Raw genomic sequence first — 72,089 nt, 5'->3', positions numbered from 1 at the left:
CATACAAGGCTTTCTTCAACCTGCAAACATGCTCAGGGTGACTCACATATACACCTCTTCTTGTTGCAAATCCCCATGCAAGAATGCATTCTTTACATCCATCTGATGTAAAGACCATTGCTTTGACGTAGCCACTGCTATCACAACTCTCACTGTTGCCATCTTGGCAACTGGGCTGAAAGTTTCCTCATAATCAATGCCATATATCTGCGCATATCCTTTGGCTACCAATCTAGCCTTGTACCTGCTTATGCTTCCATCACTGTTATGTTTTACTTTGTACACCCACTTGCATCCAATGGCTTTCTTGCCTTCAGGCAATTGCACTAAATCCCAAGTCTCATTTCCATATAGTGCATCCATCTCCTCATCCATAGCTTTCTCCCAACACACATTTCCAATAGCCTCATCAATGCATGTGGGCTCTACAACCTGTATAACTTTTGCCATGTTCACTCTCCCAGACCTTCGCAGCTTTGCATTCATGGCTTCCATAGCCTTCTTTACACCAGGTGTTCTCGTAGCTGGTATCCCAAGATCCTCATCAAGGCTCATCTCTGAGCCACTAGACTCTCCATCAACATGAGAATGCCCTGCAGAAATGTCAGGCATACTAAGGGGCTCAACCAATTTCTCTTTGCCTTTATGTGATGTACTAATCACATTTGCAGGACTGGTATTATGATGCAGCCTGCCACTCTATGGTCTACAACTGAACCACTAGATGAGGACTCTCCTAGTCCACTCAAAGACTGTGATTGCTGACTTGCATTCTGTGCAACCACATTTCCACTCACATAAGCCCCATCAGCTTCTTTTTCAGTAGCATACCAGCTACTCATCTCATCAAAAACAACATCCCTGCTTATCCTCAACTCACGTGTAGCAGGGTTATAACACCTGTATCCCTTTTGCTCAAGGGAATACCCAATAAACACACATTTTTCAGCTTTTGGATCCAGCTTAGTTCTCAGCTCATTCTGCCAGTAAACCTCTCCTCTGGAGTTACATCATGTATGGCTACAGTTAAAGTCCTGTGCATGATGTAAAGTGCTGTAGGAACAGCCTCAGCCCAATAGCTTTTGGATCCAGCTTAGTTCTCAGCTCATTCTGCCAGTAAACCTCTCCTCTGGAGTTACATCATGTATGGCTACAGTTGAAGTCCTGTTCATGATGTAAAGTGCTGTAGGAACAGCCTCAGTCCAATAGCTATGCGGCATATTCTTCTCTTCCATCAATGCTCACGCAATCTCAGCAATGTGCCTGTTTTTCCGCTCGGCAACTCCATTTTGCTGCGGAGTGTATCTGCATGTAAACTATCTCCGAATACTATTCTTCTTCAAAAATTCAGAGAACTCATTGGAGAAGTACTCTCCCCCTTCATCTGACCTTAGGCACTTTACATATTGAACACCTCACCCTTCTCCTTCATGAAGTATACCCACACTTTTCTTGTGTGGTCATCAATAAATGTCACATAATACCTGCAACTTCCCATAGACATGGTCTTCGTAGGACCCCATACATCTGAATGCACAACATCTAGTGCATTTTTTGTCACATTTCTGTTACGTGGAAATACATGCTTTGTTTGCTTTCCAAATTGGCATGCTTCACATATTTTTTGCATACCTTCAACTTTAAACTTTGGCAGCCCTGTCATAATTCCACATAGACTTCATTCTCTGCACATTCACATGTATCCAATTCTTTTATGCCAAATGTCTGTGTCTGCAACAATTCCTAAACCATTCGCAAACATCGCAGCACTCACTTCAGACATATTTACATTCAATGTAAACATTCTGCCCACTCTGTTGCCTTTTGCAACCAACCTGCACTTGTCTTTAAAAGTCGTCAACATAACAACCATCAAGGTTAAACCGAATCTGCAAACCCTGCTCAATCATCTAGCCAACTGAAACCAGATTCTTTGTTATGTTTGGAACATGAAGTACATCTGCAAGGTACTTCACTTTGCCATCGTGCTAGACAATGGCACATCTCCAACATGGGCAATTGGATGAGCAATGTCATCCACTGTTTCCACAAAACTTGGTCTTTTAAGGTTTTTCATCTCCTTGAACCACTCCCCATGACTTGTCATGTGGTTCGAAGCACCTGAATCAACGTACCATACATCATCTTTATGTGCTGCTTCAACATTTTCAAACATGGCATTAACGACATGCTGCATAACAAACAACCTTTCATTATCCTCATTGTTTCTGCTCGAGAATGCATAGTTGTTTTGCTGCAATTTTCCATTTTGCATGTCAGCCTGCTTCTTATAACAATCTACCTGCACATGTCCAGACTTACCATAATAAAAGCATCCACGTGTATCATTATACTGCCTTTGCCAATTTCCAGGACCTCTTTGACTCCCCCTGCCTCTGAATTGGCCTCTTCCACCTGCATGTTGTTGTTGTTGTGAATTTTGGGACTGTTGTTGTTGTTGTTGCTGCTGCTGCTGGCCATAATTCTGATTACCTGTTCGGCCACCTCCTTGGCCACGTCCATGGCCTCCTCTACCTCCTCTGTACAACATTGGTCAAAGGTCTTAGGATTTGATACAAGCATCAAATTGTGCAAGCCATTTTTCTTTAGCCTCATCATAAAACATCGTTTCAATTGGATTCATTCGACTTTTCCCATGGTTCACACCATGAATCCAGATTTTTCATTTGAAGGATAAAATCTCATATGGTTTCATCTGTTTTTTGCTCAATTGAGTAAAGTTCACGTGATACACACCACCATCACAACCTTCCCTTAAGAACCCATAGATGAAAGCTACCTTCAAAGTCCTAAAATTCACTTTGATTTCAAGCCACAGTGTGGTAAACCATTGACTGGTTTTGCCCATTAAGCATAATGTAAAAGCTCAAACCTTAGAGGGGCAACCACCAAAAGCTCCAAATATATCACAAAGTTGTTCAAACACTTGCATAAACTCATATGGGTCTATGGAACCATCAAATTTATTCATATATTTGGATATTTCCTAGTCAACATATGTAAGGGCATTCCTTGAGCTATGTGCAACTCCTTCTTGGCCTAAGACCTCTTTTAACCCATGCACGACCCCCCTTCCTAAACTATTAAGGATGGAAAGAGTTTTTTCACTGAAGAATAAAGGGATTTGAGAAGTGATTAGGTTGAAATTAGTGTTACATAAGGGACTTGAGATTGGTGGCACTGGGGTTATTACAGGTTTGGTGAAACCCAGTGAAACACTTATGTGTATAAAGTTGGTCCAATGCGAGTATGAAGTTTGAAGTTCCTAAGAAGTGTGAGGCCTCAATGTGTGGCATAGATCTCAATAGCTGCCTAAGGCTGGCTTCAAAGTCTAAATTAGACCTCTGCATGTGTGGGGGGGTAAAAGCTTTGACCTTCTAGACTAGCGATGACATGGTGCCGTGATCCATGACCCATGATCGATGATGTGGCATCGTAATCGATGATGTGGCATCGTGATCCATCAGCCATGATCGATGACATGGCATCATGATCCGTGAGACGTAATCATCCACTGACATGGCACCATGATCCGTGAGCCATGATCGATGACGTGGTACCATGAGCCGTAATCCGTGATGGGATGTCATGATCCATGACATGGTGCCATGATCCATGAGCCGTGATCGATAACGTGGCGCCGTGATCTGTTAACAATCACATGCTGTGATTCTGCAGGCTATACAGAATCAAGTCAAAATCAAGATAAGATAAGGTTTACTATTTTTGGCCTCATAATCTTGATAATCACAACGGGAATCTAGGGAAGATAATAATCATGGTCGTGATTGCATAATCACAGCCATCATTATGCACATTTTACCCTAAAACATGATTTTGCATAAATTTTAAAATTCAATTTTTGGGAAGTTTCTGATGTTTTCTCTTGACCAAATTGTCCAGTATGGGTCTCCTAAGTATGAAGATCATGAATATGTATTCCAATCTACCCTCTAAACTCCAATTTTTTATGATTTTTGTCTCTAGATTTCACTAATCAAAAAACCAGTGTATTAGTGAAAATTAGCAAAAATCAAAAGTTTTTTAAAATGAAATTTTTTACTAATTAATCTATCTAGTATGAATGCTAAGATGCTAATGTTCAATGGATCCCAATCTACCCTCTAAATTCCAATTTTAATGATTTTTGTCTCTGGACTTCACTAATCAAAAAACCAATGTATTAGTGAAAATTAGCAAAAATTAAGAGTTTTGTTTTGTTTTTTATGAAATTTTTTATTGATTAAGCTACCTAGTATGAATGCTAACATGCTAAAGTAATCAAATACCATTAAAAAACCTAGATAATATGGAAAAATTAAGCATTTAAACTCTATGTTAACACATAAAAGAGAGCAAAAAGAAAACAAAAATCACACCAATTTCACACAAATCTCCATCAAGTCATGCTCTCGTTCATGGCACTCCACTATTCAAGAGTGTGAGCAATGAGTAAACCGTAGATTAGAGAAAAACAAATGATAAAGCCAAGGGATTTCTCCCTGACAGTAGCGCCAAAAATGTTAAGGCTAAGAGATAGCAAAGAGGGAACCACTCATGTCTACTCATCTCAACGTGTCATGGAGTCGATGGCCAAGCTCGTAACCCTTGAGGTTTGTAAGCTCAACACCATGATGGGTAGCTTGCGATTCGCCTTCTCCCACAAGCATTGCAATTCACATCGTCACGGTTGCACTACAAGCACTACTCCCTCCTCTCACATCAAATCACTCACACACACTCACTAGCATGCGTTAGAGAGAAGATTAGAGAGAGGTTTAGAAAGAGGGAAAGTTCAATTGCCGAATGGGAGAGTGTTCTTGCATTATGAGAGAAATTGCCTTTTATGCATGGCCATAAGCGTTCACACACACTTGAACTGGCTGAGCAAGTGTCCAAAGCTTCTATTTGGTCCATTGTTTGTACATTGCTTCATCTCATGATACATTGATGCATTGCAACACTAGGGAGCACGTCCTAGCTCACTACTACCACATCCTCTTGGACTGGGAAACACCATTGATTATCCATCGAACCTTTGTAGGCACCCGTCAAAGTTTGAGATTTGGACACCATTGCTTCATGCCTTATTTGTACATGAGTTTAGTGTGTCCATCCTTGAAATTTGATGTATATTATTCATGCTTTGGCATAAAATTTGGTGTGGCAAACCTGATTAGCCATGAAATGAGTTAACACCTTGTTGATAAGGCATGTGGCTCTATCCTTTTAACACATAAGATATAAAATTTAAAACATTCACCCAAGATCTCTTGACTTTCATATACATAGAAAAAAGTATATTTTCCAACCTTTCTTTTGTATATACTATGATATTATATTCTTGTTTTTTATGCACTTTCATATCCTTCCTTATAATCATAAGGTCCTCCATATATACAATGATGACCATATACTCTACTTTCACATTTTCCTTAGTAATCATATATATACAACAATAACCATATAGTCCACTTTCACATCCTTCTTTATAGTCACAAAGTCCCCCATATACACGATGATGATGACCAAATATGCATCCACATCCTAGCACAAAATGATGGATGTATATTCTAGTTCTTAATATCGTGGAAATTTGATTTTATCTTGGCATTCCATGCTCTAGGTCCCTAGCAAATATATAAATGTACAACTCCTAATTAATGTAACTAACCTAACTACTTTTCAATTTGTCTTTACCTCATTATTCATAAAGCCTTGGGATATATATATATAGAGAGAGAGAGAGAGAGAGAGAGAGAGAGAGAGAGAGAGAGAGGAGAGAGCATGCATGTACAATGGTATAACAAATGGTATATGCTTTTTAGCTTAAGGCTAGTGCTAAAATGACATCTTAACCCATTGATTGGCATGGATGCCCATCATTGATCAATATAAATTCTTGTGTAGCCAACTTAAACTTGTTCTTGGCTAATGCTACCTTGGATATAAGTTTATGTGTAGCCAACCTAAGATTGTCCTTAGTTAGTGCTAACTTGTTCTCTCTGAAGAAGTTAAGAGCCACAAAGTCCTTTGTTAATAAACTTGCCCATGTGATTTCACGTCTTTCATTCTATAAATAACCATTCAAGCTTAGAGATGAGAGCCTCTATAAGTAATTACAAATATAAACTTCATCCATGACAATGGGAGTTCCCATCCTCATGCGTGGGGGGTGATCTCACTTGTCCAACCCATACTCCTCTGATGGGTGATGGTTAAATATATGTTAAGGCCCTAATGTAGCATTCCTTCACATCGAATGTCAAAACTAAAAGTGAGTCCATTTGGTGTGGATTATAATATAATCCAAGTCTTGATAATCCAAAGAAAATGTACTTCAAACTTACAATGTCTATTTTTTCTTTCTAAGGTACCTAGGCAAGACTTTCCATGGAACAAACCCAAAACTGCATAAGCTTTAGTACAAATTTCTTTACTTTCGAAAAAAGTACAAGTTTCAACATAAAAAAATTTAATGCTACAAAGAGTTTCACCATGACTTTGTGTGAGTAGCTATCGTACCATTAGAGGCCAGAAGGCCGCACGCATGGTATCCATGAGGATGTGTGAGTGAATTCCATCAACTGGAGGGTGGGGAAGAGAGCCTAGGGGTAAAGCTTGGGCTCCTAAAGGTAAGGTAGCTAGTTCAAAACTCACTCCTCCCCCAACTAAGTAAAAGTCACCCCTTTCCTAACTAAGCAAGTAAAACTCACCAAGGGTGTGTGGGCAAAAATCATGGGAAAAAAGAACCATATTTTTATTTGGTGGTGGTGGGTGGATGATAATATCAAAACTACACTACATTAAAGTAATAAAAGCAAAGAAAAATTATGGGCCAATCACACACATATTACCAAGATCCATTAACAAGATCCTACTTAGATATCATCTTTGAAAAGCTTATAAAACAAAAGGATTAGCAGCTCTTTAGTCTGAATTAACAGCAAACCATTACAGAAACCTTGAGAAAACGAGAAGAAAAATTAAGACGATTGTTACAAACTTGTGCTCAATGGTCCCTTTTCTTGACTCATCAGCTTGACCCATAAACCCAAGGCAACTTTGCGGAGTGAAAGCCTAATTGTGATTAGGAGCTGGATTAACACTCACATCCAGCACCCTAAAATCAAAATAGGTTCTTAATTCCATGCAGAAGAATCTGATTCCTGATCAAAATAAGGGCCGCCTTCTTGGAAAAATCACCTCCATCAAGCACCAGCTCAACCCTTAAGATGGCTGATCCTTAATGGCTCATGCAACAGCTTCATATTATCCTTAATCTGGTATGGATTAACCAGCAGCTTCCTGCATCCAGCAGCTTATCATTGAAAATGGGTCCTTGATCTCATGTGCTAGAAAGAGCTGATTTGAGGGAAGCTTTGATTGGAATTAAGAAATCTCCTAAACCAGAAGCTTGACAATGAACATGGGGTACTTAACCTGAGGCAAATCAAGAGATGCAGGTTAATGGAGGAATTAAGGGTAATTTCAGCAAGGAATAGCTGTGAGCTGATTAGTGGGCTAGACATGGTTTCTACTTAACCTGAGGCAAATCAACAGCAGATGCAGGTTAATGGAGGATTAAGGGTAATTTCAGCAAGGCATGATGGGGATTAGCTGACTGTGAGCTGATTAGTGGGCTAGCCATGGTTTATAGGATCTGATTTGGAGAGGGGCGAGTCAGCAAAGTGTGTACCAGTGGTGGCAGCAAAGGTGCCCCCTTGGACCATAGCAGAGAGGTCGCCTGCACCATCCAGGCTCATCATGCAGCCCATGTACCCATCTCTGATCTTCAGCAAAGGCCATAATAATGCTGAAGCAAGGGACTTCTGCTTTTTTGCTTTCTTCTTCTTCGCCATAGCCGCCATCTGACCGCCCTCAGACGACCCCCTATTTAGAAACGCTTGCGTTGAAGAATTCGATGAAGCATTAGAGCAAGGCGCGCTCTTCGATTGCACGTAATTAGTGGCATGATTAGTCACGTAATTATTGGAGTTCAATCCAAACTCTCTCCTGGAGAATGATTCGCTTTCTTCCACGACCTTGGAGAGCCTCCCCATTGCGGAATTGCGATAACTCTCCCTCTTATGGGTCGGGGAAGTATCATTAACCCCTCTAATCACCACATTGGGTTTCTGATTAGCAGGACTAGCTGGGCAATCTAGTTCTAATTGCTTTGGCCACAGCTCATCTAATACATAATGATTAGCGCTATTAATCACTTGATGTCGACCCAAATCCAGCTGATGTTCACCTAATAATGCTGAGCTGGTGATTATGATCATCTGAGAGTTGTAATTAGACTGAATCATCTAATCTATTAGCATAATCTGAGAGGGATTAGCCGTAATGATCAAATCTGCAGCAGGCGTTTCTCTGATCACATCTATTAAATCAGGCGCGGAGCAAGTATAATTGCAGAGAAAGCTTCTGCAATTTTGAATCGATCTAGTAGCATATATATATATATATATATATAAGGAGGAGAGGTCGAATAATTGAAAGCTTCTTGGCGTAGGTGACCCATCATTCTGCAGAGAAAGAGCGAGTCAAGCTTGCGCGTTAGTACTGATCAAATTTTTTTGAAATTAACTATTTTCTTTACCAAAAAAAAAAGATTCAAAATAAGAAGGGTCTTCACAAAATATTTGAAATTAACTATTTCCTTTCCCAAAAAAAAAAGATTCAAAATAAGAGGGGTCTTTACAGCATATTTTGAAATTAACTATTTCCTTTACAAAAAAAAGATTCAACATAAGAGGGCTCTTTACAAAATATTTTGAAATTAACTGTTTTCTTTACCCAAAAAAAAGATTCAAAATAAGAGAGGTATTTACAAAATATTTGGAATTAACTATTTCCTTTACAAAATAAGAGGGGTATTTACAAAATATTTGGAATTAACTATTTCCTTTACAAAAAAAACAGATTCATAATAAGAGGGGTCTTCCTATATTGTTGAGGAAAAACAATTGTACAAATCAAAATAATTATCATTAATTCTACAATTTGTAGTAGGTACTACTAGAGTGTATTTCTCTTCTTTTTCAAAATTACACAATTTTTTTTAAAATTTTATTAATGGAAAGGTAAAATGCATGTATAATGCATGTGTTAAGAGATGAGTTTTATTTTCTAATAATAATGCAGACATGTATTTTCTTTTAAAAACCATTGGGTTTGTATTTTCTTCTAAAAATCATCGTCAACTTCAACACGCTTACAACTTTTTGAAAGTTGGGGATGTTGCTACCAAAGGCATTTCAATGCCTTGAATTCAATGCATAGAGCTACTTTTCTTGGTGGTGTCTTCCAATGATGTCAAACCCATCCACATTCAATCAAGGAAAAATTTCCCCCAAAAAGTTGCTTAAATTACTTTATTACATAAAATACCCTTCATTTTTAAAATTCCGCCCCAAAAAAAGATGCAAACATTACTCTATTACATAAAATTCCCTTCATTTTTAAAATCTCCCCAAAAAAAAGTTGCAAATGTTACTTTATTACATAAAATACCCTCCATTTTTAAAATTTTGAAAACTAGCTCCACCAAAATTACAAATTTATTATTGTGTGGCATGTCAACTTCAGTCGTCAATGCTCATTGACTACCCGACAATTATATGATCGTGTGGCATGTCAAATTCACTTCTCAAAGCTCAATGACTTGTAAGTCTTTTTTTAAGTGGTGCCCGTGCCACGCCAACGTTGCTAAAGGTTTTTAAGGTAAACATACACATTTCCTCATCAAGTTTAACTCAACTAAAGACTTGAGAGAAAAAATGTACATAATTAGTCAAACTTACATTATTTATAACATTTACTATGGGCTAAATTAATTTTGAGTTCACATTAGTCGATAATTTTAAAGTGTTAAACTAGTCCTAGGTTAAGCTAAGGTAGCCTTCCCAAAACAATATTGCACACCTAAGTCAAGCATTCTATACCAAATGCCATCAAGCAAGTTGAAGATGGGTGTCCATCAGAACATTGTATATCATAGTTAGGCCGTTTATAAAATTTGAGAATGTTTCCAAGGGATTCTCCATCAATTTAGCATGTTTAGGGAGTTTACTTATTGTATTTCATATTTAGGGCTTTATATATTCAAGCACATTTCCAAGGGGTTCTCCATCAATATAGCAATGGTAGGGAGGTGGACAAGTGAGACCATGAAGGAGACCATGAGCTTATGCAAGGGAGATCTCCCCGAAAATATTTTTGCACTTACATTAGGCAAAATATGGACTCAAAAAAGGCCCTCTAAGAAGAGCCATGTCATCACTTTGCTAGAAAAAAGGGGGGCATGGTGAACCTTATGTATCTCGTGTTAAAACCCCCACATGTGACATACTATTGGGAAGCCCACGAAAAGTAGATTATAAATTTTCCACCTCTGACAAATTTGGGGTTGACATGCTCAAGTTATGACTTGAGCACATCAACTCCAAATTTGTTAGAGTTGGTAGATTTAAAATCTACTTTTTATGGGCTTTCCAATGGTGTTTTGACATAAGATACAAAAGGTTCACATGGCTCCCTTTTTTCTAGCAAAATGATGACATGGCTCTTCTTAGAGGGCCCTTTTTTAGTCCAAATTTTACCTAATTTTTTCAAAAAAAATCCTAACTAAATTTTGTTTTTGACATAATCAAGGGCTACCCTTTACAAAACAATAACCCTTGAATGAAATGTTAGAAATGATATGATAGGAGATAGGGGACTATAAAACTTATGTCACTTCCTAATGTTCCATTATTCTTACAAAAGGGAGGGGAGAGAGAGAGAGAGAGAGAGAGAGAGAGAGAGAGAGAGAGAGAAGATTCAGTGACAAGCTTACAAAGTACATATGATAGTAATGACATGCCTTTTTATAGAAGTTGATCAAACTAGATGAAAAAACTACTATGCATGAGTGTATGTGTGTGTGTGTGTACTCCAAAGCAAGGATTTTTTTTGTTTCCCATTACTAATATAAATAGAACCTATGATAAATCTCAATAGCTCTATAGTAGCTTATGTCTCCTATAATTACTAATATGTAAACATCCATATTTGCAACATATTTTGAAATTAACTATTTCCTTTCCAAAAAAAAAGATTCAAAATAAGAGGGGTCTTTACAAAATATTTTGAAATTAACTATTTTCTTTACCAAAAAAAATATTCAAAATAAGAGGGGTATTTACAAAATATTTGGAATTAACTATTTCCTTTACAAAATATTTGGAATTAACTATTTCCTTTATAAAAAAACAGATTCATAAATAAAAGGGGTCTTCCTATATTGTTGAGGAAAAACAATTGTACAAATCAAAATAATTATCATTAATTCTACAATTTGTAGGTACTACTAGAGTGTATTTCTCTTCTTTTTCAGAATTACACAATATTTTTTAAAATTTTATTAATGGAAAGCTAAAATGCATGTATAATGCATGTGTTAAGAGATGAGTTTTATTTTCTAATAATAATGCAGACATGTATTTTCTTTTAAAAACCACTGGGTTTGTATTTTCTTCTAAAAATCATCGTCAACTTCAACACGCTTACAACTTTTTGAAAGTTGGGGATGTTGCTACACCAAAGGCCTTTCAATGCCTTTAATTCAATGCATAGAGCTACTTTTCTTGATGGTGTCTTCCAATGCTGTCAAACCCATCCACATTCAATCAAGGAAAAATTTCCCCCAAAAAGTTGCTTAAATTACTTTATTACATAAAATACCCTTCATTTTTAAAATCCCCCCCCCAAAAAAAGTTGCAAACATTGCTCTATTACATAAAATTCCCTTCATTTTTAAAATCTCCCCAAAAAAAAGTTGCAAACAGGGTATTTTATTACATAAAATACCCTCCATTTTTAAAATTTTGAAAACTAGCCCCACCAAAATTACAAATCTATTATTGTGTGGCATGTCAACTTCAGTCTCGTCAATGCTCATTGACTTGTAAGCCTTTTGAAAAACTACCAGACAATTATATGATGGTGTGGCATGTCAACTTCACTTCTCAAAGCTCATTGACTTGTAAGTCTTTTTTTAAGTGGTGCCGGTGCTACGCCAACGTTGCTAAAGGTTTTTAAGGTAAACATACACATTTCCTCATCAGGTTTAACTCAACTAAAGACTCTATAATTAGTCAAACTTACATTATTTATAACATGTCCTATGGGCTAAATTAATTTTGAGTTCACATTAGTCGACAATTTTAAAGTGTTAAACCAGTCCTAGGTTAAGCTAAGGTAGCCTTCCCAAAACAATATTGCACACCTAAGTCAAGCATTCTATACCAAATACCATCAAGCAAGTTGAAGATGGGTGTCCATCAGAACATTGTATATCATAGTTAGGCCGTTTATAAAATTTGAGAATGTTTCCAAGGGATTCTCCATCAATTTAGCATGTTTAGGGAGTTTACTTATTGTATTTCATATTTAGGGCTTTATATATTCAAGCACATTTCCAAGGGGTTCTCCATCAATATAGCAATGGTAGGGAGGTGGACAAGTGATACCATGAAGGAGACCATGAGCTTATGCAAGGGAGATCTCCCCGAAAATATTTTCACACTTACATTAGGCAAAATATGGACTCAAAAAAGGCCCTTTAAGAGAAGAGCCATGTCATCACTTTGCTAGAAAAAAGGGGGCATGGTGAACCTTATGTATCTTGTGTTAAAACCCCCACATGTGACATACTATTGGGAAGCCCACGAAAAGTAGATTATAAATTTTCCACCTCTGACAAATTTGGGGTTGACATGCTCAAGTTATAACTTGAGCACATCAACTCCAAATTTGTTAGAGTTGGTAGATTTAAAATCTACTTTTTATGGGCTTTCCAATGGTGTTTTGACGTAAGATACAAAAGGTTCACATGGCTCCCTTTTTTCTAGCAAAATGATGACATGGCTCTTCTTAGAGGGCCCTTTTTTAGTCCAAATTTTACCTAATTTTTTCAAAAAATCCTAGCTAAATTTTATTTTTTGCTTAATCAAGGGCTACCCAAGTTTGCAAAACAATAACCCTGAAGAGTTGATATGATAGGAGATAGGGGACTATAAAACTTATGTCACTTCCTAACGTTCCATTATTCTTACAAAAAGGGAGGAGAGAGAGAGAGAGAGAGAGAGAGAGAGAAGATTCGGTGACAAGCTTACAAAGTACATATGATAGTAATGACATGCCTTTTTATAGAAGTTGACCAAACTAGATGAAAAAACTACTATGCATGAGTGTGTGTGTGTGTGTGTGTGTGTGTGTACTCCAAAGAAAGGATTTTTTTTGTTTCCCATTACTAATATAAATAGAACCTATGATAAATCTCAATAGCTCTATAGTAGCTTATGTCTCCTATAATTACTAATATGTAAACATCCATATTTGCAAAGAATTTTTCCATCACCACAATGCATTTACTCTTTTTGGTGATTTCCTTGTTCCCAATGCTTCATCTTTCAAACGGTTTTCTCACCTTAACAACCTTTAGAAGCACGAACGTGCTAAATCATACTATATCACTATAGTGCTAAAAAAGCACGAACGTGCTATACCATGATAGTGCTATAGAAGCACAAAAGTGCATAACACAACAGTGCTATATCACTATAGTAAAACATGAACATGCTATATCACGATCGTTATATACATTTACCACAAACGTGCTATTTACCATGATCATGGCATGCAAGTGTTTTATTTAAATTTGTTCATTTTTTAAGTTTAATGTAAATTTGTATATTTCGCAACATTATTTTTTATACATATTGTTTATAGAAAATTGACGATGTTTCTACCGAGGCCTAGGGCTGGGAAAAAAATTCCAGAGTGAGATAACTTGGCTCTTGGGATTTACGTTGTCCCGCTTTGCAACACCACTTAAAATGTGATTGAAGTTAGGTGTGTTGATTTTTTGGAGATGAGGGAGAGAAGCAAAAGTAATGCAAAGAGATACAGTAACATAACATTCTTTTTCGGTAAAATAAGTATGAGTTTTTTTTGCTGTGAAAAATGAAAACTTTTCACACTGTGAAAAGAGTTTTTCATGGCACGACAAGCATGAGTTTTTCACACCATGAAAAACCAAAGCTAAGGTCAAGAAAGAGAAACAACAAGACCTTGGAGGAGTGGGAGAAGCCTTGGAGAAATGGAAGAATATTCTCTAGAAGCTTAGACGATGTGGAGAGGAAAAAATTCAGACGCAAGACAACCCCCTCAAAGTGGACTTGGGGAACTAACAGACATTTTTTCTCTCAAAAAAGTGGAGAGGGTTGTCTTCTTTATCTATTTATTTTTTCAACACCTAAAATTCTTACATCAAGAATTGATAAGAAAACCTCCACACTTTTGGGGCTGCATCATTTTTAAAAAACTCCAAGGTTAAGATACCCAAACTTTAACTATACTAAAAAATCTAGGAAGGGGGTTTACACAAGAAATGAATAGTGCTCTAACTCAAAAGGAGTTTCACATGGTGCAAGTCATTGAGAACCATGGCCATAGAGATTCCAAGCTTATCTATCGATCCTATTCAATTCTTACAAGTATTTGAGCAACAATGTGAAGCTTTTGGAAATCCAAATCACCCCACCAAGGTATATACATTGAATCTATGCTTAGTGTAAAAGGCCAATGAATGTTCATCACTTTGATACCTACCAATTAGTGTGAAATGCCATATGGTTTATCACTTTGATACAGACAAACTTTTGAGCTATCAAAACAGCCAAGTCCTCTATGGATTCTCTCAATGAACTCTCAAGACAACCAAGTCATCTATGGATTCTCTCAAGCGAAGCTTTTGGAAATCCAAATTGCCCCACCAAGGTACATACATTGAATCTATGCTTAGTGGGAAAGGCCAATTAATGGGATAATGGTTCATTATCATTTTAATATCTATAATTAGGAGACAAACTTCCAAACTCTTAAGATAGACAAGTCATATATCCAAATGTGATTAAGCTAATATCAAGATAATGACAAGTAATTAAGTATAACCCACATAATCTCATTGCATTAGAGTTGATCCAAGTATATCCTTTTATAGCTCTCATGGAGCGCCCATCTCACAAGATTCTTGCACCTTAGTGCTAACCATGTGTCCATAAATGCTCACACTACATGTGACTTTCCATATGCTACCTTCTTAACCTTTGACTTCACCTTTTACAAATGATCATACAAATCAACCTTTGCCAATGTACCCTTAGTATATCCTTTTCTAATGTCCATGCTCCTTCCCTTGCTCTCCTCATGTTGCACCCTCACACATTGCATTTCTCAACACCTCCCCTCAATGTGATAAGGGTCTAACACCTAATATGTATTGACCTGACCTACACTCTATACTCATATAATTGGAGCTATCCGTCTAGGTGGCTCTATGAGCTACAATGTTGGCTTTATCTTTAAACTTTACATACCAAGAGAGTGGGGTTACAACTAGGGGTTAGGAGCCATGCTCCTCATATCATCTAGAAGAGGTGATTGGTGTTGCCTCCATCCTGGGAGGCCTCATCATTGTCTTCCTTCTTTGACATTACATTGACTTCTTTGGCTCTCTTTTTATGCCAGCAATCCTTTGCTATGTGACCAATTTTACCACAGTGATGATGACAGGTTATCTTTCTCCTTGGTCCTCTTTTCCTCGGTCATGGTCCTCTTGAGAAGAGTGCTTTCTCCTCACTTGATGTGGCTTGAGTTGTCTTCCCTCGAATCCGCTTCTCTTCTTCTATGAGTGCTGCTTCCACTCCTGCCAATGGTTGGATGTGGGAGGTTCTTCAAGGTATCCACTAAGGGCCCCTCTTCTATTGGTGCTCCAATGCTAGCTAATTGTTGTGTTATGCTCTTCATTTTGTTAAGGTGTGCTGAAAGTGATTCACTATATTTAATGTCCAAGCTAAATAATTGTATTTTCAAGCTTATTTTTAAATTATTTTGCTTTTCCCCAAAGAAATTCTCTAGCTCATCCCAATAACCCTTAGATGTATTTTGTGATACAATGTGATGGATAAATCTATCTCCCAATTTGTAATGAAGCGGTGGACATAAGTTGTACATATGAGGCCAAGGGCCAAGCATAAGTTATATTGGGCCAAAGGGTCAATTGTAAGTGTGGACATAGACTTATGAGCCAAAGGCCAAGTAGGGTGGACATTAATAAGTATGTATGAAAAGGGGGCCATGGTATATAGGCCAATGTGAATAGCTAATCACAATTAACTCATACTAATCAAATTACAAGCTAATCAGCTCTTTCATGGCAATCTTTCCCTTCTCCTTACCCACCATGGATGGTGCTCCTACACCCATGTCACCACTCCATGCTTTGAGTGGTCATAGCTAGTTCATTGTAGTGGTATCAGAGCTTTCCATTGATCCCATTTTCCCAAATTTCACCATGTTTTGCTGCAAAAATTTCCAGCCCTAGATTCATCATCTTCTTGCTCCAATCATTCCATATCTCTTATCCATCACTTAGGCAAAATTATGGGAGAGATATTGAGCATCTTAGAGATTTGATTGAGGCCTTGGATTCACAACAGCTGGGCTGCAAAATTCTGAAGTGCTATCGGCAAAATTCGTGAGAATGTATCAAGAAAGCTCCAATATCAAGTCTAAATGCTCTATTTAGCTTAGCAATGGTGTTTCCCATCATCTTCTACCAATTTGGAGGTCTATTCCTCCTTAATCTTTGAAGCCATGGGACTCTCCAAAAGCTGAAAACAAAGATCCACATTTTTTTCTTTAATGCAAGGCATCTTACACCATACACTCATAAATTATAATCATGGCTTTGAGGTAATCTTTGAGCATTTTATAAGCTTCTCCTTACATTTATTGCTTAAATATTAGAGTTCTTGAATCTTACCTTGAGATTTAGGGCTTTCTTCCAAGAAACCCTAATTTCTTGACATTGGCCATTCTAACTTGCCATTAGCCTTGTCTAATTATCATTAATTACACTAATGATGCCATTACACAAGCTAATGCTTCAAATAGACCAATGATCAAGCCATTTGTCTCAGATTTGGGGGCTCTTGATCAAATCCATACACCATTAGATGCCATTGGAACCATTTGATGCTTTTTAAATCATTGGTGTGATATTCAAGCGGCCATCTCTATGCTTGGGAATGTCAAGACACATGCCAATCCATATGTCGTTTGCTTCACCTTGATTGTTGCATTGGTGTTGATGTTGTTTGGGGACAATGAAGCTTGGGAAGTGAAAGTATATGCCAATGTAATAATGGATTGTGCATGAGTTCATGCAAAATGAAGCTTGGGAAGTGAAAGTATAGCCTGAGTACATGCCAATGTAATAATGGATTGTGCATGAGTACATAATGCCAATGTAATAATGGATTGTGCATGAGTTCATGCAAAAGCATTGTAAGTCATCATACCTATATCTTTGAAGTTCAAATCAAACCTATCACATCACTTTGTACCCTCATTCTATTCCTAGAATCTTGATGTGTGAGAGGGTACCTTGGCATTTGGTTGAGGCCAAGGGGATCATGGTTTGAATCTTCCTTGCCGTGAGAGCCATGGTAAAGTGGTAAGGAAAAAAGGATATTTGCATTTTACGCCTCAAGATCTTTCAGTAGAGCCCTAGATCATCACATTCAGACATCATTCAAGCCTTCCACTTTCCATTTTTATCCATTATGCCAAGTGGGCATCCATCTAAGCAAGCAATGAAACTTTAAGAGGTAAGGGAAGATAGGAAAATGGTGAATAAGGATCATGTAGAGGAGATTAGTGAGTGATGAGGGTGTAAATCTACAAGATGACAACATTGCAAATGCAGCACATAGGACAAATCATGTGCAAATTGGGCCAAGTTTTGCAAATGTGGTCAATACATCAAATCATTTGGGGGGAGCAAATGCGCAAGCAATGCCCACTATGACTGATGATATGTCACAAATGATGATGATGATGATGAGAAGCATGATTGAAAGCATAATGCAACCAAAATGTATAACATCCAATGGCCTTGCATTGACATTCTCTTCATGCAGGAAAGCGTGTTTGGCATGCTTTTACCAAGCTCTCATTGACTATGATCCTGTTAAAGCTGAAAATGGTGCGTGGTGTCATTCTATATCATTCGACGCCTCGAAATTTCAAACTTTCATGTCGAATTTATAGACTCCTTAGTCGATTTATCCCTAAGGAGAAAATAATAGCCCCCTTCGCAGTTAGAGAACTTATGTAACAGGGCATGACTATGGCCCAGTACGGTCCTCTTATATGTCTTCCGAGGAGATTTTGAACTCAGAGCCGAGTTGCTCTATGTACATATTGCAACTTTTATATAAATAAAGAAACGTTTTTCGGTGACAAAATTCCTGTTGGATAAATGATTGTTTATGGCGGACGACCTGCTCTGCTGATTTTTTTTTTTAAAAAAATCTGTTATCGGATATATGTCATAGATCTCCATTAAGATCTTGTCTTGTATAAGAAATTGTTTTCCGAACTCTTAAGTCTTAGGATCTCGTGAATAATATCAAAATAAAAATTTAATAATATATAAATTTTGGCAGAATCATGAGACGAGGAAACCGTGGTCGTCAGCCAGACCCTGTCTCTCAAGATGACGAGCTTGACCTTGATGTTCGCAAGGCTTTTCATAGGACTCAACCAGGACCCTTCAAAGGAGAAGGGGAGAACTTGGGCGAGGCTGTGGAGAAATGGGTGGAAGCCTTGGAAGAGTATTTTGACGTCACAGGATACAATCATCAGAGCAATTGGCTAATAAAGATCAACTGAGAAGCCAAATATATCAAAAATTTATCAAGAAACACAAAAAGGTTGTAATTGTGTGATATAATTCATACAATTTGATATTCAAACTGAAAAATTCGTAATTTAGTAATTGGGTTTTCAGATAGAAGTACCGCAATTGTATGGAACCCTGACTTGCTTGAGGCCTAGACATGATGGTATCTATCTTATAGTTCCAAGTATCATGACTACCCGTATATACCGAGAGTATAACTGTAGCTCTTTACTGACAGTATATACGAGTAAATCTAAGACTTGAAATTATAAGCATTAATGCTATCCAGATGATGATTTCGAATGTGATTGGTATGATTTTTAATTCTGTTTGGGAACTGATGAATTGATTTGGATTCTAATTGAAAAATGATGATCCCTGAAAATGGGTTGAAATGTAATAAGCTGAGCAAAACCACAATGTGGATGATTGGGACGAGTCCCTGTAATGATAAATGATGAAAATGATTCAGCAAATCACTATGAGATTAGTGGATTGTGCTGTCAAATTGCTACTGTTAATACTTGAGACGGTAGATCAAGTTAAGGGATGACAAATTGAGAACTTACTTAACTAAAATTCCCGTGGAGGAATGTTCAGAAGGAAATTTTTCGATCTAATGGACCATTATCGTGTTAAAGATATGAATGATATGATCTGAATGAATTGTTATTTAATGATGAGTTCTATATAAGGGATATTTATCCCTATATTCTGTTGGGTTGACCGGAATATAAGGAACCCCAGAATAAATTGGATCTTAAGCAAAAGAGTTGTCCTCTACTTGCGAGATGAGGACATCTTGCACCTTTTAAGTGGGGTAGAATGTAAGATTCCTTCCCCAGTCTTAGAGGTATACAGGAGTAAGAATCTCCCTTTCTGATCTTATAATTATTCCCTCTCTAAAATAAAAGAAAGATTCTGTTTAAAAAGGGAAGACACTTTCCCCAGAATACCTTCTCAGGAGCCCACCTGTTTTAAGGATTCAGAACGATGAGTTCAGAAGTGAGAACCGATGTTTTGGATACCAAGGTTTTGGTCATCAGTTAAAAAGACTGCCCGACTCCTACCATGGAAAGGGCACAGGGAAGTCTAGAACCCAAATTCAGAGACCAATTTCTTCATACCAATCTAATCAGGGTCCGTCTCGGACAAGATTGCTTAACTCCATTAACTAGGTCCGACCCATTGATTAGGGTCGAGATGACCAGTCAAATGCTTGGCGACTTAGAGCAACAGATGCAGGCAATTCATAAAGATATAAACGCTGCCCAGGATTGACAGAGACAATATACGGATAAGAAGAGGACAGTCAGAGAAATCAAAGAAGCAGTTATAGTCTTCAATTGAATACGGACCAAAAGAATTTCTTTATCTCTAGGGGAGTATAAGTAGTTATCCCCCAGATATTGTGGACCAAAGGAAGTAAGTGACTTAACCTACGAACTTCTTTTATCTCCTCATCTCAAAGTTCTTAACTCCTTCTATAGAAATATGTGCCAAACCTAAATACGTCGCACACAAGTAGTAGCTGATGCATGGATTCCACCGATACCCGCATGTGCCCATTCCAAGATCTCCTCATATTGATCAGGGTTAGGTATAAGTCGCAACACTCCATCATTATCATGACGATATAATCTCCCTGAGATTAACTTGAATGGTCGCCATAGGTCCACATTAGGACCCGCTAGTTGTATCTGCCCACTTGTCAAAATTTCTAAGATGGATTCAAACCATTTAGGAACTGTCTCTACAAGGAAAAGTGTTGAATCTAACATATCATCATCCACACCCACAGGAGCTTCGCCAAAGGTGATTCGAGACAAATGATCTGCCCTAAGATGAGTTGTTCCTTTTCGGACTGCCACTTCAAAATCAAACTCAAGAAGGATGATAAACCACCTCACAATCCTTCCAGTTGCACAAGGCTTATTCACCAAGTATAGCAATGCTTGATGGTCCACAAAAAATATGAATTTGTTTGCCAAAAGGTAATGGCGAAACTTTTTCACTGCATATATCATGGACAAACCTTCTCTTTCTGTTGTGGTATAATTCTTCTCAGCATTGTTCAACTGTCGACTAGCATATGAGATTGGGAAATCCTTATTATGTTCTCCCGATTGAGCCAAAATACATCCAATTGCAAAGTTTGAAGCATCAATATGGACATGAAAGATTTGGTTCCAATCTGGTGCCCGTAAGATGGGTGCAGTCACTAATGCTTGCTTCAACTTTTCAAAGGATTCCTCACACTCATCAGTCCAATTAAACTTTACAAGAAGAGCATATAATGGTCTGGCTAGGATAGCGTACATGTAGATAAATCGACGATAATAGCCACAATGTCCCATGAATGTTTGTACCCCTTTAGGGTTGATAGGCCGAGGTAATGAGACAATGACATCAATTTTATCCATATCTGTTGAAATCCCATCGCGAGAAACAATATGGCCCAAAATTTTTCCTTATCTTACCATGAATTTGCACTTGTCTGGATTCAAGCATATACGATAAAGTTAACACTTTTGAAACACGTCTGAGGTGTTCTATGTGATCATCACGCTCTTGTGAGTGAACACATAAATCATCCATGAAGATCTCAAGAAATTGCCTAAGGTACTCCTTGAATACATGACTCATTAACCGCTGAAAGGTTGCTGGTGCATTTGTTAGACCAAATGGCATAACACGATAGGCAAAGATGCCATCTTCAGTAGCAAAGGCTGTCTTGTGTTGATCCTTTGGATCAATTGACACTTGATTGTAATCGGAGAATCCATCCAAGAAACTATATGCCTTTTTCCCTGTAACTCGTTCCAGAACATGATCCGTGATTGGAAGTGGATAATGATCACGTACAGTAGCTGCATTTACCTTCTTGAGGTTTACACATACTCGAAGTTTTCCATTTTTCTTGGGCACCACTACAATAGGGGAGACCCATTCAGTGTGTTCAATCTCATAGATAAATTTTGCCTCTAAGAGCTTGTCTATTTCTTCTTTTATCTTTCGTGCAAAATTCTCATTGTAAGTATAAGGACGTTGCTTGGAAGGCTTTGCATCCTCTTGCAATGGAATTGTATGCTGACATATGCTTGGATCAACTCCTTTGAGGTCTTTATAACTCTAAGCAAAAACATCGCGATACTCCTTTATTGTTTGAATTAATAACTTCTCCTCATCTAAGGACAAGTCTGTGGCAATCCACACATAGCGAGGCTCTTCTCCTGGCTTAGCGATATCAATCTTTTTTGCATCTTTTGGACCATCATATGAAACCCCTGGCACGCTTGGCTTTTGTCTCATGGGCTGTTGAAGAACAATCTTCCGATCTTGAAGAGTGTACTGTGTGAAGTTGGGGGGAACATTGAGACCTTGTTCTTGTCCACTTGAGTCTTCACTCATTGAAGACCATGCGGTTTTGAGCTCTCCTTTGCAATCTTGCATCAGATTTTTTTGTTCAACCGTTATTTTTGCACTTCCGACATTCTCTTTTGAATCGGTTTTAGACTTGAGTTTTGGTTTTTGTTTCTTCGTTTTTTTGCAATTTTTGCTAACAGTTTTTAGTTTTTCTCATGGTTGGAATCCATCTGATCGTTTTACTTGGTCTTTGATACTATCTTGTGCTTGGACATAGTATAGATATCCGTTCTTTCCTCCTGAGAAGTGAGGTGGTGGTCTAGAGTGTTCATTCTTAGACTCCTCCTTTTCTTTTTGTAGTCTCTCATGTCGTTCCCTCTCATCTTGTTTACGGATTCTCTTATGGCTCTTACAGCATTTACGTTTAGGTCGGCTTCGAGGGATCTCTACTTGAACCTCCCTTCCTCTCAAGAGTAGGCGTGCCTTTCCTAACTCTTCCTCAGGGATTATCACATCATGATCAAAATCAGAGTCCCATCCATCTTCCTTATCAGCATCATTAGCATATTCGAGAGTTAAATCCTCCACTGAGACTTCCTCTACATGCAGTGCTGTTTTGGACGCATCCCCATAGTACAAAACATCTAGAAGGTCACGTGGTTGTACCATTCGTATAGGAATAATGTCATATCCATCTGAGTCACAAAATTGAATTGGCTTAGGTAAAGCACATGTCGATAATGTTGCAAGGACATGACTCCATTCTAGTGGATCAATTAAGTGCTCAGGGAAGGGTTGTGGAATGTATGCCTCATCTGATACGATTACCCTTAAGTCTCTCAGTGTTGAAATCCCTACATGAGGCTCCACATATCCATAGATCTTCTCGCCCATCTGACAATGTAACTCTTGAGCCCTCAGATGAAGCAGAATCAAACTCATCTATTGGAGACCTTGTTACATCACGATATGAGTGATTCTTTAGGTTGACCCTTGTGATGACAGAATCATGTCGGAGGTACAAATAATTGTATCCCCAATCTTGAATCATTTGAAATTGTCGCATGAATGGTCTACCCAATATCACTTCATAATTTGGATGCTTTCCAAAATCCACTACTGCAAAGGTGTGCTCATATTCAATCCCACATGTGGTGACCAATATGTTCTCAAGCAGCCCAAGGGGATGTTCTAAGCTTCCATCTGCTAGCTGCAAGCGCATCCTTGTACTCCTAATAGCTGGTTTGCCCCACTTTTCCCAAATGGACCTTGTCACAATGCCCACTCCTGCACCACTATCAAGTATTGCAGTTGAAGCTACTTTTCGCACTTCTAATGGGAGGGTAGCATTTCCCTGATCGTCCTCACAAAATTTTCCTACTTTGTTGATAGGAACTGGCATAATATGCTTTGTCTCAGGGTGTATAGTACAATGATGGTGACCCTTTTGTAGCAATACCTGCTCTGACAAACATGTGGCAATATCATTCCACAACTCAGGTCGAAGCTTTATCAAATCAAGCAAAGGTAAGGTACAAGCCACTGGTGCCGACAAAATAGCTTGCACAATACCCATATCCATCTCCTTTGTCAACCTTTTATGCATGGAGGGTATCCTCAAGGTTTGAGAATAGTTCTCATATTCTCCCAAATATGATGGTAAGGTTTTCATTGTATGCTTACTTCTAGGAGAAACAATTGTTTGAACTTCCTCCTGGATGCTTGGGCGTCTAAAGTTGTTTTCGGTGCCCCTGGTAAAATCCACCTCAGAGAATGGAGGTGAAATAGTAGAGGACATGTTCTCATTAACTTTCTCATGAACTGCTGCCCACATCTCATTTGCCATGTCCTCGTTAGCATCAATAACTTCATCATTGCATGGGAAGACAAGGCTAGGTGGTGGCAGAATACCTTCTTTCAATGGGGTGTCAATTAGTGCAGACCTCTCGCTATGAGATTGTGAGATGAGCTCACTTTTCCTTTCCCAACTTGATGACACTTCTGGTATGGTTTCTAATGTTGGCTTAAGAGAGGTTGGGCCCCGAGGGATAGGTGGAGGTGGTCCCTCAAGTATTGATTGAGCTTTCCTAATGAGTTGCTGATGTACAGCTAGATTGATCTTCTCCTCACGAGGGTTTGGGTATTCTTGAAGCTTCTTGGGTAGCTCAGATAAAGCTGCAATGCGACTTCTATGAGCATCAATGATGGCATCTAGAGTCTCATTCACCTTATCCACAAAAACAGAACCCCCAGAACTATCCTCGGTCGTACTAGCCTCATCTTGTTTAGCACTAGGCCCAGGTTGAGGTTGATGCTCCTCATGCACTTCTTGGGATGTAAAAGCTTGATCTCTCATGTTTTGTTTAGAGACTTCTTGAGAACTAGTGGATGCACTTTTAGTTCGCTTGTTGCGGTTCTTTTTCCTCCCAGTGGTCCTTTTTCTATTGGAATGTAGGGTCTTGTCCACTAGATTTGCCTTTGCATCCCTAGTTCGAGGTGTCTCATCAGTCTGTATTTTGGCATTTCGTGTCTTTGATCTAGTCGTGACTCTAAGTGGCACGACATCCTCATTCTCTGATGAAGGTGGCGATGGAACTGCCCCTACAAGGTTGAGTGAGACCTTTGGTTGAGAGGTGCCTTCCTCATGTGGTTTCAGCAAACAATCCTTTGGGAAGTGTTCTACACAACACCCTAGACAATATCTTTCAATTGGTGGAAATTGTGGTACTGTTGTATTGGATCGAGCTGCTTGCCTTGAGCGATGTGGACAATCACGAGCCCAATGGGGTTCTCCGCACTCATAACAGGGGCCCATTAGTTTGGCTTCTACTTTCTTTTGCTGCCACTGACCTGAGGGGCCTGGAGTCCTAGGTTGGTAGTCGCCTAGCAACATCAAAGAAGTTTGTTCCCCTGGTTGAGCCTCCAGTGCTTGGCTTGGATATGCGGGACTTTCAAAGAGATTTTCCTTGGATGAATATGATGCATATTCCTCCTCCACATAGCCTGGGTTTACCAAGTCTCTACACATATTTGAATTATCGTAATAGTCAACAACCCTCACAGGAGCAGTCCCAGGAGCAGGAGGTTAAGCACCAAGAACAGGTCGTGCTTGCTCTTGTGCCATTGGTGGCTTATGTTCAAAATTAGTATACTGTTGATGCATTTGTGGAGTCACTCCACCCCTTTGCTGCTCACGCTCCTGTCTCATTCTTGTAATGCGAGTACATTCCTGTGTGGTGTGGGTAAAGTTCCAAGCACAGGCCTGGCACCACTTCTTTGTGGGTTGCTTTGTGACTAGAGGGGAAAAGGTATTACATTCTTCAGTTTTATGGTTACTGCCACATGCTCCACAAAGATGAGGACCTGTAGGTAGTACACTCCTCATTCGCTGCTGCTGTTGTTGTGGCTGCATGAGTGGGCGATAGGTTTGTCCCAATCTCCTTAGTACTAGGTTAGCTATCTGGTCTGGATTTACTAGTGCGCTAGACCCTGAGCTTTGGTCATCACCCCACTGATCTCTAGGTTTCACCTCAGGGCCAGTACCATCTTGGAATTTGAAGTTATCTGTGAAATCCATAGCATCATGGCAACACTCATTGAAATTTGTATGCTTCTTTGCATAGAGATGTGTGTGTAGTGTTGAATTTTTGAGTCCTTTTAAGAAGAGAGAAATTAATCGACTCTGGGTGGCTTTCTTGGAGAAACTGTTGCTCCTCCCCTACGAGAGTTCACTAGAGAGGGACCCTCAACATCAAAGTGGACCACTGCAAGTAGCCCAACTCTAGCACCAAGACATTATCCTACACCAAAAGTGCAACCACAGATCACACCACAACAACGTGTCTCTCACTATGACAATCGGAGGGTAGGGGAGCCAACTCGGCCTCCCATAAATGCACCTCCTGAAATGCGGGTAACAAGATCTTTGGAGGGGGTTGGTGAGGCAGGTAATAGGGGACCCACACCAATTTGGGATGCATGTGGACCATCTTACCAAAGAGAGGAACAATTCCCACTGAGAGTGAGAGGCCATAGGCCCTATGATGAGTATTCAAGACAAGTAAGGCCATCAACTCTTCAGAAACTGGTAAAGAAGTACGAAGGGTCGGGAGATCCATATGACCATGTAGCAGCATTTAGGCAAGCAGTTCGAGCTGAGCAAGTGACTGACAAGCATACTCAAATTGAAGGATTTGGGCTCACTCTTGAGGGAAAGGCCCTTGCTTGGTTTCAGGCACTAGAGGCTTCAGACAAATCTTCTTTACGAGTTCTGGAAGAGAGATTCATTGCTGCTTTTTCCTTGATGGGGATTCAACATGACACGGTAGCAAACATCTACTCTTTCAAGCAAGGGGAGACTGAGAGTGTTAGAGATTGTGTAAATAGGATGAAGCAGTACATTAATCGTTGCCCAGAAGATGAGAAGCGCTGTCTCTCCTGGTTTAGCTGTATTTGTTGAGAACACTTCCATGAATAATGGTTGTCCTTTCCACGTGAGCTCCCGAATCTCCTTCCAATCTAAGGTTCGGTATTCATTGGCCCATTTATCAATGATTCGGTTCATGTGTCCTGCAAGCTTCTCGACTACCACCACAAGTGCTAGCGAAAGATCTAGCTCTGGCAATCTAGTTGTGGCATAATATCCTTCTAAAGAGTCCTTATAGACCTCTTGAAGTGGGTCATCCTATAAGACCTTTGTCACTGGAATTTGTCGTACAAACTCCCATTGGTTCTCAGTCCCCTGATCCATTTTGCTCTTGCCTTTCCTATCCCTTTCCAAATTTAGATCTACAAGAAGTAAATCATCTATGGATGGCTTTGAGGATTGGGCATTGGATGGTCCAAGCATGTCCGGCTCAATGAGCCAATCATCTCTAGACTCCCTTGCTTTGGAAAGCTTTGATAAGTCCAAGAACTCGCTTTTAGAGAGCTCCCCTAATTTGTCTACATTCTCTGGATGATAGGTGACTTCGTAGCGAACACCATCTCCACCCATGTACATGTTACCCTGGTCATTGACTAGAGGTGCTCTATCAAGTTCTGAGAAAAAGTCTGCGATCTTAACAAGATACCGTTGTTGTGGATCCCTAAAGATCTCAGCTCCTTGAGCGTTCGTGTAGACATATTGAAGTCTCACATTGAGTGTTAACCCCATGGTGTCGACTTCAAAAGGATTAAAAGATCTTGTGGGTGTCCTACTTGGGGCTAAGGGATGACTATTTGACGGCCCTAGATTGTCCATGGATAATGAACTAGTTGTTCTGGAAAGGGTATCAGATTGGGATTCGGAAAAGGTTTCAGCAATATCTGCCAAATTTCCTACCGATTGGGTCCCACTTTCTTGCGTAGGTACTCTAGAAGGTGCCCTAGGCCCTATGGCAGTGTCTATATGACGTCCCGACCGCAAGTGTATAAGATCAATTTTTTTTATTTTTTTTTATTTTTTTTGTTTTTGTTTTTGTTTTTGTTTTTATTTTTATTTTTTTTAATATATATATATATATATATATTTATCTATATATATATATATATATATTTAACCCTACCTAACCACAAAATGCAACTAACCTGAATATGTGTGTAAATACCTATCCTATTTTTTTAATTTTTTATTTTTTTAATTATTTTTTTTTCTAATTACACAAAAATATGAATTACGCTAAAAAAATACTAATTATGCACAAAATTACAAAAAAAAATTAAAAAATGCAAGTTACTCTAATTATGCAAAAAATTACAAAAATTTTAAAATAAAAAATTACAGAATATGCAAAGAATATGGATTCCTAAAAAAAACACATAATTTTTCTATTTCTATTTCTTTTCTTTTCCTTTCTTTTATTTTCTTCTATTTTTTTATTATTTTATTATTTTTTTAATTTCTTACTAATTACACAAAAATACTAATTATGCACAAAATTACAAAAAATTTAAAAAAATGCAAGTTACACTAATTATGCAAAAAATTAAAAAAATAAAAAATTACTAAATATGCAAAAATATGGACTCCTAAAAAAATACATAATTTATTATTTTTTTTATTTTTTTATTTTTTATTATTTTTTTCTTTTTTCTTTTTTTCTTTTCCTTTCTTCTCTTCTTTTCTTTCTCTTTTTTTTTTTAATTTTTTTTCTCCCCGGCAACGACACCAATGGAGAGATGGAAAACTCTCTCACTTGTAGCAAGAGTAGCATGATCCACGTGTAGCTCAATCCAATGGGATTTGCATCCCTTTCGGAGCTAGGGATTCAACCCGTACCGATGCACAAAAGCTTATCCACAAATGGAGAGAATGCTAAGAATACTACTACCATTGACATAGACTTAACACACACACAAGCTCAATCTTGCCATAACTCACTCACTCATCATCCCACTCATTCATGCATCCAATACAAAAAGAAAGCTAAGCTATTGCATACACAAGCTCAAAGCATTCTTCATTCTCAAGCACTTACTTCCCTAGCATGCACACAAACCTTGAAACTATCAACAAAGAAACATGCACACTAGAGAATAGACATGAGAAGAGAGACAAACAAACATCATCTCATTGCATTGCATTGAATTAAAAAAAGAACATTGCTCATACCATAATGTAGATGGGGAGAGAGAAGAGCTTGCACCTCTATGGAAAAAAGAGGGAGAGCTAGTCTCAAGAGAGCTCAAACATGAGTTTAGCCCAATGTGTCCCTAAGCTCTCAAATGAGCCACTTTTTATACAAAAACTCTAAAACTCCCAAAAGTTCCCATGTGGGATTATTGTCAAGCCCACTCCCACACTCATCTACAACTTGGAACTCTTTACAAGAGCCCTAAGCATCTTTTTGTTGCATCCTTGCATTGATCTTCACTCGTCCACTCGTCATGCAACACCACTTATTCATAGATTTTTACAATGTACTTGGCATTCATAGGAGATAGTACACTCCCAACTAAACAAAGGGGAAGAGAGGTGTTGACAGATGTATATACCCCCTAGCATTTTGGCATTAGCTTGGGAGTGAACACCCCCTAGCATTAGTAGCATTAGCTTACGCTAATGAGTTATGGGATTTGGTTATTACAAGATGTCATATCAAGAAGTGGTTACAAGAGGGCTAAAGGGGAGTTAAGATCTTGTAGAGGTTATGGGAGCCCAATAGTCACATTGGTAGCCCAACAGTCACGTGGGTATCCCAAGAGTCACATGGTTGGATGGCTATATAAAGCCCCGCTTGTATGCAATTGGACATAACATGATATGATATGACATAATATGGTATATACATGATTCTTACACATGATTCTTGCACACACAATATGTGATACATGGATATGGAATACACTATGATGTTATGTTATTATGCTTGTATGTTTATCTTATGTCTTTGATCCATGCCTCCTACTCCATGCTCATGCCTCCTACTCCATGTTATGTTATTATGCTTGTATGTTTATCTTATGTCTTTGATCCATGCCTCCTACTCCATGCTCATGTGTACATGTGTACTCCATGGCTATGTATGTAAGAGCATGTGTGTTCCCCCATGTTAGCAAGGTGATGCTAATAGTACTACAAGAGGTTATTGGGGAAGAGCGGCAGCAATTATGGTCGGCAGCAAGCATAAGAGCTTGACATAGTTGTTAGTAGAGACATTCACTGCAACAGTAGATCGGAGGAGACTGAAGCAAGCAGTGATGCGTAGGACTAGTCGACAAAGCGGAAGACAAAATGAATAACAAGGCTCTGATACCATGTTGAAGTTCATGGTGGATAAAAAACAAGCATTATCATGATGGATTAAGCCTAAGTAAGCATATGATTCAGTGATTAACAATAAGCCGAGCAATTAACAGAGAACCAGCATAATAAGATAAAGCATGAGGAATATTTTATTCATGAATATAAGCCTCATTATATAAGCTTTGAGTACATCTGATTAGGTGACCCTAATTTTACGTAAGATTAATGAGATGCTCCCATATTCTCTCCATGATTCAAACCCGTAAACTGAGCTATCAATCAGCTACATTCCCTCACCCTGATTTCTCTCCTCCTTGATTCCCTGTCGAGTTGCACCAATTTTGCTTTTGAGAGTTTTACTGCTGCTAGTGATTATAGATTTAACCTTTGCACCTATTCCCCTAAGGTTATGCTTCATATATTATCCCTCATTCCCATGTATACATAAATTTTATCTAATAAGTAAAGAGGTATGAAAGGAGATTAGGTACATGGTGTGAAGACATGGCCTCAACCCTTACCATCAAACTCTAAACTTTGGTAAGGGGGTGAGAAGTCTTGATCGGGAGATCGGTAAAGCAAGATCTCTTCTTCAACTTATCACAAGTGGTAAATGGATAAGTGCAATTGATAAACAATTAGTGCATGTATTGATTGATATTGGATGCACTTTTTGATTTGAGATTCAGTTGCAAATACAAAGGAGGTTATGCCAAAAAATTATGCAAAGTACATACATGGTTCTTTTGGATTGAGTTTGGGTTGCTCAAATATACACCTAACATTGCCAGATAACACTTTTTATGTGTTGGAACAATGGCAAATGTAATTGGGAAGCACTATGTCAATTTTGGGACATTTTGACTATGTTTAGTAGGACCACAAAACCCTAATTCAATGAGAATTGGTTGGGGCTATTTTGTGAGTGTTTGCATAGCCTTTTAATACTCCCTAAGGGCTACATCTAGAGCCGTCAAGCTCCCAATTCTGGTACTGTTTGCTATCCCAACTAGCAAGGTTAAAAATCGTAAGTAGAAACCCTAATAATTTAGTCATGGCCTATTTTTTAGCTTTGCCAAAGTGTTTACATATTCCGAGAGTAATCCTTTAGAGCTTCGAGACGAGCCATTGAACTCCCCGATCCATTACTATTTGGTTTGTCAATGGGAACATAGTTGACTTTTCTTAAAAAGTCAAAACAAAATATACTTGCCCTTTGACTTTGATCAAACCGTCTTGAGAGTAGGTAGTACTCATCGTCGCCATCAAGCCAAAAACCAAAGGATTTGGTCAAGATTTGAGCATTCTACACTGAAATTACATTTTCAGCTAAAAATAGGCTAGCATGATAGGGCAACTTCAAGGAAGCTCTTGCGCATGAGGAAGCGGGTACAAATGATGTAAGGGAGGAATAACTCACAAATCAATCTTCTCCTATGGAAATACATGAAGTTATGCATGAACAAAGAAATGTCAATGAAGCGGCACATAAAGATGTCAATGCATTGAAGGTGCCTAAAGTTGGGAAGACATGCATGCCATCCTATACTTCATACGGAAGATTTGTGACTGGATGAATAGGAATGATGGTCTAACTATGGAAAGGCATGAGAACTTGATGGGCCGGATGGATCAAAATTTTCAATTCACGGTCAACAAGTTTGATGCTTTGGGCAAAGAAATCCAACATGGGGTCTCTAACTTGAAGCAAGAGCGGAGTAAAGGCAATGAGATATTGGGTAAACCAACAAGGCATGCCTATGCATTAAACAAAATACAAATTAGTGGGACACAAGCCTATATGCCATTTGAGGATGCAAGGCACATGAGTGGATCAAATGCTCTACAAGCTAGTTTGCCTTTTGACCATGGTCATCATGGCTTTACACATGGGAAAGAAAGTTTACCTCCACAATTGACGCATCATGGTGGGTCACACATGTATGGAACACCTATGCAACAAACTACGATACAAGGTTCAATGCAAGGAAAAAACCTTGACAAGGGCAAAGGTTTACCTTTGGGATGAGCCAATTGTGGGATGGAACATGGAAGGCCCCACCTATGGTCGGTCATCACTTTAACGAGTTTGGAGTCAATCATGTTAGATCACATGAGCATCATAGAGGTGATGGAACGAGTTTAAACAGATAAAGGATGAAATCACCTTTACAAAGTTCAAAGGTGAAGGCTCTTCTAATGAAGAATTTGAAGAATGGATCGACAAGATGGAGCATTATTTTGAGCTTAGTCCTCGTAGAGTGATCAAGCCAAAGTGTTGTTTGTTACATTGCATTTGGAGGGTTCACTTAAAAATATGTAAGTATAGCATGTGAGTTCAAATGAAGGGGTTTTTTAATTCAAAAATTTAAGGTAAATTTATAGAAATACATTTACAAAAGGGGTTTTTTAAATCTATTTTGGAAAAAAATCGTAAGTCCATAAAGAAAAAAGGGTCATTTTATTCATGAAAAATTCACAAGTAAGAATTTTCTAAATACCCCTTAAACGTACATGATATATAGGGTTTCTTAGTAGTGCACCCCCCCTGAGGGAGGGATATGCTCATGCATGGTGGCGGAACTTAAATGTGGCATGGGTATATAATCACTACATGGGTGGATACCAAGAATAAAATGAGACGTGCATTCATTTCAACCCTAAGCCAGTCTAGGATGGTGGAGAAATGGGATGATTTCACTCAAGTGGGCAATGTAAAGGACTATGTACATAAGTTCATGAAGTTTTCACTACATGTGAAAGCCTTGAGTGAGGAGTATAAATTGAGGAATTTCATAAAAGGGTTCAAAAACAACATTAGAGTTGACATGGATGCTCAAAGACCCGACACCATGCTACTTGCAGAAATTTATGAAGCAAAATATGCACATGTAAGGGAAGCAAGGCAAGGAACAAGGTTTGTTTCGTACACTCCGTCCATGTTCAAACATTTAAGTGGTGTTGCACCTCATAATGGCCTCCTAGATTCCCTATTGTGTATGGAATTTGGTACATCTCTTACTAGACCTTCAAATGTTAACGGGAAGCATGTTGATGTTAAAGGTGCTGATAAGAGCAAGGTCATTAGTGAAGATCACATTGACTTGAAGAACGAGGGGTTGTGCTTCAAGTGTGGTGACAAATGGTACAAGGATTATTGGAAGGTTCATAAAGCTAAGAAGATGAACTTAAGCATGATCCTGACCGAATCTTGCAACAATGAAAGCATAAAAGAGGATGTGGACGAGTATGAGGATTGCTTTGAAGATGCCAACAATGAAGTTGCAGATGTAGAGAATGATAGTGAATTTTCTTTTGATCCAGGTGGGTCAAAGAAGAGTGAAGTTGACTATAATGATGGTTTATCGTTGCCTATGTATGTTCATGACGGCGGCAAGGATAATATGGCCACCTTGTGTAGTATTTCTAGTGATGCCTATGCCTGTGTTGCAAGGTTGCAAGTACATTAGGTTAAAGGCATGCATAAATGGGAGGGTAGTGCATGCTATAGTTAAAAGTGGGAGCACACATAGCTTCATCAACACAAAATACATGTGCAATCTCAAATTACAGCCCATAGATTTACCCTCATTTGGCATGAAGTTCAAGTGGCTACTGGGGCAAAGATGGATTGCACATTGGTATGCAAAGATGTGAGTTTGATACTCACAAGTGATTATGCTTGTTTGCAAGGCTAATTTACTGGTCTTTGATATGGGTCCCATTGACATTATTTTGGGATGTGATTGATTGACAACTCTTGGGTTATTTCACATGAGTTTATAGCAAGGGTATATGAGTTTCATGCATGGAAATAATGAGGTTACATTGATCGAAACTCATGTGCCAAGTATCAAGATGATCAATGCAACACAACTCAAGAGAGAGCTAAAGAAAATGGGATACATATATGTATTACAACTTTGTATAAGGAAGAGAGAAATGAGGAAAAGGGTAAAGTTATGCATAAAGGTATAAAGGAATTGTTAAGGATGTATAAGATATGTTTCAAATGCCAAAGTTCTTGCCACCAAAATGAGAGGTGGATCATGGGATAGAGCTCGAGTTACATACCAAGCTTGTCAACAAACCACCTCATATATTGTTGAGAAGGATGAAGCCGTGAAGCAAGTGCAAGAGCTCATTACTCCTAGCCAATCACCTTTTGGAGGCCTTTTGCATCACCCACACTCTTGGTCAAGAAGAATAATGATACTTTTTGCATGTGTGTGGACTATAGAGATTTGAATAAGTTACCAATCAAGAATAGATTCCACGTTCCTAGGATTGATTACTTGCTTCATGAGTTGAAGGGTGTACATTTCTTCTCCTGATTTGACATCAGGGTATCACCAATTGAGAATCAAAGAGGGTAATGAGTACAAGATGACTTTTTGAACCAAGAGGGGTCTCTACCACTTCTTGGTTATGATGTTTAGGTTGTGCAATGCACTACCCACATTTTAAGCCTTACTGAACAAAGTGCTTGGACGTTTCCTTTGCAAATGGGTTCTTGTGTTCTTTGACGATATCTTGATATATAGCAAGAGTAACGAAGAGCACTTAATACATGTAAGGGCTGTTTTGGATGCCTTAAGAGCCAATAAATTGTATGCAAAAGAGAGCAAGTTCACCTTTATGGCATAAAAGGTTAAGTATCTTGGACATATAATGAACAAGGCATTATGGTGGATCCAAAGAAGGTGGAATGTGTTAAGAATTGGCCTACACCTACATATACCACTCAATTGAGAGGATTCTTACGCTTGTCATCATTCTATAGGAGGTTCATCAAGCTATATTATTGCTTTTGGGATTCCATAGCCAATAAGAGCTTCCAAGAGCTCAAGGAAATGCTCACATCAGTCCCTATACTTGTATACCTGGACTTCATGAAGCCATTTATAGCTCAAGCTGATGCATGTGAAAGAGGCATTGGGGTTGTTTTGTTTCAAGAACATGGAGTAATTTCATTTGAGAGCTTAATGCTTGATGAGAAAGAGATGGTTATACATGTCTATGTTCATGCAATAAAGAAGTGGCATCACTACTTTTATGAGAGTCATTTCTTTATGAAGAGTACTACAACAATAAAGAAGTGGCATCACTACTTGTATGAGAGTCATCTCTTTGTGAAGAGTACTGCAATAAAGAAGTGGCATCACTACTTATATGGGAGTCATTTCTTTGTGAAGAGTGATCATAGAATACTTCGATATTTTTTATCTCAACCTACACTATCTCTCAAGCAAAGAAGATGGGTGGTTATATTGCAAAACTATGATTTTGAGATCTCTTACATGAAAGGGAAGGAGAATGTTGTGGTGGAGGATGCATTGTCACATATGTGGGCATGTACATGCATGGCAATTTTGAAAGTACATAAAGATTAGAATTTTAGATATCCAAGAGGAGTACTTATTGGATGAGGAAGTGACACTAATATGGCAAGAACTACAGCAAGGTTCCCATGATGATCTGCTACATTTTGAGCTTCGCAATAACGTACTCATTTACTACAATGGCGAAGTCTATCTCATGCCTACATCAAGTTACAAGAAGAGGATGTTAGAAGAGATGCACTCTTCTCCATTATCAGGGAACATGGGGCTGTTTAAAACTTTTGAGTAGAAGAGTTTCTATTGGAAGGGAACGTGGAAAGATGTGTATGCTTTTGTGACAAGTTTCTTACCTTGCCAACAAAATAAGGATCCCACACATGAGCCTAGTGGTTTGCTTTAGCCTTTGCCTTTTCTAAGGGCAAATGGATGCACATTTCTATGGATTTCATCACACACAAGGAGGGGATGGGATAACATATACATGGTTATGGACCACTTGATAAACCTAACACATTTCATTCCTTCCAAGGTCAAATTTTCAGCATCTCTAGTTGCAAAGCAGTTTGTGGATCATGTGTTCAAGTTGCATGTGGTACCACCACAACAAATTGTTAGTGATGGAGATGTGAAGTTTATGAGCACATTTTGGAGGACATTATTTAAGATCATGGGGACTGTTTTGACACCTAGCACCGCCTACCACCCCGAAATCGATGGACAAACCGAGAGGGTGAGCACGTGGGTGGAGAATTACTTGATGCATTATTACCATGATATGCTAGGTGTTTGGGATGAGTATTTTTGCCACTTGCCAAGTTTGCTCATAATAGTACACATCATGAGAGCATTGGCAAGTCACCTTTGAGGCACTCTATGGGCACAAAGTAAATATGCCAATGATGGTTCAAAAGCAAGATGGGGTGAATCCTAATGCAAAAGAGGAGATGGAAAAGTTGGATGCACTCTTACAATAATGCAAGACTAATATGAAATTGGATATGCAAGACTAATATGAAATTGGATATGTAAGAACTGATATGAAGCAAGATCAAGAAAAGATGAGACACTATGCAAATGCTCACAGGAGACCATGGGAGTTGAGGGAGATTGGGTCTTCTTGAGAATTCCCAAGACTAGATATGTTGCTCTTAAGGGTAACACAAACACCAAGTTAGCTCATCGATACTATGGGCCATATAAGGTTTTGAGACGTGTTGGGTGAAGTTTCTTACTAATTGGCGCTTCCATCAACCATAAGAATTCATGATGTGCTTCATGTATCACATCTTAAAGCTTACCTTGGGCAAGAAGTTCTTATGCAAGATGAGCTACCTCCAATAAATGAGGAGGGCATGATTGAGTATGTGCTGAAATTGATTTTGGGCACAAGAGAAAGGGTCCTTCAAACCTTGGTGGAATACTTCACGTAAAACAGTTCAGGAACAAAGTTGTACAAAGAATTATTTTGGTTGTCCATGATCGTGCAGAAGAAGAGATCAAGAGGGCAGAAGAATTTGCAAGGGAAGCTGCAGAGAGAGAGTACGTCAGCGAGACGAGGAGCGGCAAAGACAATTCAAAGCACATATGGCTGCCCTAAATGATTATGACATGCTGCAAGCTGAGGTGGATGGATGGGTGGAATCCAGGAGGCAGGTCGAGATGCAGGCGGATAGGGGGAGAGAGGAAAGACTGTGGGAAGAAATGGAAAGCCTGCAAGAGGACCAAAATCGAAGGCCACCTCAGTCCCAAGCACAGCCTAATGAAACTCATCCTTCATATAATATTGAGAAAATGTACTTTAAACTCATTCTTCATATAATATTGAGAAAATGTACTTTTAAATCTTTGCTTCTCATTATAGTGTGCATATTCAAATGTCAGAGAGTTGGGTTTAGTCTCCATATTCAAATGTGTAATTTAGTGTTAGATTTTGAATAAGGTTGTTAGAGGAGTGCTTTGTACGAGCTCCCAAGGTCCACTAGCACCGTGGACATGACGCTTGGCCTACTATGGCCACCTCTGGCGATGGCTCCTCTTCTCCATTTCCCCGCACAGCAGCAGGAAACAGATTGAACGAGATCGATAGCCAAAAATGCTCATCTGCTGATAACCACGCAGAGCTCCATAGCCAAAGAGACAGAGCGTGAACATAGCCAGAGATACCTTCCAGGAGCGGCCATAGCCATAGACAGGAAAGACCTTCACCCTCGCCATAGCCAGGAGAGGTTTTCACCATCTCTATAGCCAAAGACGCTTCACCTTCATCTCCGCCATGCGCTCTCTCACCCCTTCCCGCTCGCTTTCCCTTCCTCCTCTCTCCCAGCACCATAGTTGCCTCAACTTCCTACGCGATCCGAGCACGAAACGCCACATGGAACGCATCTGTGGCCGTGGCCAGCAGTCCGAGGGGTCCCCGCCAGTGCAGAACATCCCCTCTTTTCCCCCCATCCCCCGCTGCAACACTGCAGCTATGGTGGATTTGCACAGGGTTTCTTGCTTGGAGGGCTCGGAACCCTCTTTTCTCTCAGATTTTTCTAGGGTTTCCTGCCTAGATGTGGCTAGGGTTTCCTCTACGGATGTGACTTTGGTTTCCTGTGCAGAACGTTGTTTAGAAGGTGATCCGGATCCACCTGCAGTAGCTTCTTCTTCTTCTTCTTCAAGCCTCCAAGGCGAGGGCAATCCTAATAGCAGGACATCAAAGAGTCTCCACGTGTCTTTCCCAGATTCAATAGCAGGCGTGACGAATCCAAGGCATCGATCCAGAACATGGAAAAATAAAAAAGGCTTGTGTCTATGTCCAATATTATGCTTCCCCTGGCCCCTTTCACCTATTTCAGAAGATCATTACTGCATTTTTCAAAGTTATCATTCAGCATTTAGTGTTTTTCCAAGCAACATTTTTAGAGAAAATCTAGCTTATATAAGATCCTTTCCTAATCTACAGTGACACACCCGCATGTGGGCCCTCCCCTTACACAAAAAACCCTCAGGTAGCCAGGATCGAACCTGGGTCTTTCCCAGACACTGAAACTAACGTGGCTGTTGATAATTTACATTCCTTTTTTTTTGGGCAATTGCAAGTATAACTTAATTTTATTCTTTTGCAATGCAATGCAGGTCCCGAATTTCCCAAGTCTACCATGCTGGCGGCAGTGGATATGGGTACCAACTCATTCCACATGGTAGTGGTCAAAGCTGATTACCATGGTGGATTTCAGGTGTTGGATTCAGAGAAAGAATACGTACAGCTAGGTAGTGGAGCTGGGCTGAGTCTCATTACACCTGATGCAGAGGCACGGGCTTTCACATTGATGAAGAGGTTCAAGGCATTGGCATCAGCATATGAAGCTCCTCTTAGGGTTGTTGCAACAGCAGCTGTGAGAGAAGCTGGTAACCGGGGAGCATTTCTTAGTAACATGCTTGAGAAGACGGGAATTGAGGTTGAGGTACTTTCAGGGAAAGCGGAAGCATGCCTAATCTACCGTGGGGTGCTGCAAGCTTTGCCAGTTTATGACAAGCTGGTATTAACGGTCGATGTTGGAGGTGGATCAACTGAATTCGTCCTTGGCATGGCAGGCACACCCATCTATGCAACTTCTGTGAAGCTGGGATACTTGCGTCTCACTGATCTTTTCATAGGAAGCGGGAGTGAGCTGATACCAAAGTGTCAGCTTGATGATATACGGAAGCATGTGGGTGGGGTTTTGAAAGAATCGGGTGTGGTGGAGAGTGTCCGGAATGCAGGCTTCGAACTCGCGATTGGTTGTTCTGGCACAATTGAGACCATTGAGCAAATTGTGAATCAAGGGTATGCAGGTCATTGGGCCACTTTGTTAACAAATGAGCAGTCACATCTGGGCTTATGTGGGTTTCGTGAGAGGGAATTCACACGGGACGAGCTTGGGGTTGTGGTTCGCAAGCTTTGCAAAGCAAAGAATAATGAGCAGCGGGCCAAATTATTTGGTTTTCTGGGGAAAAGAGCAGAAGTCCTAGTTGGAGGGGCAGTATTGCTAGAAGAAATTTTCATAGCTCTGGACATACACAAAATGAGGGTTTCTCCTTATGCTCTCCGGGAGGGCGTTATTATGGATACTCTAGCAAAAATCTGCTACAAATATGAGCTCTCCCCAAATGTTAGGTGGAGCTCAATAGTCAGCTTAGCAAGAAAGTTCTACACCAAGCGGAGATTGGTTTTCGCATCTCACTCAGCGCATCTAGCAAAGGTAGGCTTATATTTTTCAGGCTACCTTGATGTTCTGCTTTTGAATAAAGCTTCTGTTGAAACTACCTTTGTGTTTAACAGGTTAATGTCTTTGTAGGATATTCTGGCTGGCTTGAAGACGAATGCTTCCATTGCAGATTCTGATCATGTTTTTGAGGTGGTCTCTCTTTTGGATGATACTGATACGGAGTTATTGGAAGCTGCTGTAACCTTACATGCTGTTGGCATGTCTATTGGTTTTAGAGACTATCATAAACATTCACATTACTTGATCAAGGTTGCTTGTCTCTCTGTCATTTTAGCTTTAGTTGTAATCTATGAAAGAGATCAATAATGTAAGTTATACTTGTTACAGATTGGTTGTGCTCATGCTGTCTTAGTGCTTTCTGTTTTTCCAAACAGTGACATTTTTTTCTTGGTTTGTTTCTATGTGAAGTGTATTGCAGAACAATGACATTCTTGTTGGTTACAGCCCTATGGAAGTTGAGGTAAGATTTCATGAAGATGTGTAACATGCGGAAGAACTGCCTGTATTAAGAACTATGCAAAAATGCAAATATGAACAGAGAGAAGAGAGAGATATGTTGCTGAAACAGTGTTTTCTGTATATATGTATCAAGATTATACATAGAACGTAGCCAATCATGGCCTCCAAACACTCTTACTCTTGACCACCTGGATCTTGTCTTGAAAACCTTCTGCTGCAACCTTGGATTGTTCCAATCTCTAAAGCTATGTTCCGCATTGAGAAATGTGCACCTGTTCTTCTTGTCTCCTCCTTGGGCTGAATCCTTGTACCTTTCTTGGACTGAGAGTTAGATCCTTTCTTGGAAACCTGCAACCCCTTGTTCCTTCCTTTATCCTTGTACCACGGCTGTCGGGCTGAGCATTTGGGTCCTTCTCCCAAGCCTTCGCCCCTCTCCCGCATTCCGCCTGGACCCCCGCCTCTCTCTTCTTTGTGCCTTTGTCTGCCTTTTTACCTTCTCTTGTGCGCCCTAGCCCTCTGCCCTTTTGCCCACCTTCTACTCTTGCACGCCCCCGCAATCCGCTCATTTGCCCTCCCCCTCCTCTTGTGTGCTTTTGCCATCCATCATCCTCCACCTGGCCTCCAACTTGCACCCTAGCTCCACCTTTGCCTCCCTTGCCTCCCACCTTCACCTTTAGCTTGCCCCCACCGCTGCCCCCGTCTTCGCCTCCCTCCTACCGCCCTCCCCCCTCCACCCTCTCCTCTCCCATCTCTTTGGCGCCTCCTACTGCCTTGCAATTCCTCTTGTCCCCTCCTATCTTCATCCCCGCTACCCTCCTCTGTGCCGGTAGCCCGGCTCTGTGCGCTGTGTGATTCACCAGTTCTCCAACCCCTTGCCTCTTAAGTCCCTTGGCGGCCCTCCTTGTGTCATGGGGAGCTAGTGGATTGCACCCTCTTCAGGTGCCTACTGGTTTAGGGTTTAGGTGCTTGTCGGTGGACTCGAGACTCTGGAGTTTGTGTTATCTTCTACCACTCTTGTTTTGCCACCCTCGCCCTCTTTAGGTGCATGTCGGTGGACTCGAGTGAGTTCTCGGAGACTCTGGCTTCTCTTTGAGTTAGTGTTATCTTCTACCACTCTTGTTCTGCCACCTTGATAGTAGTACAATGTTCTTCTCCTTTCTCCCTAGCACTGCCCCTGGCAGTGCATGGGACTACGGGATGTCATCCACTATCCAGGCAAGCACTCTATCCCACCATGGTGGAGATGGGTGCCTTAGTGATATTGTCACCCATTGTTGGCCCTTGGCATGCATGGGATGTAACTTTGAGTCAGGGACAGGGGTTCTACAAAACACTTGACCATTAATGCACTTAAACACTTATATTGGCCACAGCCTTAAATATATGCCAGTTAATTCCACAAAACTGTAAAAGAGAGATGTGTACATGTGACACCACATAGAGGTCGGAATGGGCCAACCCCCTCCTTGGAGTATTTTATTACCCAAGGAGAAAAATATCATTTACAAGCTTTGGGGGAGCACACGTTAAAGATTTACATACAATGGTTGTCATCAAAAGCCCCATGAAAATGCCAAGAATATGTATCCCCCACGCTAAAGATTTACATACAATGGTTGTCATCAAAAGCACCATGAAAATGCCAAGAATATGTATATTCCATGTGGATACCGGCCAACATAGCTTGTACGATAGCCCACATAGTTGTCCATAAACCGATATGGCTGAATCACAAGTCCATAAAGCTGTCCATGAACCCATATAGCTCATCCGTAGACCCATAAAACTGTCCATAAGCCAATATGGTTGAGATACTATACTCCAATGGCAATAGCACCCGATGGCTCGTATACATACCCAATTGCTGTAGCAAGTGTCCAATGGCTGTCCATATATAATCAATTAAAAAGACAAATGCCTAGAGGCTGAAAATCATAATACAATGATCCAATACTCTTGCCTTCAATATTTCTTCACGATGGAAGCCTTCAAAACAGTCCCCAACAGTCGGTTTACTTCATGGGCAGCCTTCGAGATAGAACAAGGCCCTCCAAAAACCTCCAATGAATTTTGGATCCATGTCTGAGACGATCCTCTTCGGAAGTCCTTGTAAGTGGAACACCTCCCAGATGAAAAGCCTAGCCATTGCTATAATAACATCTAGTCTATCCAAATTCATAATCAGGAAGAGAAACGGCGCTGCTGGAAATTGGACGTGAAGGAGAGTCGTGAGCTTGCGCTGCTGATTTTACTGCCCCCACCTGCCCTCCTGCTGCCTCCGCCAGCCCTCCTGCTGCTCCCGCCAGCCCTTGCGCAGCCCCCCACCTGCCCCTCTGCTGCCCCTCCTGCCCATTTGCTGCCCCCACCTGCCCCACTGCTTTTGCCAACCCAACTGCTCCCGGCTTCGCCCCCCTCTTCTGCACCGGCCTCTTTATCAGCAGCAATTTTATCAGGATTCAAGTTGGCCGCCCATTTTTTTGATTGGCTTTATGGCTTCTTCTGCCGCAACCAATCTTTCATCACCCCCACTGGCCGAGAGAATCCTCAATTTTTCACAAGACGAGCTCACATCTCTTCAGCACGCCATTGACCTTGAGGTCCATACCACCCTTGTTGCGAGAGTTTATGGTTCCCACCCCTCTCTCTTGCAGGCCCGTGAATGGCTTCTAGCAGCTCTCCCTTCGGAGCTGATTGTGCACTTCCAAGATACTCGTTTGCTTGGTCGAGGCTTCTTCCAGGTGGACTTTCATTCTTCAGAAGCTACTTCTCAGGTTTTGGATGGCAGCCCCTTCCCTCTCGATCCTAGGAAGATTTTCTTCTTTCAGTACCAGGTGGGTTTTGATCTTGTGGCGGAGGATCAACGCCTTACCCTGGTCTCATTATGGTTCCCTGCTCTTCCTCGATCCTATTGGAAGTTTTTAGCTTCCATAGGGGCATCCTTTGGCCAAGTTCTAGGGGTATTAGTCCTTCCGAGCTCTCTTGCCTCAGCTTTCGTGGCCGTTACCGCCACTCTTGATGGTGTACCCTGGGTCCTTGTGCTTGTTCTTGATCCATCGATTACTGATGATCATGTTATGCTTTAGAGACCTGACGGATCTCATTTCCGCCAGAGGATGGAGATTGCAAGCAGACCTGACCAATGTCGGATTTGTCGTCGACAGGGTCACATTGCTAGAGATTGTCCTAGATCGAGGGGCCATGCTAGGAGGCGGCGTGGTCCTGCCCATGAGAGGCCTTCTGCAGTTGCCGAGACTCCAATTGCTCCTTTGCCACAACATACCACATAGCGTTGGGTTGTGATTAGGGATGGCAGGCCCCCTCGGACCCCTGTACTTGCCCCTTCATCCACACCCCTTATGGAGCACCCTAACCCCTATGTAGCTCTTGCCTCACAGGATGTTGATCCTTCTTTGCAGGCACATGATTTGGTTCCTTCATAGGAGGATGCTGCATTACAGTTTTCCCCGGAGTAGGAGAGAGAGGTAAGGTTTACATCGTCAGATTTTCCCTCCCTTACCTATGTGAGACGTACTTCCGCCTCTAAAGGGGTCCTTCGTCGACCACGAGATCTGGTCGCTCCTACTCTTAGTCTTTATGAGGATTGTCTTTTGGAACATTCAGGGTCTTGGGGGTTTTTTTCCGCGTCGGCGGAAACAAATTGTAAAAACCCAGCTTCATTGTGCAGTCAAAGGTGGACCTATGGATGTATTGCTCTTGCAAGAGCATAAACTGGATGCTAGCTAGTGTGGGAGATCAGGCAAGCTTCTCTCGGGACACACCTTTTGGTCACCAGCCCTTGGTGCCAAGGGTGGTGTTTGTATCTCTGTTTAAGCTTTGATCTTGCCTTGCATCATTGGACATGGTGTCATTTTGCTTGCAAGAGCGCAGTGGATCCTTCTTATGCAGGGTACTACACGCATTGGTATTCTCAACCTCTATGCTCCTAACCATAGAGGTGAGAGGATTGCCTTTTGGAAATCTCTCACTACACTGATGCCTCTTGCCGACCATTGGATTATTGGTGGGAATTTTAACATGGTTGAAATGCCAATGGATAAAAGAGGTGGACATGAGGGCTTGGTGCATCCTCTTGAAAGAGCGTCTTGGGAGAGGTTTATACTCTCCATTCATGGCAGAGATTGTTGGCATGAGGATGACATTTTGAGGAGTCTATCCACTCTTCTTTATTCATGGTCTTACAGGAGAAGAGATGCAGGATGTATACAGGCACCTCTAAATTGGATCATTGCCCAGTGGTTTTATGTATTAGAGATCCGAATTGCCATGGATCAGCACTCCATGTACGCATCCCTGATCATTTGTTTTCAGATGCAGAGCTGTTGCGTTGTATGCTTGATATTTGGAGATCTCATGATTTCTCACAGGCCTCTCAAAGCCTAGCCTCTGCTCTCTGTGATATTAATGACTTTTATCACACATGTGCCCTGTCTAAGAGGCAAGAGGCCTTAGATTTAGAAAGGGCTATTAGACGTAGATTGGCTGTCTTGCAAAAAGAGCACGAGAAACATCCTCATGCTCAATGGGTTGCAGATTCTTTATGTATTGTTAGGGCAGAACTTCATCACTCTCTTGAGCAGCGTGCGGAGTACTGTTTCCATGCCCAGGAATCCTTTTGGACACAGATGGGTGGCAGATGTAACAAACATTTCTTTGCTACTCACAGCCCATCTCATGCTAGAGATAGTGTCAGGCAGTTGCAACAGGATTCACATGGCACTTTTCACTCAGATCCTCTTATGGTTAGACAGATTGCCACTGATTTCTATCGCCAGATTCTTAGTGCTGAGCCGCACTCTGATTTGAGACATAGGGCACAGAGGAAGGTTTGGAGTGCATTGTCACATTTGATCACTGAGGAGACGTGTGCGACTCCGGATACCCCTTTCTCTATGCAGGAGTTCAGTCATGCTCTTCATGCCTTACCTCATGGTAAGTGTCCAAGGGAGGATGGTCTCTCTCGTGTTTTTTTCATTACTTTTTGGGATGAGATTGGGGCTGAGATCACATCGGCTTTGCAGGAGATGTGGGACACAGGCTCTATGCCTTCTTCTCTCACTGAGGGGCTTATTTATCTTATTCCTAAGAGGGGGGATAATACATTGATTGGCCAGGGGAGACCTATCACCTTACTTGGGAATGCCTATAAGATTCTTGCTAAGACAGTGAGCATCAGATTGCAGCCAATTTTGCAGGATGTCATTCATGATACTCAGAATGGATTCTTACACGGCAGGAGCATCTTTGATAACATTTCTCGTTTTGGGAGGCCGTCGAATGGGCTAAAGCGAGCAATCAGCCCTTAGCTGTTCTGCTCTTGGATTTTGAGAAGGCCTAGGATAGAGTGGATTGGGACTGGAGGGTACTCTCAACCATATTGGCTTCTCTCAGAGCTGGATCAAGGGAGTTTCATGCATGTATCGTGATGCCCACAGTAGAGTGCTCGCTTGCGGTGATAGTGGAGAGCGGTTTCAAATTTCTCGCTCAGTACGGTAGGGCTACCCTTTAGCCCCATTATTATATATCATAGTTGCAGAGGCCATGAGCATCTTTCTCTGCTCCACTGCTGGTATTTCGAGATTGAGGTTGCCTCTTTGTAGTCAAGAGGAATTGGTTGACTCTGAGTTAGCTGACGACAGAGCCATGTTCCTGGAGGCACATATATGCTTATGTTCCTTCCGGGTAGCATTAGAGGAGTTCTATTTGGCAGCAGGGGCACTCATTAATTGGCACAAATCTGTTGGTTTTTGGGTTAGTGATTCACCGAGAGTTGCTTGGGGTGCAGAGCTTGGTTTTACTTGGATCAGCAGAGGATGCACTGCTAGATATTTGGGATGCCAAGTTGGGATTGATATTTCTCTTGCACAGTAGTTTGCTCCTGTACTTATGAGTATCCGGAAGAAGCTCCTCCATTGGAGCTCCAGGAGATTAGATTTAGCTTCCAGAGCTTTGGTGGCTAATCAGGTATTGCTTGCCTTAGCTTGGTTTATTGCCTCTTGTTGGTGCTTCTCTCGTGCGTGCATTGGCCAATTGCGGAGATTGATCCGCAACTTTCTTTGGTTGGGTTTGGATGGCACCTCAGACACTCGTGCCAAGGTAGCTTGGTTCACAGTTATTTAGCCCAAACGAGAGGGGGGCTTGAATATTATCGATCCGGATGTTCAGTGCAGGGCGTTGCTTTGCAAACTTGTGGTCAGAGGTTTGTTAGCACATTCATCCCCAGTTTCTGCTCATTTATGGTGCCCATTTGGTCCCTTCGGCATGGCCCTTGCTTGTGGGCTGGCCACCCCTTTTTCTAGTATTTTTCTGGAATTTTTCCCAGCTTTTCTGGCATTTTCCAGTCGGCCTGTCGAGTAGCTCCAGTCGGCCTACCTCTACTATAAATAGTGAGTGCTGGCCTCTCATTGTTCATTCAGTCTTGTACATATTTTGCTCCCTCACTTATGAGACTTGTAGTGTCTCTTGCTTGGTACTGTTTTGCTTCAGTATATTCAGCATAGTTTGCTCCATATCTCTCTCTCTCTTGCACTCTGTGTTCAGCACATTCTAGTGCCACTCTGCTTCCGCTCTGTGCACTCTTTCATGGTATCATCGCTCCCGGTTTAGCAACCTCTTTGCTGCCCCAGATTCAGCACTGTTTTCAGCACCTCCTTCTCTGCGTTTTCCTACAGATCTGCAGCTCTTTCATGCTGCGTTTTCTGGACTGAACCTGCTGGTCATTTCGCCTCTGTGTTTTCTCTCAGATCTGCAGCTTCCTTTGCTGCGTTTTCTGGACTGAACCTGTTGGTTGTTGCGCCTTTCAGTTTGGCTTCATCAACACAGCCTTCAGGACAGCAGCTTCTTTTGCTGCGTTTTCCTCCCCGTGGGCTTGCTCCTTAGTAGAGGGGGGTCTTTGGTGTTGCAGGCTTTGGTGGCACTCTTGGTACCTGTGGAGGACACTTCTTTTTCAGAGATTGTGCGTTTTTTGAGGAGGCCAAGCTACTGTCCTTGTTGTTGCCTTTCCCTCTTGCACCCTTTTGGTGACCTCAAGGTTGGAGGTACAGTCGACAGAAGCTTCTGCACTTTTTTTTGCTACAGGAGGATTCTCGGGTGTTGTCCAGCCTCTTAGGGCTGTGTTTTGGTGGGAGAAAAGACCCTATATCAGCGTTTTCTGATTTGGACAGTTTTATCTTATGAGGGTTGGTCCTTTTGATTGGATTAATGATGACAACTTCAGATTTGGCTCCCGTACCACTCTCTTGTTATTTCCTTGATGAGGCAGACAAGTTGGATGGTGGTAACTTTTAGTCATGGAAGTTGCATGTTACTTCTATTCTTAGGGAGTATGGTTTGATGGAGTTTTTCTCGTACAAGAATTGGTGCTTGCCGGACCTTGCCTCTGCGGAGGATGTGTGTCGGTGGAGGAAGACTGACGGACAGATCTATGGCTTTCTCCTCCTGAATTGTCAGGATTCGGTTCTTCGACACTTCATCTATGCTCCTGATGATGCTTCTACTTTCTGTGTGGCAGTTGCTTTGTGACCTGTATGGTGATGCCAATGATCAGCAGATGCTTTCTGCTTCTGGGTGTCTACAGCCAGTGATCTTGTGGATACTTCTTTTGGAGATGTTCTTGCAGTGAAGGATAGTGGGCCAGTTTTGCTCATTGTATCTGAGGAGTTTGTTTCTCATGTTGCCTTGCCTTCAGTTTCTGTGCATACTTTTCCTTGCCACCAGGATGATATATCTGGTAATGTTTTTGAGGAAGATAGTGGGCTATCTTTGCTCACAGCTTCTGAGGGGGATTTTTCTCCTATTGCTTCGCCTCCGATTCTTTCTTCGACAACCAGTGACCAGGATGTGTTGCTGGTCCCTTTGCCTTCTATGGAGGAGCCTGCTTCTACGCTATGTGATGCTATTGAGGAGGCTACTACTACTTCAATTACCACTACTGTGAATGTTACTACTTTCCTTACTCTTATGTATGTTACTACTTTCCTTACTCTTATGTGAGGATTTTGGATTGTGGTCAGGTGTGTCCGTGACTGTGCCTGGGGCACAGTGGTACTTCCAGGGATTGAAGGATTGGGATTTGGATTTGGTTGGGCTTGTGGAGTCTCGACATCAGTTTTCAGAGGGTGTAGTTGAGTTCTTACATCTGGCGATGCCGACCTTCAAGGAGGATGCTATTGTACAGCATTTGGCTACTCTTGGTACAGAGTTGGAGCAGATGGACTCTATTTCTTTTGAGGGTATTATCTTCTTGGAGCTACAGGCTTCTTGGGATTCTTTTGACACTGTGTTTACATTTGGGTTTGGCACCGATATTTGGAGTAGCACGACGCAGTCTGCATGGTTGTTTTCTTCTAGAAGAGCAGTGTACCTTGCAGCTTGTTCTGTTGCTATTGTAGCTGAGTTGCTGTGGAGATTGCTTGTGGAACTTTCTTGGTACCTGTTGTTGCTGCTTTCTTTTGTCTTTGATAGAGGACGACTTCTTCGGATTCTCGGAGTTTATTCAGCATCTGGTGCTGAGAGGGGGTGTTAGCACATTCATCCCCAGTTTCTGCTCATTTATGGTGCCCATTTGGTCCCTTTTGCATGGCCCTTGCTTGTGGGCTGGCCACCCTTTTTTCTAGTATTTTTCTGGGATTTTTCCCAGCTTTTCTGGCATTTTCCAGTCAGCCTGTCCAGTAGCTCCAGTTGGCCTGTTTTGTAGCTCTAGTCGGCCAACTTACCTCTACTATAAATAGTGGGTGCTAGCCTCTCATTGTTCATTGAGTCTTGTACATATTTTGCTCCCTCACTTATGAGACTTGTAGTGTCTCTTGCTTGGGATTGTTTTGCTTCAGTATATTCAGCATAGTTTGCTCCATATCTCTCTCTCTCTTGCACTCTCTGTTCAGCACATTCTAGTGCCACTTTGCTTCCGCTCTGTGCACTCTTTCAAGGTTTCCTACCAGGCACTGAGCCTTGGAAGGATTTTTTCTTGTCTTAGATTTCCGGATGTACACCCAGGGTCGGGAGAGACTGGATGCCCAGCACACGTTTTTTGTTCACAGAGGTTGATTTCAGGGCACCATCTTCCCCTCTTATTGCAGCCATTGTCAGAGCATGAGATCTTTTTTGCGACAAAGGCCTCCTAGGTCTTTGGATGAGGTTGACTGACAACCTATTATGTGGAACGAGCTCATTAGGGATGAGGCTGGTCGGCCACTTGGTGCATCTCGTTATATGCAGTGGTTAGGATGGGAGAGATGTGCACACACAGTTCTTGCTTAGAAGACCTTTAAGAGTCTTTCGGAGGATCGGAGAGCTACATCCATTTAGCATCTTAGGGGCTCTCGCATTCGTATTGATCAAATTGATGCAGCTATTCCGCATGAGAAGCTTTCTGGGACCTTTCACCAAGACCATTATCCGAGTTGGCTTGGAGTTTTTTCGAGGATAGGCATACCTCTGCAGGTCATTGCTCTCCCGGGCCAGGAGGCTACAGATTGCATCATTTACTCTATCATGCCTATGCTTGGAGGGAGATTGAGGAGATGTAGTATGGAGGAGATCATCCCAGATACTAGGCTTAGTCTAGTGAGGATTGTTGGTCGTTCGGGGAAGCATTGGTTCATTGACCCTTCTCCTCAGATAGTGACTCATGGCTCTTGGTGTTTGTGGTCATATGGTGGCAGTCCTATCAGATATCTTCAGTGGGATCCAGGAGAGTGGGAGTGGATTGATGTCTTCGATTCTTTGAAAAGCCTTCCTTTTTTCAGTTTCACTGTCCGGAATGCCAGGCTTCTCCTTACTCAACAGATGCATAGGATCCCTACTTTCGGGCCTCATTGGGAGAGCTATGATATTTCTCCAGTGATACAGCGCAGATATTGGCATAGACTTTGGCACTCATATAGAAGGAGCCATATCTCACATTTCTTTTGGTTATTCTTACATGGTGGTCTCCCCACCAATCAGTGGAGATCGGTTTTCGGTGTAGCACCTTCCTGGCCTAGGTGTGCAGTAGACTCTGAGACTGTACAACATTGTTTGTGGGGATGGAGCACTGCAGAGCAGATTTGGGATCCTGTAGCCCAACTTATGGGCAAATTGAGTGGCCGAGCCATGCATGTGACTTGGGGGGCAATTGCTTGGCTCTCCTAGTCCGGTCTGTAGCTTTTTTATGAGGGCAGTGGTACAGATTTTGCTATTTTCATTCGTAGAGGTATTGCCCAGCATGGTTTATTGCAGGATGTTCCTCACTCTGATTATATATCCCCCAGACAGAGGATTGACACTAGTTGGGAGATTTTTGCCAGTATTACAGCATGGCAGATCTAGAGAGCTAGATGCACGGAGGCTATTGAGGGTGTCCAGATTTTTGGGTCTCAGTGCATTAGTACTATATGGGGTGATATCATCCATACTCTTATGGCTACTTGGACTCGCATTCAAGGACCCTCTCGTTCTGCGCAAGCGAAGCGCGTGATATTTATGCGGGAGTGGGACCATGGCATCTTCTTTTCCTCTAGTACCATAGGTCTTACATGGCATTATGATGCTCCTCAATGGTTGAAATCACCTTACATTTTGGGGTGATTCTATTCTTTTCCGGCTTATAGCTGTGATTTTTGTATGTTTTTCTCATACTTAATAGAAGTCTCTTTCTGAAAAAAAGAATAAAGAAAAAAGCCTAGCCACTGTTGGAATATATCATCTCCAGAGGGTCTATATGTACCTTTTCAAGCTTGTACTGGTCATTTTTATGAGGCCCTGCATTGGTATATTTAGCAGATATTATTTAGGTTTTTTCTACCATTTTTAAGGCTTTTTATAGCATTTTTATGCTACATGAGAGCAACTCATAGGAGGGATATATAAAGGTGCACACCCTTCCCCTCATATTGCATCTCATTCTTGCATATCTGCTGGAGAGCATTGGCTGTAGAAACAATCTCTTATGCTTGTAAGCACCTACGGGCTTCCCTCGTGCTCATTTTCAGCAATAATCAACTGTTCACAACCTTCTACAGTTTGTGGTTTGGGCCTACAACTTGTGTTTGCTCTTTCTTTCATGGTATCAGAGCCAAATGCTGATCTACAGGCAGAAAATTGTTGCGTTTTTCTGATTGGAGCACAGGCTTCATCAACTTTGCTACGTTTTCTGCATCTGTACTCTGGGACTGTTGTATTTTCTGCACTCAAATGTCACAACCAGTGACCTCAATGTGCATACATACACCGGATGACTTCGGAGGAGGCTTTTACATGACACAAGTCTTGCAAATACTGAGTTGGTCACACAGGTTCAATCCAAGCTTTCAGAGAAATTTGAGATGATTGATCTTGGCCTTCTTCATTATTTTCTTGGGCTGTAGGTTTGGCAGAAAGCTTATTGTATCTTCATTTCTGAGCAGAAGTATGTGAAGAAGGTGCTCTCACTTTATGGGTTGTCAGACTGTACACCTCTCTTTTGTCTCCCAATGCCAAGTTATCCAAGGAGGATGATACACCCTTGGTAGATTCCATAGAGTACTGGCAGATTGTTAGCTCATTGCTTTACCTAGCCGACACCCGTCCACATATGTCCTATGCTATGAGTATTCTTAGTCAGTTCTCATCAGTCGCTCGAAGGTCTCATTGGTAGGCGGCCTTGAGAGTTCTTCGTTATCTTCGAGGTACTTCAGATTATGGCATCACCTATTCCAATGGTGCTGATTTGGTTGGTTTCATAGATTTTGATTGGCAGGCTACATTGATACTCGGAGGTCCACATTTGGATATTGCTTCATGCTTGGTATTGGATTGGTTTCTTGGAAGTCTCAAAAGTAGAGGATTGTTTCTGCTTCTTTCATCGAGGCTGAGTACAAATCTTACCTTCTCTCCTCCACTGAGGCACTTTGGATTCATCAAATTCTGGAGCATTTGTCCTGTGCTGACACTTTCATCTTCTTGGATTCTCAGAGTGCTATTGCTCTAGCTTAGAATCCTGTGATATGGGGACGATTCAAGCATATTGAGGTGCATTATCATTTTGTACGTGACTGGATCGAGTTGAGACTTCTTCGGCTGGCCTACTGTTCTACACTGTTCTACCAAGGACAATGTGGTTGATCTCTTCACCAAACGACTTCCGAGAGCTACTTTGGAGGTGTTACTTCAGCGTGCTAGTATTGGACCGCCCCTTTGGTATTGAAGAGGAGGTGTTGGAATATATCATCTCCAAAGGGTCTACATGTACCTTTTCATGCTTGTACTGGTCATTTTTATTAGGCCCTGCATTGGCATATTTAGCAGATATTATTTAGGTTTTTTCTACCATTTTTAAGGCTTTTTATAGCATTTTTATGCTACATGACAGATTTTGGCCTGCTAAAGCTGGCCGACCAGCTCATAGGAGGAAAATATAAGGGTGCACACCCTTCCCCTCATATTCCATCTCAATCTTGCATATTTGTTGGAGAGCATTGGCTATAGAAACAATCTCTTATGCTTGTAAGCACTTACATGCTTCCCTCGTGCTCATTTTCAGCAATAATCAACTGTTCACAACCTTCTATCGTTTGTGGTTTGGGCCTACAACCTGTGTTTTCTCTTTCTTTTAGCCACATCCTGAGCATTTGCATCTGACTTGCAAGGAATAAGGTGGGTCTGCTTACTCACCGATCAACAACTGTAAGAATACAATCATTCTGGAACCCTCGGCTCTTCGGCAATCCAACCACAAAGTCCATAGAAATGTCCTCACATGGCAACTCTGGAACTGGCAATGGGTGAAGCGTACGGGTAGCTTTCTTGGTGTTTGGCTTTGACTTCTGACAGACCTAGCAGAATCGTACATACCGATGAACATCTTACTTCATGAGAGGCCAAAAGAAAATATGGGATAACTTCTCCAATGTTGGGCCCTCGCCATGGTGTCTTGAAATGGGAGAAGCACTTGGCGAAAATCACTGCCCTTTATGACACAAAGTCGATCCTTGTAGTACAACCACCCATCGCGAATGATTTATTTTGCAGCAATGCTATGCATGCATTTGCTCCAAGGTTCCGGGTACTGAAATGCAGCTACTATATGGGATTGATCTACTGCCGGAGAAGTGATGGAAGCAAAACGCACAGCAAAGTGGGCAGATTTGCAGAGTTTGGAGTAGCTTGGACCTAAGCATATGATACCATGAAGGAGATAGCACAGGCGGAAGCATAAACAATAAACATATGAGAGAGTGCAAAGGAGATTGAGAGAGTTGGACAAGATCACCTTTTATAACAGCAGTAAAGCTTTACAATGGCAATGGCGAGCAATTGAGTGTTGAACTATGTGCAAGGGAAGTGGATGAAGGAGTGAATAATGGCCAACTCCTTATATAGTGGAGTAGAGACCTGGCCGACTACCTCTAGGGCTGGCTGACTAGCCCTAGACAAATAATTAGGAGAAAATCTAGTAAAATCCCAGATAAATAGTAAAGCCCCAAAACACTGAGATGCACAATTCTAACAATTAATCACTATGGCAACTCTCCATGGTGTGCACCGAATGTGGCCTTCGACCCAACACGTCAGTAGCTACCAGAAAAATAATCAATTTGAAAGGTAAATAAATGCCACCACTGTAACTAGCGAGGAGACAAGTCCTTTGGTGGTGACTGTGTCAACAAATATCTGAGAGACCAGTGATTTGTTCGGATCCAGAACTTCGAACCAATCAAATAGTGGCACCACTTCCGAAGGGCATGCACCACAACTCTTGGTTATATGTGGAACTCTAGAACACAGCACCATGGAGCTTTCGGCTCTCATAGGGAATCGGGTGTCCATGTTGCCGCAACATTGCTCCAAGGCCTCCTCCACAAAAAACCGTGAAGGGCTTATCCAAATCATGTAATCAAAGAATGGGAGCAGATGACGTAATAACTTTGAGATTCTCAAAACAGGCTTGCTCAATGAAAGTCCAAAAAAATATTCTATCCTCCTTTGTAGCATCTGTTAGGGATTGGTCTCCTGAGCATAATACTTCACAAAACGCTGATAAAAGACTGTAAGGCCAAGAAATCCATGAAACTTGTGTAAATTTTTTGGTATCAACGTCCTCAATCTTCTCTCGATCCATTGAGATTCCATCCTCGTAGATGACATGTCCCAAAAAAGAAATTTCGACCATGAAAATTATCTTTCGAAGGTGAAGCCGCAAATTATGGGCATCACTCAACCACATAACGGTCTCCACATGCTTCCCATGCTCATCTTTAGTCTTGCTAAAGACCAAGATATCGCAATGATGAATATCCCAAGGAAAGACTAGAAGATCTGGGACATCATCTTGCTGAAGGTAGCCGGAGCATTCATTAATCCAAATGGCATCACCAGAAACTCGAAACAAACCGAACGAAGTCTGGGAAGCCGTCTTTTGAATATCATCCGAATGTATGCGAACCTGATGGTATCCGGATTTCAGATTCGCCATGCTTCTGCATAAGACAATCTCATTGTTACTTCAATTTACGTTGGTAATCTGCGGGAATAAATTGCTTCAAGACCTCCTTGCAGCAATCATTCCCAGCAAGTCATGGAGTGGTGCCTAAGGTGGTCTTCCCAGCACAAGAGAGCGGCACTCGTCAAAGCCGTTCGCACTAAATGTAACTGAGAAATATCTGAACCACTTGCCTATTGTCAACGTGGCAGCCATCTCGCGTGTTCAATTGTTGACAACTTCTCCATCTATCTTCTCGTTGAACTTGGGAGGCTTGAGAAGCTTCATTAATTGAGCTCGTTTCTCATTAGGCATGGAAGAAGAACTCGGTAAACCGGTGGTCTCTCGACGTCGAGTCTGTGAAGGTGAGTGGAATTGTTTAAAGAATCCGGTGGAGAGGGATTGTGCGAAAGATACCGTCGGTGATGCGAACGTCGTCTCTGCTTCCGACTATGTGTAGGTATAGAATGCTGGACTCGGAGTGAAGCTCATCTAGAACATCCTTGCCTGTATCCAAAGGAGTGAAAAATCCTCATCCAGAATGTTTTGCTACTTCGTCCTTGGAATTGTCCAACACTTGCTCCGAAGTATGGATCCTTGTAGATTGCATATTCGAATACTAAGTGCTCGAGGTGCCGATCCCATCGTGTCGAGACGGGCAGATATAGCCTCCATTGTAGTTGCCTGTGCGTCCATGGATACCTCATGCCGAGAAGCAAATCAATGAGTTGTGAATCCATGACAAATATCGAGTGATCAAGGACTGAGTGAGAGATTTCAGCCTTGTGCGATGAGGTAAGAGTTTTATCAAGATCTTTATGGACACTTGGAGAAGGAATTCTAATTCTCAACACAAAAATTAGAGCATAAGATAGAATTGCACAAATTAAAAGCATAAACTGCAATAAACAAAAATAAATTAAACAAGAGAGCTACAGAATAAGAAAGAGATCATCGTCGACATAAGATTGGGTTGAATCTTCCTTGGATGAGTGTGGCCCTTGTACCACTCACCCATATTTATATGTATTAGAAAAAGCTTGCTTTTTTAAAAAAATAATTCCAAAAACAAAGCACAAGTGCTTTTGAGTTTATGGACGTGCAAGCTTTACAAAATATAGCAAGCATTAATATAAAGTTTTGGGTCTACCAAAAATATAAAATACTATTTGGTATGTACAAAGGTATGAGGCCTTACTCTTATAAAAATATTGATGTCTAAATATGAAACCATATAAGGTGTTCACATGTCTTTCAAAATATGCCATAGTGGTCCAATACATGTTTCACCCGCGATTAACACATAATTCGCCACTCATTCTTCATCTACATTCAAAATAATATTAGTTAGTGCACATAGCTTGATTAAACACTTTAATCCTAGTAAATGATATAAATAAAAGGCGCATCGAAAATAAAATATCTTGAAATAAAATAATGGGCGTTTCCATAGAGGTTATTACTAATAGGTTTGGCATGGAAGAGGTAAGGGTTTGGTGGGGTGGGGAAGAGGTAAGGATTTGGTGGGACGGGGAAGGGTAAGTAAACTAGGTGCACCTAAGAGAACCCCAATATTCCTTTTTTCCAAATGTGGGGAAGCATAGTATATTCCAATTAACCCAGGTGCAATGAAGAGAACCGAGATATTCACTTTCCCCAAATGCGGGGAAGCACAATTTGTCCAAATTAAGCCAAAGGGCAATGCAGAGAACCCAAATATTTACTTTCCCCAAACGCGGGGAAGCACAATATATGCCAATTAGTCCACGTGTAATGAAAGAGAATCCAAATATTCACTTTCCTCAAACCCGAACTTGTGCACCCTTGGAATCTAGGTACTCTACCCTATCCAAGCAATCAACGCACACGGGTGCTAGAAAAGAAAAGAAATTTGCAGGTTCCCTAGGCTGTGATACTAACTGGAAAACACTTGTTCTTGTGTGCTAGGATTTTCCAGGGATAGAAAGAAGAGTGCAGTGAACTCGCACATATAGCACACACAAGAGTCCTAAACTGCGGCTCTGTATTATGTACAAGAAAGAAGTAATACAATTGAAATTCTAGTACAAGATGTGGCTGAGAATGAAGACGTCCCTATGATGTATTTTACACTCCTGGCTAGCACTTCGCCTACAAAGAATTGCTCAGTGAAGTCCAAAGGAAAGGAGATGAATATGACGATTTGGCTACCCACGTAGATGCACTAGTGTTCCTAGTCGGCCAGTAGTACTGTTGTTGTGGCCACCTGGACTCGACTACCATGTCATCATTGCCACATGGTAGTGCCATGTGTCCTTTCGCTATCCAATTCTGCTCGTCGGCTGCTATTTGATGTCCAGTTGTGCCGGTTGTGTATTTTTCAATTATCTGTTGCATTGTTGCTAGTTCATATTTAAGTGTTGACGAACTTGTTGCTCACGAGATGGTGCCTAGGAACATTCACACCTAACCGGTGTTATTACAAAACCTGAATGCATTTTAGAGTATGATCTCTCATTTAATTGCCGGTTCATGGTTGCAAATAATGTCCTTGTTTATTCTTTAAATAATAGAAGGATCCCTTTCTTGGCAAAAAAATCAGCTATATCATTCTTATCCCCTTCTTCCTAGTCTCCAGTCCTTTCATCTCCTAAAAAAAAAAAACTAATAGAAGGATCTCTTTCTTGACAAAAAAATAAGCTACATTGTTCTTTCTTTTCTTCTATCCCCTTCTTCCTAGTCTACATTGCTTTCATCTCCTATTTTTTACATTTGCATACCAATTATTGTTCCTTTTCCTCTCCCCTTCTCTACTTTGCTGATGTGGTGATTTTTTTTTCTCCTTCTAAATTCCAATTTTGTTTCTGTTACTGTTTCCCTGATTTTCGATGATAGTACTGTTAGACTGCCAGTGTTTTGCCTGTCAGCCTGGTCACGTTACGCCTGTGTTTCCAACCGTCGCCCACACAAAGCCCTCCTGTGAGACTGAATTTTTTGTCTTTCTTCTTGCATTTTCTACAGAGGAAAAATGTGAACTGCTTGACAAGATTCAGCCAGTGTACTGTTATAAGTGACAATTTTAGCTTTGTTATAGTAAACCTGAATGCATTTCAGAGTACGATCTCTCATATCAATTGCGAGTTCATGGTTGCAGATAATGTCCTTACTTGCCAAGTATCATAGAAAGAAGGTTCCTAGTAAAAAGGATGACAATTTTGCCCAGCTTCCTGCAGAGGTATGATATTTATGCCGGTCTCCTGTTGTTGAAATGAAGTGCCTTTCTTTTTGTGTGCAATTCTCTTCACTGTTCCTCCTGTGCAATTCTCTCCACTGTTTGCTTCTGTGCAGGTACAAAGAAAGACAAGGGCATTATGTGCAATCATTCGCATTGCGGTTGCTTTGAACAGATGCCACTGCAGTGCTGTCAAAACGGTGCATGTGATTCAAGAGGTTGATAAATGTGTGTTGGTAAGACACTTCAGACCGTACAAGTAGTCATAGATTATCATCAATTGAGTATGCATAGATGCCAAGATAGTATCTGTAGCATTAGCATGTGTTAAAAAGAGTCTGAAGAAGTATAAAATGATGCCCAATTAATCCATGGCCTCACATGTATTAACAGGTAGCTGTACCCTCTGTTAATCAATCTACCAAAAAGCTAAACGATGTTTCTTTGGAATTATGGGCTGCACAAGATAAGCTAAATTTTTTTGAGAAGGTATGCATAATGGTTTTTTTAGGTATAAACTTGCAGAGTTATGAGAAACAGCAGAAACGTCCTTTTTATTTTGGTGCGAACCCTTCTGTGACATAGCGGAAGCCTTCATTCCTTAATCACAGCCCTTGATCATGCGGAAGCCTATGTCTTACTCACAACCCTCGATTGCTCTCTAGGAACCTTAATGCAAAACACATGAGAGAGAGAGAGAGAGAGAGAGAGACTGGTTTTCAGGACATGTATTATGTCCATGAAAGGTTACATATATGCTTGGCCTATGACCAATCTCCAAAAGGGAGAGTGTAACATGCAACGGAATATGCGTAGATGAAAGGACCTGTCACACAATTCTCACACCGCCTTTTGTATCCTGAGTTTCGTGAGTATCTAGCAATCCACTTTATCGCTTCAAACGTTAAGAGATGGAGATGTAAAGAGAGAGAGAGAGAGAGAGAGAGAGAGAGATCTGTACACAGTATTGGGTCCCAATTACCCACTAAAGGGCCCCCTCCTATTGTTAGGAGTATTTGCTTTATTTCTTTGAAGGGAATGAATGCGGGCAAGAGGGAACCCGAACGCAAGACTTTTGGAAGACCAAACGATGGGCTGACTGCACACTGCTGTAGAAGCATCAGAGAGGACCAATCTCGATGTCAATGCACTCTCCGAAGGGGCTGTATAAGTGCTGCAAACTGTGGCTGAGAAAGGGGCTGTTTTTGGGAATTTTTCTAGTGCTGAATTATGCAAGAGAATGATGGCTGTATATGCACGGCTGAGAATGCTGTGTTTTCTGCAAGAGAAGAGTAGAGAGAGATATGTGCTTTCAGCCTGGGGGATGATCTATGCATGAATGAGAGTAACACAAGGTATATAATTGCATATAGGGGGGTTGGTTGGCTTGCTTAAGCAAGTTGGCTGGCTCCTATATAATACCCGACCTAGAAAAAGGCTTTATGTGCTGATTATAATGCTTTTAAGGCTGCCGACTAGGTCATAAAGTTGCCGACTGGACCGTAGGGGTCCAAGGTGCTAAATGACTAGTCTAAGCAATGGTTACAAATGCTAAGGAAAGGCTGAGGCTAAGGGTTTTAAGCTAAGGAAAGGTTCACATGAACATGAAGTGAATGCTACGCAATGCAGACCATGATCTAAATGCAAACTCTATGGTTTCTATTGACTGCTACATGAATGATTCTCTTCAATTGGGTTAAGAGGACTGGACTAGAGTGACTGACCTAATTGACCTTCTGTGGTGGTGGTTGAGGAAAGACCTACGTAGCTCATGCCTGATGTGTCTTGGACTAGGGCTTACAATGGGGCTACGACATACGACAAAATCATATCCTAAAAATGGTTCCTACTGATAACAAGATGCACTAATGAAGAGCCAGCTTGTCACCATGCACTACGGTGTAGAGTGCATGTGACATTCCCTCCTGCCTAGCTTGGTGGCAGGTTCATTCCTTCCAAGTAGTATGCCAATAATTGGGGGTACTTCTGAAAGAACTCCTCGTCTAGCAAAGCGCTTCATGGGTACATCGATTTCGGGACTTCGTGTAGAACTGTTGAAGTCTATGACTAGAACCATGCTTCCAACGATGAAAGATCTGCTCAGGCTCAATGACTTTTGCTTTGTCAACCACGTCTAGCTGTTGGTCATCTGAAACATCAAAAACTTTTGGACCAACATATGGTTTTAGCCAAGAAACATGGAAAACATCATGCATAGTCCAACTATTAGGCAACTTTAATGTCATGGAGACATCACTTAGCTTTTGAACTATAGTAAAAGGTCCAAAACTACGGAAAGAAAGCTTGGGACAACGCATGTCCACTTGTTTCAATCTTTGTTTCATGATACGCAAATAGACCCAATCTCCTTCTTTGAAATTGACATCTCGTCTAGACTTGTATACCTGTCTGCTGTAAGCTTCCTGGGCTTTGGTCAAGCGGTCTTTAAGTGACTCAATGATTCCGTTGTCTTGTTGGCCTCCAGAGATGGAGACACCATTCTCGTCAAAAGAGAGGAGAAACGGCGACCAAAAGCTGTCTCGTACGGAGTATGTTCAACATTGGATGAATGAGTATCATTTAAGATGGCTTGAACCAATGAAAGATAATGTTCCCATTTGGACGGTTGGTCATGACAGAATGACTTGAGAACATCGAAGGCAAAATGGTTGTAGATTTCTGTTTGGTCGTCTATCTGTGGATGGAATGTACTAGACAACTGCAACCTGGTACCAAAGTTCTCGAATAATGCCGTCCAAAAATGCGAGATGGACTTGGAATCCTCCAAAAATGGGATACTAATGTTTGAGAAAAAGGTGGGTTATGTCCTCAATTGTGGCCGTCTTCTTGCATATGGGATGAGCATGTAGAACTTACTAAAGCGATCCACAATGGTGAAACATTGAGTGTTGTGAGATCCGATGGATGCTAGTAGAGGCCCTACAAAGTCCATATAAATGTGAATAGGCAAAGGTTGAAGTAAACCAACCTTTTTCCTATGTGGAACCTTGACCTTTTGACAAATCTTATAGGCTTGAACATGTGAATAAACATAATGTCTCATTTTTGGCCAATAAAAGGACCTTTCCAATTTCTCTAGGGTACTGTTGTATGAAGACTCATGGGCCTTTTAAAGATCTACTACAACGAAGATGGCTTGACTACCATCAACTCTACTCTAAGGACAGAACTAGACAACTTCTAGGGAAACTGTCATAGGTATAGAATAATCCAAATGAAGTGTGTACTAGGATAATCCTTGAGGCGGAGTGTTGGAGAACAAGCCTTATCCAAGTACAAAAGCATAAAGGCATGTGTACACACTCTTGTAAAAGAGATGGATAAAATCTAGAAAGTAACCACAAAGCAAAAGTCAAAGGGGCATCTATCTTTGCTAGAATCAAGGAGCTGTTTTAGGAAAAAAGTGGACATAATCATGGAGCCACCCATGAATAATATCTTGTGCCGTCGGCCAATCCGTAAATAATTTGAATCTTCTTAGTATCGACGGGTTGAAATTATTTTCCCAAGAAACTCTAGCTCTCGAATACGGAATTGATAATACCCGGACTTTAAATCAACCTTGGTTGGAAAATACTTTGGCATGAAGTCACTGATCAAATAGTTCATGAATCTGAGCAAGAGTATATTTATTCTTGATAGTGAGTTTGTTGAGGGTACGATAATCAATGCAAAGTCACATTGACTTATCTTTCTTTTTCACAAGAAAAACTGGTGCGCCAAAGAGACTCTTGCTGGAACAAATATCACCTTCCTCTAATAGCTTCATTAACTGGCGCTGAATTTCTTGTTATTTAGTAAAAGAGACTCCATATGGAGCACGAGTTGGTGGCGAATTGTCAGGAAGTAGATCAATTAGATGATCTGTCGGGTGAGGAGGCGGCAAAATAATTCCGCAGGAAAAAGATTCAAATGTGGGGCAAAGAAGGGTTGAGCCAGATATGCCACCTTGGAATTATGGTTGGGCATCAACTCTTTAGTAGAGTGGCAGACGGTTGTACTGCGCTCGGGCCGCCAGACGACCACCAGAGCCGAGCCCCGCTGTCGTCGAGCGCGCCAGGTTGACAGATCTCAAGAGGATTCGGTTTTGTCAGAGAACCGTTTCGAGCATTTATCCCCCTGCACATTTCCGTTGGTGATGTGCCCTCTTCAGTCTTAGAGCGGGCCCCTCCGACCCCACCGTATGGTGGCTGATCCCTGGTCAAGATACCCCCTGACCCTCAGTGTTCTGATAGGCCGGGTGGCCTCTCTGAGCCGGTGGGCCCCTCCCCCCAATTTTCCTCTCCGATGGATCCCTCTCAGCAGCATCCCTCCCCGGCCTCTCTGCCCCTCCGCCCTCTCTTGTCACTGCCCCCCCTAGCTTCTCTCCCTTCTCCTCCCCTAGTCTCTTCACCGACTTTTCCCGCAGCAACGCACTCCGCCTCCGTCTTTATCATCCGGGTGACCCAACAGATGGTGAGTGGCGGACGGTTGGACTGCGCCTGGGCCGCCAAACGACCACCACAGCTAAGCGCCACCGTTGAGCGCGCCAAGATGGCAGATCTCAGGAGGATTCCGTTCTGTTAGAGAACCATTTCGAGCATTTATCCCAGCACGTTCCCGTTGGTGACACGCCCTCTTCAGCCCCAGAGCGGGTCCCTCTGGCCCCACCAGTATGGTGGCCGATCCCTTGTCGAGATTCCCCCCTCGACCCTCAGTGTTTTGAGAGGCCGGTCGGCCTCTCTGAGCCCCCGGCAGGCCCCTCCCCGCAATTTTCCTCTCCGATGGATCCCCCTCAGCAACACCCCTCCCTGGCCTCCCCACCCCTCCGTCCTCTCTCACCACCTCCTCCCCCAATCTCGTCACTGACTTTACCCCCAGCAGCGCACTCTGCCCCGCCTTTATCATCCGAGCCCCCCTCCCCCGCCACCTTCTGCCTCTCCAAAGCACTCTCGTCGCCCCCCAATAACCCCTGACCTGGTGTGGAGGCAACCAACGAGATCAGTTCATCGCTCGATTCACCGATTCTTTGATCCAGGTTCTCTTGCCAGAGTTCCCAGGTGGGGCCCCAGGATCATGGGACAGTCCGTGGACTACAGTTTCTTCCGGTGTTTGCTGATGGAAGGGACTGACATATTTGAGGAGACAGTAGCCCCTGCTCAGGTATGTGTGGTTTTTCACCACTCCAGGCCCTCTACGTCAGATAATGGCGCGATGATCTTCTCTCTCCCCTTCAGTGCAGCCCCGAGGATAGAGTGGGATCCTGAGTTGCTGCCATTCAGGGTTAGGCAGTCGAGCTCTCCCACATCTCCACAATCTCTGCATCATTGATATTCTCACCCATTTTTGGCCTCTGGCTAGAATGGAGCTTGGAGGTTCAGCCCATCGAGGCCAGGATGGAGAGATGGTAGTATCTAGTCTGGAGGTGCTGCTCTTTGTGTTCATGCATACCTCTGTTGCGGTACCTCTTCCCCCCCTTCTTATAGATACCTATATTGTGATTGATGGAGTCCGGAGCATGCATATGTGCGTGCTCGTACAGAGTGGCATCACATGGAGGACAGGATTAGTGCCCACCTGGTGCGCCTTCGCCCCTGCACGGATTGTGATTATTCCCTGTCTAAACCCTCGCCCAAGACTCTTCGAGTGGAGGGCAATTCTGCTAGTGCCGCATCACACTGAGATTGATATGTAGATTGTTTCAGGGTTTAGGGGAGCCTCAGTGCTTTCAGAGACGAGGCGTCCTATGAGGCGAGCTTCAGAGGGCCATAGTGGGGGAACCCATAGACATTCTTTTCCTCTAGGAGCACCATCTCTCAGTGGGGCGCACCCGTGGATGCGAGAAGATTCTTCCAGGCAGGAGTCATACTTTTTGGTCCCTATCCTTCGGCCCCTCGGGGACGCAGGGAGGGGTGTGTATTTCTGTCACTGAGCAGTTGTTGCCGGCCGTGACTGGGTCGTCAGGAGTCATTGTCCTGGGGCGGGCACAGTGGATTACCATTACTATAGGAGAGGATAGCGTTGGCTTCCTCAACATCTATACTCTGAATGCTGTTGCTGGATCTCAGTATGGCAGGCCCTCCCTCAACATCTATACTCTGAATGCTGTTGCTGGATCTCAGTACGGTAGGCCCAGTGGATTACCATTACTATAGGAGTGGATAGCGTTGGCTTCCTCAACATCTATACTCTGAATGCTGTTGCTGGATCTCAGTACGGCAGGCCCTCCCCTGACTTTTGGTGCTTGGGCGGTGACTTTAACACGATAGAGGCAGTAGAGGACAGGCTTGGAGGTGGCACGGCCACAATTTTAGGAGCAGAGTACTTAGCCTGGCAGTCAGGGGACAGGACCCTTGGCATCTTCCAGAGTTTGGGCGTAGCCTTGGGAGTCTCTGCTTCTCGAGATCGGATAGGAGGAGCATTGGCCCCAACCTCTCTAGACTTGATAGGTTTTATGTTGATGAGTGGGCTTGCAGCCAAGGGGGTATGATTGGTATTTTGGTAGGTACTTCCTTTTCTGATCACGCCTCGGTAGGCATGACAGGCATGTGAGCTCGAGGATTCCAGACAGCCTCATTCAGGACCCCTAGATATGCAACAAGATAGAGTAGATATGGGCGAGATTGGATTTTCTTTCAGGCTCTCCTGCGTGCACATTGGATGAGGGCTTAGGGGAGATCGGCAGTTTCTTGCAGGAGGCAGCCTTGAGTAGAGTAGAGGCATGGTTGTCACGGTATGAAAATACGATACCGTACGGGAAATTTTGGTACGATATGAAATTTTTGGATACCGTACGATAAAATACGGTTTTTATTTTTTACACTTACAAGCTATGGAGCTTCAAGCTTGAATGTGAGGGAAGGTTGGGAGGGGAGGAGTCTACAGTGCTTGAGAAACCAGTACATGGATATGTGTCTCTCCCGGTTGGATCTCCCGATTGTCTCCAAAAAAGAACCTGGATGGGTAATGCATTACCAAAGGTCTCCCAGTGTAGCGTTTATGACTAAGGGACCGTCCTTGCACAAATACGAGGAGTGCATCTAGGGTGATAAGTTTAGGGACTCCTCTCTAGATCAAAATGGCCATGTCCAAATGTTCTCCCTCGTGCATAACTTGAGAATCTAATTGTCTAGCCTACCTATACCAGGGATCCCCAAGTGATGTAGCAAGATTCTCTCATCCTACCAATCAAGTGTACACTACCAGTCTACCTCGCCAGATTTTTTAGGTCTCTCCACAACCCCATATGGAATACTGAGTGGACACAAAAGTTGCGAAGTATTGCGAGCATTTGGGATCTTCGTAAAGCAGGGTTTCTATTTTTTTTAAGCATTTGGAAATTTTTTTTCGAGGAAAAAAAAATTGGGGGGGGGGGGGGGGGGGAACCAACTCGTACCGTACGATATCGTACGAATTCGTACGGTATCGTACCGTACGACTCGTACGTACGAACAGGTTCGTACGCGTATGAGAAACAACTATGAGTAGAGGGTTTCCGAGAGCAGGAGAGGAGTTTGAGAAGTCATCTTGCCTCTTTACAGCGACTTCAGGAGAGGTCCCCGGATAGCCAATGGATCGAGAGTCAACTCGCCGCCGCTCATACGGAGATTAGATCCATAGAGGAGAGGAGGGTGGAGTACAGGTATTATGCTAGGGCCTCTTTCTGGACATAGGTAGGCGACAGAGTCACATGGGATTTCTTTGAGATAGTTGGACCCCATAGGAGTGTTAGACATCATCCCCTTGCTACTAGCTTCCTATGTGGTGTCCTATTTTAGCCTTTAGGGCTAACCATGGTAGCTCGAGGGGTTGGTCACCCCTCACATCATTTCCCACCTTTTTCCCCATTTTATGGAGTCTTGGGCATTTATTCTAGTCGTGGAGAGCTAGTCGGCTGCCCCTACATGGGCATATATATAGCCGGGCTTGTCTCCCCTCATATTCATTGCATTGCATTGCATTGCTTGGTGCAGTCCCTCACATATGAGGCCTTCTTCCCCTCTTGCTCGGGACTTGTATTCTTGTTTGGTGATATTGAGAGCAGGTATACACTTGTGTTTCCTCTCCAGCTCTCTCTCACTCTCTCTTCTGTGCTTCCACTTTCCATCTTCCGCTGTGCATTCTATCATGGTATCAGAGCGCCGGTGACTCACAGTGTTGGATGCTCCCTCCTCTTCCTCCTGCGTTTTTTCTTCTCAGGTTTGCTGCTGGCTGGCCTGCCCATTGCAGCTAGTGGTCTTTCATCACCCGTTTTGACCCTTGAGACTCCCTGTACACCTGTCGGCTGCTCTGTTTCAGGGCAGCAGCACTTTGTGTGCTGCGTTTTTTCTTCTACAGGTGTTTTGCAGCAGTTTGTTTGCTGATCTGAGGCTTGGTGGTACCTTTTCTCTTCTGCGTTTCCAGAATCTGCCCTATCTACTGCCCCTTTTACCTATGCGTTTTCAGATTTATTTATTTATTTTTTTCCAGAAAAAGACTTCTATTAAGTATGAGAAAAACATACAACAATCATAGCTATAAGCCGGAAGAGAATAGAATCACCCCAATATGTAAGGTGATTTCAACCACTGAGGAGCATCATGAGGGCGGGGGGCGCGAGAAGCACAGGGGTGCGAGCAGGCGGGGAGAGGCGAAGTCACGAGGGCGGGGAGGGGGGGTGCGAGCAGGCGGGGAACGGCGAAGGCAACTCGAGCGAGGGGGGGGGGGGGGGGGCGAAAAGCTTTAGCGAGCGCAGATAAACCAGCACTCTGACCTTTTCCCCAGTGTTTCACCTTGGGGTGCGCCAGTTCTCGCCTTATAGGTGTATTGCTTACAAGAGACTGAGATACAAGACGTGACCTACTTGCTGTCCACTGGACTGCACAATACCTTGACCTTCTGGGACACTCTGCAGGATTGAATTGGGCTGCTAATGGCAGCCCCCTGGCTGTGCGTTAATGCTACACAGGTGCCCTTGCTCTGCCCGTACCTAGCTGTAACATGCACTTTCTTGTGGAAGCGTTTTATGATAAGATACTGATGCTTAAACACTGCTGCATGAGATTAAAGATTAAGGTTGAGAGAAGTACAGAATGAACACCCAATTGGGTTCCAATCCAGCCTCTCAAGGCCCCCCGCCTTATAGGTGTATTGCTTACAAGAGACTGAGATACAAGACGTGACTTACTTGCTGTCCAGTGGACTGCACAATACCTTGACCTTCTGGGACACTCTGCAGGATTGAATTTTCTCCTGCTGGCCGCCCTTGTGTGATGAGCATTATGCTCATGATGGCTGCCTTGACCTCCTGGACCTGGTTTCCCTTGAATGGTGTGTTGTCCTCCTCTCCTTGCCTATGGGGCATGAGAGCACAACTCCCCTTTTGCTAGCCTTGTCTGAGGGTGATATGCTCCTTAAGATGGATGATGACAAGATGCCTCTCTTGCCTTAGGTCAGCCCTATATATAGGCTTCTATCAAGGGCCTGGGTTGGCATTATGAATGCATGAAAAGGTGTGCCTTGGAAGTCCCTTCACATGGGCACCTTTTTGGCCAGCCCCTTTATCCATGCCCACTAGTGTGCCCATGGGCTGTGTCCACAGCCATGACCCCAAAAATGACCATTATTAGTAAACATAGAAGTGCATGGCTTTCACAATGGCCAGACCTAGTTGCCCAGGACTTGGACAGACACCAGACCATGGGTCTAACAAGTGTCTGATGTGGCCTGTACAAACTCTACATCTTGCAAAGGGGGTTACATAGACTTGTGCCACGGGCATGATTGGACTAAACCCTAATGACCTAGTTGGCGCCTAGCGACTTCTCCCTTGGACTAGGGCTCATAGCATGCTCTTGGCCCATCAGAAAAGGTATTCTGTCCTAGATGGAGGAGAATGTCCATGCAGCACCCTAAGACACATGGTGCACATGACATGGGCACGCACAAGTGCCAAGTGGCAAGCCGACAATTGTTTTAACATGCTGACCACCACCATATTCCACATGTGCATATATATACGTGCATGGGATTTCGTCATTTCCCATCTGCATTTTTCAGCAATGGACTTCATAGAGCATTTTTGTGGAGACGTAGTGCTAGCCAGGAGTATTCAGCAAGTCACAGGGCTGCAGTTTACGTTCTCACTAAGCCATACATTTTGTACTAGAGATTCAGTTGTATCACTATTTCTTCTACATAGTTCAGATTGTAGTTTAGGACTCGTGTGCGTGCTGTATGTGTGTGATTCCACTGAACTCTTTTCTCTCTGAAAAAAATAGCACGTAGGCATGAGTGTTCTATACACTTAGAACTGAGAAGCTGCTGATTGCAGCTTGAAATCTCTCTCTCTCTCTCTATGTATATATATATATGTATATATATCCAGGCCATCCGGTAGAGACCCATGCTAGAGCTCCTAGGATGATTACCACTCCAGCCATATACTGTTGTACTCACTGTCACTTTTGTACTCCCCCATATTCATGTATTCATGTATCCATGTACTCATGTACCCCATTTTGACTAGTAGCATTAGCTTCCCACTCTCCCTAGTTGCTGCTTCCGGATGCTCCCTATTGATGTATTGTAGGGCTAGATACTTACCTTTAGTTCTTTCTTTTCTTTTCCAGACAGTGTATCAGATGTCACATGGTTGTAACTTTGGTCTCATAGGTCACTTTGGCCTTTTGAAGACGTTAATGTAACATTTCATTTCATTTCATTTCTCTCTCTCATAGGGATAGGCAGCCAAATCTATGTGAGGGAGCTCCTTGTGGGTTCATTCCATGACTCTCTGGTGGAGGGGGAAGAGCTGAATACTCTACACTAGCCTAAGAGAACCAGGCTTTGATTCAAAGGTACTCAAGATCTAGCTTATGCTATGGAGGATCAAAGCTTACTCACAGAAAATCCCTATACAGAAAATTATTGAGCCACAACAAAGAGCATTACACGACCGATTTCCCTTAGACAAGGGGCCGTTTAATTAGGCAAGGTTACAAATCTCTCCTTGAGTTTCTGTCCCAATCATCCTAATAATACCTCCATCTCCCTTTATTTGCTCCACCTTCAAACGAGCATGGATCTTCTGCACCAAACTTTTACTCTTTGCTTTTGACCACTCACATTAACCCCTTGACAAGTACTTATTTAAAGTCTATGCTCTCCCTCCATCACCACTTTCCAGCAATTTTCATGATGGAACATCCCAAAGATAGGCAGATTTTGCATGTTCAATACAAAAACATGGATTTTCAATTCTGGGATTTTCCGTGTTCCATGAGATGCTATCCAGTAATCCTTTATCGTAGATCGAATAACTCCTCTTATGCAATTCATTTTGCTACTCGTATACATTACAAGACTACCATCTTGTTGTAAAACTACGTTAATAGCATGGTTACTAGCATAGGTCTTCCTAAGAGGCTAGCTTCAAACACGACACCTCAGTGAGACCCTTCTTGAGAGCATTAAAGGCTGATAATATAGCCAAAGTAGTGTACCTCGGGCACACCAAGAACTCAGACTTTTTATTGTTGATATACAACTCATTGTCCTTCAAGAGCTATAAGACTTTCTTGACATCGTTCTTGGTATGTGAAAATACCAAACTGTTATCAACAAGAAAGATGAAGACGCAATGCCCAATCAATGGTTTAAATATTTGCATCATCATTCGGTTGAACGTTGCAGGTACGTTGGTCAAAATGAAATGGCATGACACAAAGTCAGGCCATCCAGCTGCTCATTTTTATGTTGCAGGAGATCCTTTTGCGCTAGGCACAGAAATTTAGGGGCTGGACTGTGCCCTAGCCAAGGTCATCCTCTGCTACTGACGGCAGTCATGGAGGTGAAGAGCAATTAGAGCAGGTGAACAGCTTGTGTAGGACTCTAGACTCTATGCAAGATCTCAGACAGAGACAGCCTGCACCTCTCTCGAATTCATTGAGTCAGGGAGGGAGTACAGGTAGTAAGGTGGTAAAAAACCATGGCTTTTATAATGTGAGGTTGCTTTGGAAATAGAGGATGGTGCTGTTATCTTGATCATTTGATGTTTTTCTCATTATTGCCCTCTCTCAGAATCGGGAGTGTTTTTTTGGCTCCCTCCTGGCGACACTGCCTTAAAATTTGTTGCTTTGTGAAGATGGATTCAACTCCAATACTCAAACGGTTATTTTGTTCAGGTGTTCAAAAGGAAGGCATCAATCGTAGTAGCTGATCATAATGATGAGAGATCTCTCAAAGTCGACGACTTGAGTGATCAGACGTCTTGAGATAGCATGGTCATGGTGGCCGTGGTTTTCCCCATAGCACCTATGCTACAACATGAACCAGGGAGAGTTCAACCCCATGGGCATAAACATGGAGTACTCCCGAGGTACCTGTAATTTGAAGCAGGACGATAAAGGAAAAATGCCTCAAGTTTTATGTATACCATGTTATCTGTATTCACATGGTGTGTGCAGTTCCTGTCGTGATTAATGCTGTATATTGTTTATAAGCCAGGGCTTCAAGAGTACATATAGGCTACACATACGAGGCCAAATGGCCTGTTGTACAGTTTCAAACCTGTAGTTGTATTATATTTGACAAAGGCAGTAGTTTGTAAACACTTGTGGAGTCAAGTTTATGCTTTGTAATAATCACCATTATTATAATTGACCTTAATTACCGTTTAAATAGCACTCTTTGCAAGTTATAGACCGACTTTGTCATCAGTCTCTTGTATGAATCCCAGTTCTTTTCAAGAGGCTCACATGAATCTGAATGCTTTGGATGAGGCAGGCTGATATCTCCACACCAATGGCATGAATATGATAAGGTGGGTTCGAGAGAAAAAAAAAATTTCTGGAGTGGAAAAGTGTGTGTGTGTATATATATATGTGTGTGTGTGTGTGTCTGTGTGTGTATATATATAGACACACACACACACACACACACACACACACAACTATTTGTGGTGTATGATTTTTGGTGGTTTGTTACTGCAAGTAGACATGATTCTGGACTTTATTGTGGGATGTTGCATCCTTTCTCTTTTGGTAACAATGACTTGAAAAAAGACATATATACCATTGGAGGTCTTGAAACATTGGACAATTTTATATTAAGCGGTAGCTAAATTACCAACTTAAAATCAAACATGATGAGGGATTTTTCGATAGGCTTCCCTCTTTTTTTTGAGATTTAAAAAAAAAGGGTTTTCTTGTGTGAGAGGCCTTGTTTTTGAAAACATATACTTTAGTGAACCTTTTTACTTCAAATGAACAAAGTTTTATATGAAGGGTTTTAAGGTTTTGTATCTACGAGGAAATTATTTACTAAAATACAGTGCAATGTTACTTAATAGTAGTTGCTAATTTTTTGGTCAGATTGTGGTGAACCATGTGATAAGAGGTTTGATCAAATAGTTTATATTTGTTATGGAATGTTTGTTGAGGTGTGTGGATGTTGAGGTTTTTTGGTCTATAAAAGGGAATATTTGCGATGTTAGTAGTTTTATTGACCATGCCTTTTGGGGGTCAAAGTTGGTGTTAAAAAAATGAAAAGGGTAAATTTTTTGGTGGTTTTTTTAAAAAAGATGTTTGATTTAGATAGTTAATGTCTTCCTTTGTGCCCCTTGGAACCCCTTTTCTCTTCTAATATGGGCCTTCAAAGTGTTGTGTGGTTTCGTCAAAGTTGGTCAACAAAGAAGAGAAATCTCATCAATAACTAGTAATTGTAGATTTTAATACTCCATTAACATGAAGTCAAGTTTGAGTAGAATATGCAATTTAAGATAAAAATAATCAAAGATATTAATATTAGTAGAATATTAGTATTAGTAGTATTATTAGTATTATTAGTATAGTTGCTCTATTGATGTTGAACCTTGCTTCTGTAGTGTAAGCATCATGGGTAACTTTTGGATGAAGGCTAAGTCTTGCACACAATGTAGTAGTTGTTGGACAAGGAGTAAAAGTATGCCTATATTTGCATCCCAATAAGGAAAACATTGATATTAAGGTTTGAAGAAAAGTATTGTGTTAATTAAACTACATTCCTCATTGTACCTCTCCTCTAGTTTTTCATTGTACTGTCGGATTAGGGTGTACTCGCACGCTATCTGTATCATGTGGTGATGGAAAGGGAGAGAAACAAACACACTCATAATGGAGTACCACATGCACTCAAGGGAGTACCACCATAGCCATGGAAGCTTGAAGCTCCAAGAAAGTATGATTGGAAGTTGTTGCGTGACGAGTGGTGATCAATGCAAGGATGCAACACAAAGATGGAAGCAAGAAAACAAGAGACTTGACATTCTTATTTAGGGCTCTTGTAGAGAGTTCCAAGTTGTAGGTGAGTGTGGGAGTGGGCTTGAGAATAATCCCACATGGGAAGTTTTGGGAGTTTTAGGAGTTTTAGTATAAAAAGTGGCTCATTTGAGAGCTTATGGAAAACCCATGGGACATAGTAAAAGAAATTCCAGTAGTT

At 41.8% G+C, this 72,089-nt stretch overlaps 2 protein-coding genes across 4 annotated transcripts; one reads left to right on the top strand and one right to left on the bottom strand.

The window, feature by feature from the left end:
• Nucleotides 1-6,958: 6,958 nt before the first annotated feature.
• Nucleotides 6,959-8,546, bottom strand: LOC147612723 (uncharacterized). The gene has a single exon (XM_086782845.1). The coding sequence runs from the start codon at nt 8,334-8,336 to the stop codon at nt 7,665-7,667; it is 672 nt and encodes a 223-aa protein (XP_086638971.1). The 5' UTR covers nt 8,337-8,546; the 3' UTR covers nt 6,959-7,664.
• Nucleotides 8,547-38,063: 29,517 nt separating this feature from the next.
• Nucleotides 38,064-70,291, top strand: LOC147612722 (uncharacterized). 3 transcript variants are annotated; one of them, XM_086783290.1, is made up of 7 exons: nt 38,064-39,480; nt 39,577-39,756; nt 39,926-39,967; nt 57,555-57,635; nt 57,749-57,868; nt 58,026-58,121; nt 69,797-70,291. In XM_086783290.1, the coding sequence occupies exons 1-7, from the start codon at nt 38,398-38,400 to the stop codon at nt 69,884-69,886; spliced, it is 1,692 nt and encodes a 563-aa protein (XP_086639416.1). In that variant the 5' UTR covers nt 38,064-38,397; the 3' UTR covers nt 69,887-70,291. The 3 variants fall into 3 exon arrangements, with proteins under 3 accessions (XP_086639416.1, XP_086639417.1, XP_086639418.1); XM_086783291.1 differs by lacking the exon at nt 58,026-58,121; XM_086783292.1 differs by lacking the exons at nt 57,555-57,635; nt 57,749-57,868; nt 58,026-58,121.
• The last annotated feature ends 1,798 nt before the right edge of the window (nt 70,292-72,089 follow it).

This window comes from Cibotium barometz, chromosome 45 (genome assembly GCF_041138505.1).
Source record: "Cibotium barometz isolate CiBa-2024 chromosome 45, ASM4113850v1, whole genome shotgun sequence".
Lineage (NCBI taxonomy): Eukaryota > Viridiplantae > Streptophyta > Polypodiopsida > Cyatheales > Cibotiaceae > Cibotium > Cibotium barometz.
This window is presented reverse-complemented; position numbering and strand designations above follow the sequence as displayed.

Excerpts from the sequence above, each read along its gene's own strand:
- LOC147612723 (XM_086782845.1), bottom strand. The coding sequence starts at position 8,336 with ATGATTCAGTCTAATTACAACTCTCAGATGATCATAATCACCAGCTCA.
- LOC147612722 (XM_086783290.1), top strand. The coding sequence starts at position 38,398 with ATGCTGGCGGCAGTGGATATGGGTACCAACTCATTCCACATGGTAGTG. Across the intron at positions 39,757-39,925 it reads ATTCACATTACTTGATCAAG|AACAATGACATTCTTGTTGG; the intron begins GTTGCTTGTCTC and ends AGTGTATTGCAG. Across the intron at positions 57,636-57,748 it reads TTGCCCAGCTTCCTGCAGAG|GTACAAAGAAAGACAAGGGC; the intron begins GTATGATATTTA and ends GCTTCTGTGCAG.